Here is a 72089-nt window from a genome sequence, read left to right on the forward strand (position 1 = left end):
AGTCCACGACAACTAGAATATATATAAAGCCATGGGAAATAGGAAAAGGACCCATGAAATCAATGCCACATACATCAAAAACTTCTACCACCATGATTGGATTTAATGGCATCATATTACGCTTCGTGATTCGCCCAAGTTGTTGGTAGCGAACACACGTCTTACAATGCATTTGGGAAACTTTAAAAAGAGTAGGCCAATAAAACCCACATTGGAGAATTTTAGTAGATGTTTTCATACCACTAAAATGGCCACCACACTCTTTGTCATGGCAGAATGAGAGAATCTCATTGTATTCCCACTGGGGAATACAACGATGTATAATCTGATCCGCACAATACTTAAAAAGTTAGGGCTGATCCTAGTAATATAGCTTAACTCTGGCCAAGAACTTCTTACATTCATTTCTTGACCAATCATCAGGAATAGTATTAGACGCTAAATAATTCACAATGTCAGCATACAATGGTGCAGAAAAAATAGCATACAGATGCTCATCAGGAAAAGGTCAGGTAAGGACTCAGAATCACTATCATCGTCATTTGCAAGTCTATATAAGTGGTTGGTAACTATGTTTTCGACCCTCTTTTGTCTTTTATTTCTAATGTGAACTCTTGCAGGAGAAGAATCATCGAATTAATCTTTGCTTAGCATCCTTCTTTGCGAGAAGGTACCTAAGGGTTGCATGGTCTGTGTAAACTGGAGTCTTAGAACCAACCAAATAAGGACGAAACTTATCTAAAGCATAAACGATAGCTAAGAATTCTTTTTCAGTAGTTGTATAATTCTTTTGAGCATCGTTTAGAGTTTTACTAGCATAATAAATAATAGTGGATTTATTATCTAGTTTCTGTCCCAAGACAGCACCAACTGCATAATCACAAGCATCACACATGAGTTCGAAAGATTTCGATCAATCGGGAGGCTATATAATGGGTGCAAAGGTTAAGGTGGCTTTTAAAGTTTCAAAAGCCTGTTTACAAATAAAATTAAAATCAAATATGGCATCCTTTAAAAGCAGATTAGTTAAAGGCCTAGCTATTTTTGAAAAATCTTTGATAAAACGCCTATAAAAACCTGCATGGCCTAGAAAGGCTCTAATATCATGGACAGTCCGTGGTATAGATAAAGTCGCTATCTTATCTAGTTTGGCCTTATCTACTTCGATGCCATCACTAGATACAATGTGACTAGCACTATTCCCTTTTTCACCATGAAATGACATTTTTCCCAATTCAAAACCAGACTCTTCTCTTCACACCGTGTCAAAACCTTAGACAGTCGACAGAAGTCGATTGAACGCAGTCTCCATAGATAGAAAAATCATCCATGAATACTTCCATGAAGCGCTCTACCATGTCACTAAATATATGAAGCATACACCGCTGGAAGGTACCAGGAGCATTACAAAGGCCAAAAGGCATTCGTTTATATGCGTATGTTCCACAAGGACATGTGAAGGTAGTTTTTTCTTGGTCATCAATATCAATAATAATTTGAAAATAGCCATAGTAGCCATTCAAAAAAAAGTAAAAAGCATGACCAACTAGATGTTATAGCATCTGATCTATAAAAGCTAAAGGAAAATGATCCTTTCATGTCATGGCATTTAAACGCCTGTAATCAATACAAATCCTCCATTTCATAGGACCATGCATGGCAACATATTCACCTTTGGCATTACATACCATGATAATCCCTAATTTCTTAGGAACCACATGAATGGGACTTACCCATTCGCTATCAGAGATTGGGTATATGATGCCAGCATTGAGTAACCGTAAGACTTCTTCCCTGACAACCTCTTTCATGGCAGGGTTCAAGCGACGCTGAGGTTCGCGAGAAGTCTTTGCGTTATCTTCCAAATGGATGTGATGAGTGCAAACATTAGGGTCAATTGCCTTAATGTCGGCTAGGGACCAACCAATCGCAGAACGACGTTCCCTAATCACCCTAATCAAACGTGCCTTTTCATCCTTAGATAATAGAGAAGATATTATTACCGGGTGACTACCATCTGGATCAAGTTGAATATACTTTAACTAATAAGGAAGAGGTTTAAGCACTAGAGTGGTGGGAATGTCGATAAATGCTTTTGGAGGATCCTCATCCTGAGTAATGAAGACTTCCTTAGGTAGTAGGTCTTCAAACTCAGTAGATGGAGCAATAGAAGGGTCTACGATAGGTGTAGACTCGAACATGGTGTTGACTTCTTCTAAGTAAGAGTCATCGGCGAAATCTAAACTTCCAAAAGAAAGGAATTTATGTATATGTTGTTAAAATAATCTTGAGCTAAGCTCTCGATCATGCTAACCTCCCCATCTACAGACGAATTTGGTAACTGTTTCATCATTTTAAAAACATTTACCTCAATAGAAAGATGGCCAAAAGACAAGGACATCGAACCATTGCGATAGTTTATGAGCGCATTGGCTATAGCCAAGAAAGGACACCCTAAAATGATCAGAACAGAATCGTTACCGACTTCTGCATCGAGGATAACAAAATCAGCAGGATAGTAGAAATCCTGGACCTTAACAAGCATGTTTTCAACCACCCCCTTAGGATACTTAATAGACCTATCCGCTAATTGCAACACTATTTTAGTAGGTTGCATCTCCTGTAAACCTATTTGTTTGTATAGATAATACAGGAGTAAGTTAACCCTCGCCCCCAGGTCTAATGAAGCGGTGGTCGTGTGGGAATCTCCTAAGGTGCAGTGTACAATAGGCAGACCAGGGTCTTTGTACTTAACGATTCCATTATGTTCTGTTAAAGTTGGAAACTGTTCAATTAAAAAGGCTTCTTTAGGAATCTTTGTCTTACGCCTAGTATTACACAACTCTTTGAGAAACTTAGCATGGCGAGGTAACTTTTTAATTGCTTCAAGAAAATGTAAGTTTATTGTTAGATTTTTAAAAACTTCCCTAATTTCATCAAAATTTGTATCCTTATTTAACATAGCTAATCTCTGAGGAAATGGTGGTTTCTCTCTATATTTAGCATATAGATCAATAGGATGTTTAACCTTGGCTTTCTGTTTCTTAGGTTGTGGTTTAACTGGTACCTCTACAGGGGTAGGATCTTCAGTTATCATTTCGGTATCTAGTTCGATATCCGGTGTAGGGACTACTGGTGGGATAACTATAGGCATAGTTATGGCATTATCAACCACTCTGCCAGAACGGATAGTGGTGATGACATTTAGCTCACCTACGTTTACATTTTCAGTACTAGTATTACTGTTTATCTCAAAGGCTGTGTTTGTTGTTTTTGGATTAGATATCGCTTGACCTGGAAACACACCTTTGGGTTGTACTTTCTCTTGTGCTAACTGCTGTAAGGAAAGTTGGATGGATTGTAAAATCTATTGTTAGGTTTGCATAAAGGCATCAAAATGATCCGGTTGTGGAGGAGTGTTAGCTAGAGGTTGTGTGATAGGAAATATGTCACATTGTTTATTAATGGGTGGATTTTGATAGTTATAATTTATCGAAACGATACCTCTATTAGCATTATAATTATTATAATTTCTTTGTCCTTGTCCTTGCCTCGGTTGAGCGTGGTTGTAATTGTTTGTTAGCCTAATATTTTGGTTATTAAACCTTGGAGGTTGTTGATTATTTCGCCAACCGAAGTTGGGGTTTTGTCGCCAAGCTACGTTAGGTTCACTATTAATGGAACAAACATTATCTTGTTGTGATTGCTGTTGTTCATAGGCGAGAGGACAATATGAGTCGGGATGCTCTAGACTCAAACAGAAATTACATGGATTGGTGTTGACATTCATGACGGGAATAGGCTTTTGTTGAACAAAAATAGCCTCTACCTTTTTAGTGAGAGATTCGATTAAATTTTTAAGTTCAGGATCGGAATTCATCTCAAACATACCGGCGGCCTTAACTGTTGTAGAAGAACTAACAGAACGGGAGATATCGTCACTACCCCCCAGTTATTATTACGCTTTCTATGATCTTCTAAAAATTTATAAGCCTCTGAGGCTCCCTTACTGAGGAAACTACCCCCATTCATTATGTCAAGCACCTCTTGTAACAGTCCCTTGAAAAAGGCATGAACTAACGTGTCTTTGGTGAGGTTATGGTGTAGACACTCTATAAGAAGATCGGTGAAACGATTCCAAGCCTCTGAAAATGATTCATGAGGATTCTGTCGAAAGAAATGAATCTTGGAAAGCATTTCATCGGTCTTCAGTGGTGGATAAAAATGTTCGATAAATAGTTGAACAAGTTTGGCCCACGAGTCCATAGAATTAGGCGCTTAGGCAGTTAACCAAGACGTCGCCTTATCGGCTAAAGTGAAAGGAAACACCCTTAGTTTAATTTGTTCAACACCAACCGTAGGATGGTGGAATGTAGTAAGGACTTGGTCAATTCTACGCATGCGCTGATAAGGTTTTTCATGGTCTAACCCATGAAAAACGCGTAACAAATTAAATATATTTAGGGGGATTCGGAAATCCCCCACTGGGTCTGATAGAATGATGCAAGATTTTGGGCTATCGTTCAAGGCTTTGTAAAAGTCAGAGAGAGGAGGCTCTCTTTCTTCAGCCATTATTTCAGGTGTGGTGTGTTGTATATTAGCTAGAGGTGTAATGAGTGGTTTACTAGAAAGGCGTGTTTGTTGACGTTGCCGGTTGATTACGTTAGGCGTTATTCTTCGGCCTGACCTTAATCTCATGCAAGGCTAAGACCAATCTTAACTAAACACGACAACACTCCATACAATTCTGATATGCTAGTATGAACCTCTAACAGGCGATGCGAGGTGCGGAAGAAAGAAGTACATGAATGCCTCCTTGTTTCGCTTATGAATAACGTCTTGTATACGCGTGCTCAATGTGTATAACGAGTTAGAAACACTGAATAAATTGAAGTAATGGAAGTTTGAACTAATCTATGGAAATCGGGCAGTTCAAAGTAAAAAGGGCGCAGTCGCTTCGAGAATCACCTAGGTAGGGCGCGGTAGGCCAGTCCAACTTCAGGCTCCAGACGCTTTAAAGCGGGGGTCGCTCAAACTTTGCCTTGGCAAGGCGCATGTCGCGCTCAGGTAAAACTCAAGTTCCAGGCATTTCAGCATGGGGGGCGCTCGAGTTTAGGTAAAACTCAAGTTCCAGGTGCTTAGGCGCAGGGGGCACTCGAGTTTTGCCTTAGTAGGGCACGGGTTGCACTCCGTGTATTCCTGCGAGGAAAATTCAGTTCTGAAACAAACAACCACAGTTAGAATCAAACAAGGGTGGGTGGGTTATGGGACTTTGGAAGACTAACAATACTAAAAGGAACTAAGATGGCAGCGACGCCATTCGATAAACGTAAAATGATAGTTTTACCTACGCATAAGTAACGAGACTCAAACTATTTTCTACTAAGTGTTTATCAAAGTTTTCTACTCTCAATGCTATAGAAATAGAGTTGGAGTAGAAGATTCGTTCCACTCCTAGTTCTTTAGTATTCAATGTTTTCAACGACTATCGGTCTATCCAAAGTTAATGAGAGTAATGATGGGAATTATACTACAATGCAAATTATGCTAACAAGATATGAATAACAAAATAATGGAAATACTAAGGTTTGAATCTAGATAAAGAATTAGGGGGGAATTGATTCCAACTTGAATCCAACTTAATAAACTAGCATAGATTGTTGTAATCCAATTCTTACATTCTTACAATAAGAATTGGTTGTTCTAATCCCTAATCATTCATGGCAATCTCTACCAACTAATGACTAGCATGTGAGGAAGTTCAACCAATTCTCATGGTGAATCACCTACTTTCTAGAGTGGAATAGACTCTTACAACTATTTCTACACTACACAATCAAGTTTTCATCAAAACTCCATCAAACCCCTCTAATGGAGGTTTAGCCTAGAGTCATTAAACTATCATTTCCAATTGAATTTAAACAAGACATAATATTAAAGATTGTAAATTTACTTATTTGATCTAATCAATAATACGAAACTAAATTAACACTAAGAAATGATTATAATTTATGAATTTAACAAAACTAAAACTAAATAAGAATTTAATCAATAAACTAAATTGGAATTAAAAACTCATACTTTATTATAAAATTAAATATGATTCTAAAATAATAATCTACTTGTTCTAACACTAATTAATTGAAAGGTAAACTAGATTTAAAACAAGATATGAAAAACAAATTAATGGAGACTAAATCTAGATCTAAAACTATATGCTCTAATGCCTACCTACAAACTACTTGCTTAAGAGTTAAGTCTTATGTCTTGAAATGGAGGAGATAAGATCCACATTTTCATGCATGGGTTGAGGAGCCATATTTTGGGCCGGATCATCGAGCCCAAAGCCCAATTCCTTCAGTCTACAGAGGCTTTTTCAGCTGGAATTGACTTCCACAAACTTTTCATACACTTCTGCTCTTCTGATTGGGTCAAGGCTTATACCATTGGAAAGCTCTTTCCGAGTCGGTCGTTTTGACATAAGGTAGGCCCAATTCCGAGGTCAGAGTTCAAAGATATGGTCTTCGGAAGTTCTGCTGACTTTTGTGCACTATTTCTGCCCGCGTTGACTTTGACTTTTCAGCTTTGACCGGGCTTTAAAAAGGCTTTTTCTCCTTGAATCTTTGCCTTTAATCACATAACTCCTTAGCAGCCAACACTTGCTTCTTTATCTCGCAAAAGTGACACATTTCTACACATAATCGACTCCAATGCCTGAAATACATAAAATCACGTAATCAACATTAACTCTTATTTATTACTCGCATAATTGGTCTAAAAGTATTATTGTTAAGGGGTTAAAACTACAGTTTTGGGCTCTTATCACCTGTCCCAGAACGTAGGCCTTACCATGTTTTTCATTACGATGAATATTTTAAGGGATTGGCAGTTTACTTCTGCGCATAGTACCGCTGGTGACGTTTTCCTTGCTTTAGCTGCGGGATGTTTACTATGTGACATTCCTAAGGTCTTAGTGGCTAGTCTAGCTAAAGGCCATAGTATGAGGCATAAGTACCTTCTTATGCCTGTTTTGGTTTGTCATACCATGTGCTGTTTTTAACCTGATTTATGTACCCGCTACACGGATTGGGTTAGGGTTGAAATTATGAGACCCACCAATTGTGTTGTTCGTTCGTTTCATGTTATGACTTGGTCGGGATGGAGGGTACAACCTCAATGGGTTGCTCGTTACACTCGATCAGACCGAGTAACACTTAACAGGCTAGCACGGGTTTATGATATATGGAGAGAGGCTTGGCAAGTTATCACGGCATGGCGGGACGCAAAAGAACCTCGTTTCTATATAGACGAGGATGATGACGGCTAAATGCTGGATAGGAGGTAAGTTTTTCTTTTTGTTTGTGTCTGCTTATGTCCCAAGCAATTTACTTCTTTGTTACCCCATAACGGGTGGAACTCATATAGAGTTGTATCTATTTTTATTTATATATTAGTATGTTTTAACTTTGTTTTGCAGATGTTCCAAAATTTCACGCGTTTCCAGGGTATTTTCCTACCCTTTTTATTTCAATACTTTGAGGATATAGCATGTTTTTGTTTGGGGGAGGCATAGAAACAGGCGTAATTTAAGGCATCTGTTAAGATATATATATATGTACAGTATGCACCTATTTTCTAGTAAAAAATAAAATAAAATCAAAACTATAAATAAAAAGTTTATGCTATACACTTAGGAATATTAATATTGTTTTATTTCTATGCTTTTAATAATCTAGAAGTTTCACGTTTGCTTTTGCATTAGAATAGGTTTTAGTAACTTATGTTAATATGTAGAAAATAATCTTTGCATCTTTCTATAAATATATTGCATGAGTATCTATGTTTGTATTGATTGTAAGTTTCTGAAATCTAGGCTAGAGTACTTATTTTACAAATCCTGTGAGAATATAGCCTAAAGCCTTATATGAGTGAAATATTTGAGAAATGACAAAAGGGAGAAGTAAATTCCGAATAGAGAAATCACACGTCCACTTGCTTGATCACTATGCCATATCCTAAGCGAGAATTTAGGCTCTCTTTGGATTGATATAGCTAGAAATTCAAACCTTATGAATTATTTTCCGCTAGTCACCCCTCTGAGCCTTTCTTTAGCCTTTCATAAACCACAAATCCTTTATGCTTTTACAAAACAAAATAAAAATAAATATCATCCTACCCATTCTTTGAATGAGTCTGAAAATAGAGATGAAGAATAGAAAAGAGAAAGACCTTTGAAATCAAAAATTTGTTAGTTGCTTCAAATAAAAAAAGAAAGTTTCCATCCAAAGAAAAGAAAAAAAACAGGTTAAGGATGGAAACAAATGGTAGAAGCAAAGTAAGAACAAGGTTTTCTCTAGTTACTCTATTATCTCAGACTGGTTCTTTTTGAATATCCATTTCTCTTATTCTTAAACCATCACCTAATTCCCGTAACACCTAATAAAGATCTCTAGCTCAATTACGAATAGGTTAGTGTGATAGTAAGTGGCAGATGTGTTTGGTCGACTTCGGCTTCCCTGTGTGTCATTGAGATTGTAAGGTAAAGTGTACCCACTGCACACTGAAGTAGCGAAACTTGAGCGGAAAAATCAAAGTGTTTTTGTCTTGACATTTATGTGAGGACCTACTTAAGGACGTTATTCCAAAGTTTCAGAAACAGACCTGTTAGTGCATTACATAGCATTACTCATTGTATATATATTTATTCATAGATGATTGATTATTATGCATATATTTAGATTAGGTTTCGACTTGATTATCCTATATTCATTGCTAGTTAGATGTATAGATATCTGAGAATAAGTCAGGAAACAATAGTTTGATTTCTTAGCATTGTAGTATAGATGAAGTTATCTAGTTAATTATCAAGAAATTAGTTTTTAGAATAAAGTACTTAGAGATATTCATAGAATTAGTTTTGGATAATCAATTACTTAGTTTATATTTCAAGTTTTAGTTTCTAATTCAATACTTAATTCATAGATTTAGTTTGTCTTAAATTGATAATTAGTTACTTATAATCTTAGTTTTAAATTCAATATTAATTCATTTTGAATCATTAGACTATTGTTCAATTAGATTTATAAGGTTTAATTACTTATTCAATAATGACTTGTTCTTATTGTACTTGTTTTAGAAATGATAGTATAATAATTCAAGGCTAAAACCTCCATTAGAGGGGTTTCAGGAAGCTTTGATGATGACTTGATTTTTGTTAGCATAGATAGAGTTGTAATGTTCTATTCTACTTTAGAAAGTAATTAGTTCACCATGAGAATGAGTTTGATTACTTCACATGCTAGTTATTAGTTGGTAGAGATTACCATGAATAATTAGGGATTAGAAATATCCAACATTTACATGAAAACATAAAGATTAGGATTACAACGTATTCTATACTAGTTTATTAAGTCGAATTAAGGTGGAATCAAATTCCCCTAATTCCTCCTCATATTGTCAATTTAGTATTTCCGTAGTTTGATCTATATTATCTTGATTGTTGATTCACCATCGTAGTTAAATTCAATTTCATTACTCTCACGACTTTGTTAGCTTACACGAACTAGGAAACCTCACATCTAAACTAACTAGGAGTGGAACGAATTCTCTACTCCAAACATATTGCATTGATAACGAGAGTAGAAAACTTTGATACATCAGCAAGAAAATCATTTAGTTTTACTTACATTTCAGTTTAATTACTTATTTGTAAGTAAAACTATCGTTTTTACTTTTATCAGGCCAACTTGGGTTGACCGTGTTTTTTTGGGGGGGGGGGGGGCCTAATGTCCCATCTATGTGGGGGTGGGGGTAACACCAACTAACCTATATATATACTATGCCAATGCCATTTAAGGAAGTTAACCAAGTTGTCCTTGCATATCCTGTACATAGGCATAGTATAATATGTTTAGGGCTAGGTAAAGGTGGCCTTCAAAAATTATTTTAGAAAATTATAAAACTACAATGAATAGGATGGAAATGATACCATATGAAAAAGAGGGCACACATATAAATTTAACAATTAAGAACCTTCTAATAAAGTTCTCACATTACATACAATACCAATGCAATTGCTAAAGTGTTCACCATCTGGTTATGAGTTTACAACCTCACCACCCCGTTAAATTAGGGAAGTACTAGCAGCCAAGTAAGAGAAGAAAATTAATGGACAGTTGCCTTGGGCATAACGATCACCAAATTGCATCCACAAAACCTCTCTTTTGGGTTCTACAAGTACAAAGAGAACACAACTTGTATAACTCAATGAAATGGAAGCAAACCATCATTAATAGGAAATATATTATCCTAAGACACTTGCCGATGATATCTAAATTATGTTTGGTATGCTATTTGCTTTGTACCTTCCAAACAAGAACAATTAAGTCATAACACTGAGATTGCATATGATAGACCATGGGAAGAATAAATTAATTAATGATAATGTATGGGATACAACCATATATTCATATCCAGACAACACCTCTTGGAAAAAGATTAATTAATCTAATCAAATGTGCCACAACACTCCCTAGTAAAGTACTAGTGAACTCAAACCCAAATGAAACTAAATGACAGTTCTTAGGTGAACCACTTCAATTAGCATAAAACTCTACTCAAATTCAATAAAGAATAGGTAAACTAATTATTTTAAATAAACATAGACCTTACTGACATTTCTATTGCTCTTAGATCAAATTAACAACCCACCTAAATATATCCTATATCCATATATACTCCGATATCCAATAATCAAATAAACTTCTACCAAATCCAATATCCACGTGTCTATGTCGGACACATATTTCATGTAATTTACCTCAAATTTTGATATTTTGCCGTGTCCGACAATTCGTATTCGTGTCCGATATGGCGTATCAATGTAACCTACCTTAAAACCAAACTAGGAAAGAAAAAAATATCATGAAACAAGCTGAAATCTCCACAACTCGACTCAGACCAAGAAGCCCAACATTTTCCTTAAAAATTGTCATTGTAGCCTTAAAGCCCAAACACGGGGAACATTTGGTGATATATATAAGTGAATTAATAGATGTTATCCAAACACAGATCCATAATTACTTTCCGAAGTGTTCAATGCATAAGCCACTAAAGAATATAGGGCAGTACAAAATGAAACTAAAGTAAAACATTAAAAGGAGCAGCAGATGTTAAAATAAGACCAACATTCATGCATGCCGCCCTGTATAATCTTGACTCTTTAAGCTGGGGATAGAAGACAAGCATACAGATGATAACTGGACACACAAATCTCTAATCTTTCAGCTGGATACGAAATTAACTCAACAATTTAAATATTATAAGCAAAACAACCAACTTCAGTAGAGAAAAAACAACAAGATCAAAATGGGCAATAATGCTTTAATTCCTCAACCTAATAAATTTACAACCAAAATTAATTCAACTGAAACCAACAAGCATATAAAAGTATCTAACTTAGTATCATAGAGGAGAGTACCTAGCTTAGATACTTAACTATGGGTGTATCTTTATCAGGACATAAGCACAGATGAAACTTTTACCTTCTGTTCTGCAAGCCAACGTTTAAGTTTAAACTAACCAACTATATCAAAATTCTAAATGAAGTGAAAGACACCCACTTCACAAAAATGAAATGAAATGAAAATTCTAAAAAACTGACAAGTCTAACTTTCACAATAGTAGTGCAGTAAGTCGAACTTGGAAACTATTATAAACAAATTCATTCAACAAGAAATTATAAACACTAGAAAACGAAATCAAGATTTACAAACCCAAAAACCAAAATCGCGAAAAATAAAACTGATCTTCATAGAAACTAACACTAAATTATTGGAAAGATGGCACCTTTGTTTAAGAAGAATAATTTGAGATGAACAAACTACCTCCTTTAGTCCGCTTTCATTGAAATTTGAAAAAGATGAACGAAAAGGTGGTGAAAAAGATGAACGAAAGTGAAGAAGAGATCAGGTGGACTTTGAGGGGGAAGTGGTTTCTCTCAGTTGTGCTGAAAAAGTTTAAGTCGAGGAGAAATCGTAGAAATGGGTAGCTAACGCCTCATCTTGTCGCACACGCCAAACACGTGCCTTGGGATCTTTGTTAAACTGATGCCTCTTTGCCGTCACTTTATTTTCCACGAATTTCAAAAATAAACTAAACTATATTGTTTGACTTATTGTGATGCCAAACAACAATAATGACGGCAATTTGCCATCACAACTTTTATGACACCTATTTGGTGTCACAAATCTAGAAAGGCACCTGTCATAAAAAAGATGTTATGGTGTAGTGTTAGTAACTCACAGCTGGTTGTGTTCCAAGTTGATGGAGGGTATGAGGCCAAGGGCTAGCGAATGGCCAAATACCTGGAACTGGTAAGGGGTTTCCAAGGAAAGTTTGAGTGCATTCAGTTCTATCAGCTACCTTGATCTGAAAATCAACATGCAGATGCTTTGGCATATGTTGCCTCAATGCTGGGTAACAGTGAGTCACGTTCCATCCCTATAGATTTCCAGGATAATAATGTAGCAAGGCGTCTACTTACAAAGATACAAAGATTCACCCTCGTTGGAGACGATCTGTACAAAAAGTCCTTTTGGGACCTCATCTCAGATGTCTATCCCCACACCTCACTGAACAGGTTATACGAGAAGTTCATGAAGGAATCTGTGGCAACCATGCTGGGGGAAGAACACTAGCTCTCAAGATCCTAAGGTAAGGGTACTTTTGGCCTTATATGCAAAAGGATGCACATGTTTTTGCCCGCAAATGTGAAAAATGTGAACGATATGCTCCACTAATCCATGCTCCAGCAACAAAACTACACCCACTGCCCAGTCCATGGCCATTTGCACAGTGAGGAACTGACATCATAGGACCTCTACCACTTGCTCCTGGCAATGTCCGATTCCTACTAGTTACGACGGATTACTTCACCAAGTGGATAGAAGCAGTTCCCTTTGTCTTTATTCGAGAACATGACGTCAGAAAGTTCATTTGGAATAACATTGTCTGTAGGTTCGGCATACCCAAAGTTATCATCTCAGATAATGGGCAACAGTTCACTGAAGGATTGGTCGCTGAACTCTGTGGGGAGTTTCACATTACCTATCTGTTCTCAACTCCAAGGTACCCACAATGCAATGGCCAGGCTGAAGCCTCTAACAGGGTCATCTTGGATAACATGAAGCGTAAATTAGACGATGCGAAAGGTTTATGGGTTGAGGAACTGCCTAAGGTCCTATAGGCATACCAAACTACACCCAGACAGTCAACTGGTGAATCCCCATTTTCACTAACCTACGGAACTGAGGCTGTCATACCTCCAGAACTAGTGGCCCCCACTCAGAAGTCATATGTTGTGCACACTCTAGACAATGAGGAGTTGTTATGTAGAGAAATGGATCTCCTAGATGAAAATCGAGAAGGTGTCGCACTTCGCTTAGCTGCTAACCAGCATATTTTGAAGAGATCATACGACAAGAGAGTCTGAATTTGATCTTTCAAAACAGAAGATCTAGTTTTGCGAGAGATCCCAGAGCCCAACTACAAGCTTGGGCCCAATTGGGAAGAACCATACAACATCGACAAGGTTGGTCGAACTGGTTTTTATTATCTACGCACTGTTGATGGGGACGTTCTTGTCAAACCAGGGAACGCGCAACACCTTCGCAAGTACTATCCGTAAATTGCTATTCTATGCTTTTTTATACATTGTTTACTCCTCTCTGAATCATCAATAAAGTGCTTCATATTGCCATCAAATTTATTCCTTGCATTAGTTCTTTATTTATGATCCACAATGGACTAAGCCTTTAGGGAATTATCCTCTCACTATCTGTTCAAGAATATTGTATGCCAATTTGCTTTCGAACCAGTGATAATGAGTATGGGAAAGTTGAACTGTACGCCAGATCCTTTCCTACTCCCACACAACTAGAACTGTATGCCAGTTCTTTCAACCTGAGATTATCCGACCACACTAATTGTTCAGTAAACTGTATGCCAGTTTGACTTGGAGCAAGAGATAGTGTTTTTGAGAATCAGAACTGTGTGCTAGTTCCTACTACTCTCGAACATCAACATAGGGGTTGTTGGGAAGATCTGGGTTGGATCCAGATCCTAGCATACAAATCATAGGCCTGGAACTGTATCGGTATCCCCCACTGCTGTTTTGGCGATAACCTATTTATTTTTTAAATAAATAGGACCAATCATTATTAAACACAGTGTTGTGCTCAAGGCACCCAGTTATTAAACCATATGACTTTTGCGATCGAACTCCTAATTACACTTAACTTGAATGGCTTCTATAATATCCTGATCAGATTCTGGTCATGCCTCATCTTAATCTGTTTAGCATACTAGGGTCACCTATTGTTGTTCCAAATGAACTTTGGGGGCATCAGGGGTAGAATATACATAGTAACACATGTCATAAAGCATAAAGTGCTTCTAATGTATACATAAACTAGAAGAGCTACAAAGCTCAGTAAGAAAATAGTACGCATGCATAAAATAGAAGAGCTACAGAGCTCAGTAAGTAAATTGTATGTGAGCTACATAGCTCAATATTACAGATCTATATAATAATTGTTTTAAAAATGTTTTTGTGAATCATCAACTGAAAAGCTTATGAGGCAAGGGTAGAATCAAACTTTGGTTCACCATCAATGCTTGCTATTGCACCATTATCATGAACTCATGTTTCACTTTCAAGAATAGACTGTGTGGTTGGATTAGCTTGAACAGTTGAAGGCTGAACAGAACACTCACCTGAACTAGAACTGGTAGAAAAGGAAGTTGAATAGGAGGCATATAATCATCGGTGTCTTCTTCAGAGGATGAGGAGGCCTCAAGCATAAGTTCTTCCTAGATAGCTGAGATACTGGTGTATAGATCAAGAAACAAGATGAAAGGGTTGGTCACTCACCCCTGAGCATCCAACTGAGAGAACTACCTAGTAGTCTCAATAGCCTCCTCAAACTTAACTTTTCTGGCAGCATCGAACGAGTCTCGAGAAACATCAAGTACTCTTAGAGCAAAGTGAATGGCATTTTCAGCTGAACTTTTCTGCACCTCCTTCACCAGTCTTCTTATCAGAGCGAAGACGCTTCTCTTTTAGAGCCCTCTCATAGCCATCCATGACCTCATTTCCATGGGCAATGGGTTGCCCAAAGGTCTTCATCTCAGTGTTCCTATGGTTAAGTTCCCCTTGGACTTTGTCATGTTTTGCTTGTAGGGTAGTGAAGTGGGCACGCAGTTCCAAGAACTTCACTTTCTAAGTGGTAGCATCAGCAACTCCTTTTTGGGCTTTCTCTAGAGAGTTTCGAAGGTTGGAGATAGTGTCCCTCAAGTTCTTGAAGCCAGTATTAGATTTATTCTCTTTTGCCAAGAGCTGGTAAACTTGGAGCAACAGCTCTGCAGTTCTCTTCTCATCGGCCTCTTTTGCCCATATCAGCTCACCAGTAGCCATGACATCAGTGGATGAATAACAGGAGGCTGCAAAGATAGGTTCTTTCAAAGCCAAAAAGTTAACTGGAAAAGAATATAGGAAGTGTAGGAAACACAATGAGAGAAATCAAACACTGAACAAAGAAGAAAGTTTTACCTTGGCAAGGTGAATAGCATATTGACAAAAGGACAGGTCCAAGGTCTAAGCTATGTTGGCTTCAGCTTTGTCAACAGGAAGACGCGCATATTCCAGAACTCCAAGCGCGATATCAACATCCTTAACAGAGTGCTTGTTGGTAACAGGCAGTTCATCAGTTCGTCCCCAACGCCTCATCTCCACAATTGATAACCCGTAAAAAGATAGTCTTACTCACAAATAAAGCAAAGAACTCTAAACGAAAGTAAAACTATAAATTGTTGCTTATACTAGACTTATCAAAAATATTTGTTTTCTACTCTCGAATTTATTGATGTAGAGTTGGAATAGAAGATTCGTTCCACTCCTAGTCCTTTAGCATTAAAGTTTTCTACAATTGATGGTCTATCTAAAGTCAATGAGAGATTTATGAGGGAATTTATACTACGATATGAATTCAAATAACACGATATGAATAACGAAATGACAGAATGCTAATGTTTGAATCTAGAATAAGAATTAAAGGGAATTTGAATCCACCTTAACTCGACTTAATCAACTAACAAAGATTCATCGTGATCCAAATTGTAATGCTTCACATATCAAAATGGTAATTCTAATCCCTAATTATACATGACATCTCTACCAATTAAAAACTAGCATGTGAGGTCGTCCACCCATTCTCATGGCGAATCAACGACCTTCTAGAGTGGAATAAACTCTCACGATGATTCAAAGTTAACAAAGATCAAGCTTCATCAAGGCTTCTTCAACCCCTCTAATGGAGGTTTATCCTTCATTCATCAAGCTATCATTTCCCATTGAATTAACACTAGACATAATATAAAGATTTGAACTTTACTAATTTTTACTAAACAATACTTCAAATCAAATTAATAACTAAGAATTGAATAATAACAAGAATTGAAATTAGATCTACAAAATTAAATGACAAAATTGAAATGATCAAGAACTACTATTTTATTTATCTAATCAATGAAGAATAATCATTCAAATAACTAATCTAAAAACAATGTATGAAACTAATTAATTAACTAATTGAAATTCAAATCTAGATCTACAAGCTATTCTAATGTCTACTTTTTATTCTAAACTATCTAACTATCTCTTTCTTAAGAGCTAAGTCTTGTTTTATGTAAAGGAGGAGACCAGATCCACAATTTTGTGCAAGGGCTGAGGAGCCATATTTTGGGCCGGAAAATCGAGCCCAAAGCCTACTTTCTTCAGTCCACAGAGCCCGTTTCAGTTGGCTTTGATTTCAACAGACTTTTCGTCCACTTCTACTCCTCTGATTATGTCAGGGATTGGACCATTGGAAAGCTCTTTCTGAGCCGGTCGTTTTGACGTAAAGTAGGCCTAAATCCAAGGCCTGAGTCCAAAGATATGGTCTTCAGAAGTTCTGCTGACTTGTGCACTATTTCTGCCCGTGTTGACTTTTCTACTTTTGACCGGGCTTCATAAAGGCCTTGTCTGCTTGAATCTTGGCTTTTATCACAGAACTTCTTAGCAACCAACCCTTTGCTCTTTTATATCGCCAAACTGGCACATTTCTACACATAATTGAGTTCCATGCCTGAAATACATAAAAGCATGTAATTAGCATTAACTCTTATTTATTACTCGCATAATTGGTCTAAAAGTAGTATTATTAACGGGTTAAAACTACAGTTTTGGGCTCTTATCAAACCACCCCCAAACAGCATTTTGCTTGTCCTCAAACAAATATGAGAAATTAGAATAAGTGACCAAAAATGGAGTTCTAACTAATCTCGTTTCGCCGAGTGCGATTGTATTGACCATATGCAACAAGGCCTTAAACCACTAGAAATTCCCTAGTGGATGAGTTATAGCCTCGTGAGAGTTTTCTAGTGAAGGTACTCACAAACTTCATCTATACTACAATGACTCAGAAATAACTATTGTTTCCTTATTTATGTCTCAATTATCTATACATCTCGCTAGTAATGAATACAGAATAATCAAGTCAAAACCTAAGCTAATATATACATAATAATCTACCATCTACGAATAAACATATATACAATGAATAATACTATGAGATGAACTAGCAGGTCCGTTTATGAAAACTCGGAATAGCGTCCTTAAGTAAGTCCTCACATAAATGTCAAGACAAAGACAATTCTGATTTTTCCTCTCAAGTTTCGCTACTCTAGTGTGCAGTAGGCACACTTTACCTTACAAACTCAATGACACACAAGGAAGCCGGAGTCGATCAAACACATCTGCTACTTACTATCACACTAACCTATTCCTAATTGAGCTAGAGGTCTTTATTAGGTGTTGCGGGGATTAGGAGATGGTTTAAGAAGGAAGGAAATGGATAATCATAGAGAACAAGCCTGAGATAATAGAGTCTTCATATTATGTAACTAGAGAAAACCTTATTCTTTACTTTTTCTTCTACACTTTGTTTCCATCCTTAGCCATATTTTTTTTCTTTTTCTTTGGCTTTTGACTCCTTGATTCTATTTTTGGAGTTCTAACTCTTTATTTCCTTTTCTTTTCTTTTATTTTTATTTGGATGGAAACTTACTTTTCTCTTCTGAAGCGACTAACGAATTCTTGATTTCAAAGGTTTTTCTCTTTTCTATTCTTCATCTCTATTCTCAGACTTATTCAAAGATTTGGGTAGGTTGAATTTTTTTTTTTTTAATTTTTTAATTTTGTTTTGTTTTGTAACAGGGTAAATGATTTGTGGTTTATGAAAGGCTAAAGAAAGGCTCAGAGGGGATACTAATGGAAAATAATTCATAGGTTTGAATTTCTGGCTACATTGATCCAAAGAGGGCCTAAATTCTCGCTTAGGATATGGTATAGTAATCAAGCAAGTGGACGTGTTATTTCTCTATCCGGATTTTACTTCTCCCTTGTGTCATTTCTCAAATGTTCACTCATATAAGGCTTTAGGCTATATTCTCACAGGATTTGTAGAATAAGTACTCTAGCCTAGATTTCAGAAACTTACTGCCAACAATCATAGATACTCATGTAACATATTTATAGATATATGCAAGGATTATTCCCTACATATTAACCTAAGTTTCTAAAAACTATTCTAATGCAAAAGCTACGTGAGACTTCTAGATTATTGAGAGCATAGAGAAAGAAAACAATACAAATATTTCTAAGTGTATAACATACTTTTTATTTATATTTTTTAAAAAATTTTGATTTTTTTTTAGCTATAAAACAAGTGCATATTATACATATCTATATCCTAACAGATGCCTTAATTACACGTGTTTCTATGCCCCCCCCCCCCCCAAATAAGAAGCATGCTTTGTCCTCAAAGTATTTTAAATAAAGAGGCTAGAAAAATACCATTGAAACTGCGTGAAATTCCAGAACATCTGCAAAACAAGGTTATAACATACTAATATAGAAAAGAAAACTGACACAACTCTATAAGAGTTCCACCAGTAAAAGGGTTAATGAGAAATAAATTTGCTTGGGACATAAACAGATACTAACTGAAACTAACACTTACCTGCACTCCCGTTTAAACATTGTCTTCCTCATTTCCCTCTTCAAAGAGATGAGGTTCCTTCGCATCCTGCCATGCCATGATAACTTGCCAAGCCTGCCGCCGTGTGTCGTCAACTTGTGCTAACCTGTCTAGTGTTACTATATCTGATGGGGTGTAAGGAGCAACCAAATGAGGTTGCACCTGCCATCCTAGCCAAGTCATTACTCGAAATAAGCGAACCACCCAATTGGTAGGTCTCTGGACTTCAACCCTTTTCCAATCCGTGTACTGGGTACATAATTCTGGTAGACAACTGAGCATGATGCGGCAAACCAAAATAGGCATAAGAAGATACTTATGTCGCATGCTTTGGGCTCTCTTAAGACTAGACTCTAATACCCGGGGAATGTCATATCGGTGACGTCCCTCAGCTAAAGCAAGAAAAACGTCACCAGTGGTACTATTTGCAGAAGTAAACTGCCACTCCCCTAGAATATTCATCAGGATGAATAACATGGTGGTTCCGACATTTAGGGACAGGCTACCAAGGGCTATGTTGTAACGCCCTTGGTCCATTATACGAAATACCCCTCCCCTATAATACTCATGGAAATATGTATAGTCATAGAGATATGAATTATCGGTCATATATCCCCACGTGTGAATAGGATCAGGTATTGGTATTCCTAAAACTAATGCTACCACATACTTATTGAATTCTAGGCGTGTGTCATCAACCATGACGGAGAATTCTTGTTCTCCATCCTGGTTACAATAGAACTTAACATTATTATAGAAAAATTCAGTAAGCTTAGGTGAATACGAGTCGTCTTCACTTACCAGAAGATGCCTCCATCCGAACTGCATGATCCTCTTGCGGAACCAATGTCCATAAGACTCACTCCCCAACAAGTGTTCGAAAGACTGCTCCGGTATTACTATAGGAGAAGTCATCACAAAACTACTCTCTAGAACAGCTGCAACTATCATGGAACAACCTTCGAAAAACTGGAAATTTTTGGTGCCCACAGGGGTTAGGGCGCAGGTGCGCTCAAGGTATTTCTGGGATGGGCGCGGGTGCACTTTGTTGAATTTTGAATTCCAGGCACTTGGGCGCAGGGTGAGCTCACTTTTAGCCTGGGATGGGAGCGGGGTGCGCTCACTTTTAGCCTGGGATGGGAGCGGGGTGCGCTCCGGATTAAAATTGGAATTCCAGTATTTTGGGCGCAGGTGGCGCTCAAGTTTAGGCTGTAGAGGGCGCAGGTTGTGCTCAGGGTAGAATTTCTCTGACAGTGTTGAGGGCACAGGTGGTGCTCCATTGGGAAGCAGTGCTTCGGGGGCTGTTAGGCCGAAGTGCGAAGGAAAAATAAGGTAAAATGGGAATGAAACGTGAGAGATGAATGTGAGATGTAGTTAGGGTTGTGAGTGTAGAATGAATGCAGTTTTTATAGGTTTTAAATTGCCAAACCGAATCGGAAATTTGCCAAAAAGCTTTAAGGCAATTTCTAGAAATAATAAAATTTCCAAAACCGAAAACGGAAACAACTCATATTCTTGATTCTAAAACAACCCTAATATCTTTTAGGTATAATTTAGGATAGAGACTACCTAACTCATCGAGATTTCATCCTAACACAATATCTATTTATAGCGATGCTCATATCGGCAATATTCTCAACCCTTACTCCAAAACAACTTCTTAAAATAGATGATCATATAACGAATTATGCTAGGCTAAATAATACCACCCCCAAACAATTCGGGAAGGTGGGATTAATGATAAAAACAAAGCATAATTCGAAATTAACCAACTTATATTAAAATTGAATACAAATAACATACGACAACCAAATTCAAAGTTAATTACTGAACTAATCGTTTTACATCCGTACTAAATAAAAACAAATACAATAAAACAAATCAACTCATTAGATCCCTAAACCACTCGCTACTAGTAGTGGAATGCGCTCGAGAAGCAGATGGCCCTTGGGCTTCTTATGTGCCAGAGCCATCCGTCTTGCAGCGACGACGCTCATGCCTCACAGACTGCTCCTCCGAAGAAGAACCCCCTTGGGGTGGGAAGCGTGCAAGCATGTCATCTCATAACTGGCGCTGAGCTTCCATCTCGGCCCTCGTCTGTTCCCACCGCTCATCCTCGCGCTAGGCACGAGTCTCGAAGTTATGATGCATGGTAGCCTGCCGAGTTCGGAGGTCTTCACAAATAGTATTGACAGAACGCATGCCACGGTGAATCACAGCCATGCATTCTGCATCTGACCTACACCTGTCCAAGGCATCGGCATCAAAACATGCCGTGTCATCCTCATCCTCCGAGTCAGTCTCCTCGACTACCCTCTCTCCAGGCAAAACCTCCAAACTCTCTGAATACACTCTGTATAAATATGATGATTTCGGTGCTCCTTCAGGCAAATCATATAAGACCTCAGAGTCGCTCTCAAGGTTATCATGATCTTCGTTATCAAAATAGGGAGAGGTGCAATACTCTTTCCAACTCCCATAATCATGTTACGTAAAAACTCCAAAATACAGAACTCATACTTCTGCTCGTGGAGTATCCGTAGAATGTGAAGGCAGTTCAGACCGATATCGCTAACTTTCTCCTTCCCTATGACATTCCAACCAATCCACTGAGCTACAGCCAGCTGGTTGGTTCGGAGAGAAAACTGGCGAACACAATGCGAGCTCGCATTGTAGTTCCCTTCCGCAACAGTTGCGTTCATCAAAGGTTCTACAGCAGTAAACTGGGAATCCTGTAATGTGGCATCGAGATGGTGTCTAGGCGGAATGCATAAAATCTCAGCCAACAACCCAGTAGTAACCTTTCTCCTCCTCCTAGCCACCTTAACAAAAATTCGATTCTCATTCAACTCCCTCGTCCTATAAAACTCTCGGACCAAATCTTCGTGGTAAAAATCGTCTGTTGAGTACCACAAACCACTCCAGTCTCTCCTAACCATCTCGTCACCATAAAACGGCGCGAAGTGGTCGGCAGTAAAAGCGTGTTCCGGCAATATCCGACGTCTTTGAGCCATTGGAGTTTTTATAAGATGTGTGGATTTGAATAAGGTAGGGGGACTTGTTTTGAAATACCCTAACTAAAAATAATGGCAGGAGGCGCGGTGGTGGTGGTGGCAGTCTAAATTTTTGAATTTTTGGTGGTTTTTTATTGTTTAAGTTGGTGGAGGTGGTGGTGGTTGTAGTTAGGAGAAGATTTGGGGTGGGTTTTAACTTTTGGCGTGGGTGTATTTAGGTTTCTTTTTTTTTATTTTTTTATTTAGGTTAGGTTTTTGAAGCTTTGTTGTTTGGTAATGGCGGTTTGGAGAATGAAACACGACTATTGGTGGAAGAAGGAGATGCACGTGGGCTGCACATGCGCGCGAGGTTGGGCCCAAGCCCACTTGATTTTTCGATTTTGTTTTTCGATATTTCACACAACTTCAAACTTAAATTGCCGCTTCGTTACCGGGCCGATTTTTGCGAATGAGGTATGGAAATGATCAGGAGAGAATTTCAAATCCAATAATCCATAAAATGCTCTAGTCTGACCATTGGTGATATGTAAGAAGATAGAAAATGCCTCAAAGTGTGTGCATGATGTAAGTTATGAGAACGAATGAAATCTAATTTCATAGATAATGTCAACCCGGATCGGAATACGATTAAATGGCCTAAACAACACAAATGGACAGTTAAACAATCCATGATGGAAACCGAACACCCGACCCCAAAACAAATTTTTGACAACAGAGTTTAGAAAATTTGTTTTTTTTTTAAAAGTGGGTCTTTTAAAGTCAGATTCCCGAGACTTCTTAACTTACTATGTTTGTGATTTTAACAATTTTTTAATTTTTATGAATAAAATTTAATATAAGAAAAACAAGAAGGCAATAAAAGCATAATTCACACCATAGAGGGACATGACTCAAAAACCGAGAAAACATGCAAGAGTGGAGAAGGTGAATTATGTTAACCGTGGACTTAGGATTTGGTACTTACAGCCATACACTCCATAAGGAGGGCCTGGTTACCTGAATGGTGCACTTACTAATATATGAAAATTAAAGGAAGTACACCAATGAAAAAGGTCAGTCCTCGTAGACAGGGTCCTGTAAAAAGACTTCCTCTACATCAGGGGATAATAGCTCATGAAAATGTTTCAACCATTGGCCATTAACTTGAAAGGTACTGTTCTTTTTGGGATTTACCGAGCTGATTGCCCCGTAAGGGGTGACTTCAGTAACCAGAAAAGGACCAGACCAACTGGTTTTTAATTTCCCTGGAAAAATATGTAGACGGGAATTGTACAGTAACCTACCACAAACGCTTTGCGCAAGATTTACTTATCATGAACACGTTTCATGTTAGCTTTATAATCCTTTGCGAGATCATAATAGTCGCTACGGATTTCTTCAAGCTCATTCAATTACAACTTGTGCTTGACACCCGCCTCATCAAAATTGAAGTTAAGGCTTTTTATAGCCCACATAGCACGGTGCTCCAATTCAACGGGCAAATGACATTGTTTCCCAAATACAAAGTCTAAAGGGAGACATACCTATAGGAGTTTTGAAAGCAGTCCTATACGTCCATAAGGCATCAGATAGACGCTTCAACCAGTCTTTCCTATCAGGATTTACAGTTGTTTCTAAGATCTTTTTGATTTCCCTATTAGAAACTTCTACTTGTCCGCTAGTTTGTGGATGATACGGGGTTGCTACCTTATGTGTAACTCCATACTTCTTTACTAGTGATGCAAGAACTCTGTTGCAAAAATGTGTTTCTCCATCACTAATGATGGCCTTGGGAATGCCAAATCGACAGAAAATATACTCTTTTACGAAAAACACAAATGTCTTATGGTCATTGCTACGGCAAGCCATGGCCTCTATCCATTTAGATACGTAGTCCACGGCAACTAGAATATAAATGAAACCATTAGAAACTGGAAATAGACCCATGAAATTAATGCCCCATACATCAAAAATTTCTACCACCATGATTGGATTCAATGGCATCATATTACGCTTCGTGATTCGCCCAAGTTCTTGGCAACAAATGCATGCATTGCAATGCACTTGGGCATCTTTAAAGAGAGTAGGCCAATAAAACCCACATTGTAGAATTTTAGTAGTTGTTTTCATACCACTGAAATGGCCACCACACTCTTTTTCATGGCAGAATGAGAGTACCTCATTATATTTCCACTGGGGAATACAACGACGAATAATCTGATCCACATAATACTTAAAAAGGTAGGGCTCATCCCAGTAGTATAGCTTAACTCTGGCCAAAAACTTCTTACGTTCATTTCTTGACCAGTCATAAGGAATAACTTAAAACGCTAAATAATTCACAATGTCAGCATACCATGGGGCAGAAAATATAGCATACAAATGCTCATCCGGAAAAGAGTCTGATATGGAGTCAGAATCACTTTCATCGTCGTTTGTAAGTCTAGATAAGTGGTCGGCAACTACATTTTCGACCCCTCATTTGTCCTTTATTTCTAATGTGAATTCTTGCAGGAGAAGAATCCATCGGATCAATCTCTGCTTAGCATCCTTCTTAGCGAGAAGGTACCTAAGGGCTGCATGGTTTGTGTAAACTAGAGGCTTAGAACCAACCAAATAAGGATGAAACTTATTTACGACAACTAAGAATTTTTTTTCAGTAGTTGTATAATTCCTTTGAGCATCGTTTAGATTTTTACTAGCATAATAAATAACAGTGGATTTATTATCTAGTTTCTATCCCAAGACAACACCAACTGCATAATCACTAGCATCACACATGAGTTCAAAAGGTTTTGACCAATCGGGAGGCTGTATAACGGGTGCGAAAGTTAAGGCGGCTTTCAAAGTTTCAAAAGCCTGTTTACAGTTAAAATTAAAATCAAAGATGGCCTCCTTTAAAAGTAGATTAGTTAAGGGTCTAGCTATTTTTGAAAAATCTTTGATAAAACGCTTATAAAAACCTGCATGGCCTAGAAAGGCTCTAATATCATAGACAATCTGTGGTATAGGTAAAGCTGCTATCTTATCTAGTTTGGCCTTATCTACTTCGATGCCATCACTAGATACGATGTGACCTAGTACTATGCCTTTTTTCACCATGAAGTGACATTTTTCCCAATTTAAAACGAGACTCTTCTCTTCACATCGTGTTAAAACTTTTGACAAGTTAAACAGGCATTCAGTGAAAGAGTCTCCATAGATAGAAAAATCAATCATGAACACTTCCTTGAAACATCTTACCATGTCACTAAATATATGAATCATACACCACTAGAAGGTACCAGAAGCATTACAAAGGCCAAAAGGCATTCGTTTATAGGCGTATGTTCCGAAAGGACATGTGAAGATAGTATTTTCTTGGTCATCAATATTAATAATAATTTGGAAATAGCCAGAGTAGCCATCCAAAAAATAATAAAAAGCATGGCCAGCTAGACGTTCAAGTATTTGATCTATAAAAGGTCAAGGAAAATGATCCTTTCGTGTCATGGCATTTAACCGTCTGTAATCAATACAGATCCTCCATTTCATAGGGCCATGCATGGCAACATATTCACCCTTGGCATTACGTACCATGGTAATCCCTGATTTCTTTTGAACTACATGGATGGGACTTACCCATTCGCTATCAGAGATTGGGTATATGATACCCGCATCAAGTAACCGTAAGACTTCTTCCCTAACCACTTCTTTCATGGTAGGGTTTAAATGACGCTGAGGTTCGCGAGAAGTCTTTGCGTTATCCTCTAAATGGATACGATGAGTGCACATATTAGGGTTAATTCCCTTAATGTCAGCTAGGGACCAACCAATCGCAGAACGATGTTCCCTAATCACCCTGATCAACCATGTCTCTTCCTCCTTTGATAACAGAGAAGATATAATTACCAGATGATTACCATCCGGATAAAGTTAAATTTACTTTAACTCAGGAGGAAGAGGTCTAAGCTCCGGGGTGGGAAGAATATCGATAAATAATTCTAGAGGGTCCTCATCTTGAGTAATGAATACTTGCTTACGCAGTAGGTCTTCAAACTCTGTATAAGGAGCAACCGAAGGGTGTACAATTTGTCTAGACTCGAAGATGGTGTCGACTTCCTCTATGTAGGAGTCATCGACAAAATATGGACTTCCAAAAGAAAGGAATTTATGCATATGGTTTTCTGAAAATGTGTTATTAAAGTAATCTTGAGCAAAGCTCTCAATCATGCTAACCTCTCCATCTATTGACGAATCTTATAACAATATCATTAGTTTAAAAACATTTACCTCAACCGAAAGATGGCCAAAAGACAAGGACATCGACCCATCATGGCAGTTTATAAGCGCGTTGGCAGTCGCCAAGAAAGGACGCCCTAAAATGATCGGAACAGAGTCATTAACGACTTCTGTATCGAAGATAACAAAATCAGCAGGATAGTAGAAATCCTGGACCTTAACAAGCACATTTTCAACCACAGCCTTAGGGTACTTAATTGATCGATCCGCTAATTGCAACGTCATTTTAGTGGGTTGCATCTCTTGTAGACCAATTTGTTTCTATAGATAATATGGGAGTAAGTTAACACTCGCCCCTAGGTCTAGTAAAGCGGTTGTCGTGTGGGAATCTCCTAAGGTGCATTGTACATTAGGACGACCAGGGTCCTTGTACTTAACGATTCCATTGTGTTCCGTTAAAGTTGGAAATTGTTCAGTTAAAAAGGCGTATTTAGGAATATTTGTCTTACTCCTAGTAGTGCACAACACTTTAGGAAACTTAGCATGGTGAGGTAATTTTTTTATCGCTTCAAGAAAAGGAAGGTTTATCGTTAGATTTTTTAAAACTTCCCTAATCTCATCTAAATTCGTATCCTTAGTTAATATTGCTAATCTCTGGGGAAACGGTGGTTTCTCTCTATATTTAGCGTAATGATCAACATTAGGTTGTGGTTTAACTGGTACCTCTATAGGAGTAGGCTCTTCAGTTTCTATTACGGTATCTAGTACAATCTGCGGTGTAGGGACAACTGGTGGGGTATAGGCATAGTTACTTTGTTATCAACCACTTTCCCAGAACGGAGAGTGGAGATGGCATTTAGCTCACCTACATTTTCATTTTCCGTACTAGTATTACCATTTACCTCAAAGGCTGTGTTTGGTGTCTTCGGATTAGGTATCACTTGTCCTGGAAACACACCTTTGGGTTGTACTTTCTCTTGAGCTAGCTGCTGTAAGGAAAGTTGGATGGCTTATAAAATCTGTTACCGATATTGCAGAAAGGTATCGAAACGATCCAGTTGTGGAAGAGTGTTAGCTTTAGATTGTGTGATAGGAACTATGTCACATTTATTATTAATGGGTGGATTTTGGTAGTTATTATTTACCAAAACGATACCTCTATTAGCATTATAATTATTATTGTTATAATTATTATAATTATTCTGACCTTGTGCTTGACCTTGTCGTGGTTGCGCTTGGTTGTTATAATTATAATTACCCTGTCCTTGTCCTTGTCGTGGTTGAGCTTGGTTATAATTGTTTGCTTGCCTAACATTTTGATTATTAAACCCTGGAGGTGTTACTTGTTGATTATTTCTCCAACTGAAGTTGGGGTGTTGCCTCTAAGGGGCGTTAGGAATAGGAAAACTATTAATCGAGCAAACATTATCTTGTTGTGATTGTTGTTGTTCATAGGCAAGAGGACAATAGGAGTTGGGATGCTCTGGACTCAAACAAAAATTACATGGATTGGTGTTGACATTCATGATGGGGATCGGCGTTTGTTGAACAGAAATAGCCTCTACCTTTTTAGTTAGAGATTCGATTAAACTGTTATTATTATTATGCACCCCCTGTTATTATTACGCTTAGTCTGATCTTCTAAAAATTTATAAGCCTCTGAAGCTCCTTTACTTAAGAAACTACCCCCATTCATTATGTCAAGGACTTCTTTATGGTGGTGTAGAAGTCCTTTGAAAAAGGCACGAACTAAACTGCCTTTCGCGAGGTTATGATGTGGACACTCTATAAGTAGATCGGTGAAACGATTCCAAGCCTCTGAAAATGATTCATGAGGATTCTGTCGAAAGAAATGAATCTTAGAAAGCATTTCATCAGTCTTCAGTGGTGGGTAAAAATGTTCCATGAATAGTTGAACAAGTTTAGCCCACGAAGTTCAGAATTTGGTGCTTTGGGCAGTTAACCAAAGCGCCTTTATCGGCTAAAGTGAAGGAAATGCCCTTAGTTTTATTTGTTCAAAGACCAACCGTAGGATGGTGGAATGTAGTAAGGACTTGGTCAATCCCCTACGATAGCCGATAAGGTTTTTCATGGTCTAACCCATGAAAAACGGGTAACAAATTAAATATATTTGGGGGGATTCAGAAATCCCCCACTGGGTCTGATAGAACGATGCAAGATTTAGGGCTATCGTTCAAGGCTTTGTAAAAGTCCGAGAGAGGAGACTCTCTTTCTTCAGCCATTATTTTAGGTGTGGTATGTGGTGTGTTAGCTAGAGGTGTAGTGAGTGATATACTAGAAAGGCGTGTTTGTTGACGTTGTCGGTTAATTACGTTAGGCGTTTTTCTTTGGCCTGACCTTAATCTCATGCAAGGCTAAGACCAAACTTAATGAAACACAACAACACTCCAAACAATCCTGATATGCTAGTATGAACCTCTAATAGAAGATGCGATGTGCGGAAGAAAAGAGTACCTGAAAGCCTCCTTGCTTCGCTTATGAATAGCGTCTTGTTTACGCATGCTCAGTGTATATAACAAGTTAGAACACTGAAAACCTTGAAGGAAATGTAAGTTTGAAACAAACCTGTTGAAATCGAGATGTTTCAGCAGAGGGTGCAGGTAGCGCTCCAAATATGCCTAGGCAGGGTGCAGGTCGCGCTCAGGCAAAAGGTGGGATTCCAGCGTGTGGGCGCAGGTCGCGCTGCAAGTTGGCCTTGGTAGGGCGCAGGTCACGCTCAGGAAAAAGGTGGGATTCCAGGCGTGTGGCCACAGGTCGCGTGCCAAGTTGGCCTTGGTAAGGCATAGGTCGCGCTCTGGCAAAAGGTGGAATTCCAGGCGTTTGGGCATAGGGTGCGCTCCAATTTGGCTTGCCCAGGGCTCGGGTCGCGCTCCGAGTAATTTTCCAAGGAAAATTGCAGTGCTAAAACGGACAACTACGGTGCGAATCAAACAAGGGTGGGTGGGTTATGGGCGCGGCGCCATTTGATAATCCGTAAAAAGGATAGTCTTACTCACAAATAAAGCGATGAACTCTAAACGAAAGTAAAACTATAAACTGGTGCTTATACTAGACTTATCAAAGATATTTGTTTTTTACTCTCAAATCTATTGACGTAGAGTTGGAATAGAAGATTCGTTCCACTCCTAATCCTTTAGCATTAAAGTTTTCTATAATTGATGGTCTATCCAAAGTCAATGAGAGATTTACGAGGGAATTTATACTACGATGTGAATTCAAATAACACGATACGAATAACGAAATGATAGAATGCTAAGGTTTGAATCTAGAATAAGAATTAAAGAGAATTTGAATCCACCTTAACTCGACTTAATCAACTAACAAAGATTCATCGTGATCCAAATTGCAATGCTTCGTATATCAAAATGGTAATTCTAATCCCTAATTATACATGGCATCTCTACCAATTAATAACTAGCATGTGAGGTCGTCCACCCATTCTCATAGCGAATCAACGACCTTCTAGAGTGGAATAAACTCTCACGACGATTCTAAGTTAACAAAGATCAAGCTTCATTAAGGCTTCTTCAACCCCTCTATTGGAGGTTTAGCCTTGATTCATCAAGCTATCATTTCCCATTGAATTAGCACTAGACATAATATAAAGATTTGAACTTTACTAATTTTTACTAAACAATACTTCAAATCTAATTAATAACTAAGAATTGAATCACAATAAGAATTGAAATTATATCTACAAATTTAAATGAGAAAATTGAAATGATCAAGAACTACTATTTTATTTATCTAATCAATGAAGAACAATCATTCAAATAACTAATCTTAAAACAATGTATGAAACTAATTAATTAACAAATTGAAATTCAAATCTAGATCTACAAGCTATTCTAATGGCTACTTTTTATTCTAAACTATCTAACTATCTCTTTCTTAAGAGCTAAGTCTTGTTTTATGTAAAGGAGGAGACCAAATCTACAATTTCATGCTTGGGCTGAGGAGCCATGTTTTGGACCGGAAAATCGAGCCCAAAGCCAACTTTCTTCAGTCCACAGAGCCCGTTTAAGCTTGCTTTGACTTCAGCAGACTTTTCGTCCACTTTTGCTCCTCTAATTGCGTCAAGGCTTTGACTATTTGAATGATCTTTCCGAGCCAGTCGTTTTGACGTAAGGTAGGCCCAAATCTGAGGCCTGAATCCAAAGATATGGTCTTCGGAAGTTCTGCTGACTTGTGCACTATTTCTACCCGTGTTGACTTTTCAGCTTTTGACCGGGTTTCATAAAGGCCTTGTCTCCTTGAATCTTGGCCTTTATCACATAACATCTTAGCAACCAACCCTTTGCTCCTTTATATCAGCAAAGTGGCACATTTCTGCACATAATTGAGTTCCATGCCTGAAATACATAAAAGCACATAATTAGCATTAACTCTTATTTATTACTCACATAATTGGTCTAAAAGTAGTATTATTAAGGGGTTAAAACTATAGTTTTGGGCTCTTATCAACAATCATCTCCCTGTCAGGAGAATATGGAGATCTTGGCAAAAAGGGAATGTCGTCCCTCACCCCCCTCTTATCACTGGATCGAGGAGGAGAGAGAGCGACAGTTACAACAGGGATTTTAGCAATACCCTTCACCTTGCGATTATCAGGGAGGGGAGGGTCAACAGTCAGAAGAATATTATCACCAATTTGTTCAAAACCGAGAGAAGGAACTAGAACTGGTGGGGGTATAACTACATTCTTACAAAACTTAATAGGTGGGGGAATACTATCAGGAACCTTAAAAAGTGTATTTTCAATAAAAAGAGAAGGTAAAACTTCGTTTTCTTTCCAGAAGGGGCAACATCAGAAGTGGTATCAGATCTCTTCATTTTAGAACGTCTGGACACACGCACTCCCCTTTTAAAATTGCTGGCCGCCAGCAGTTCATGAGGCAGTTCAGGGCCCCTGCCGCCAGTGATCACACAATCATCACTGACATCAGGCTCCTGAACTGAACCCGACATTGCACCATCACTGGAGACGACCTCCAAACTCTTCTCTTTATGGTTTCTTCTTCTTCTAGTAATCAAAGATGATTCAACCTGAATTGGAGGAGGAAGAAGTCTGGCATCCTGATTAACAGGATGAGGAAGTGTTGTGCCCCCAAAATTCACAGTATTGATCCCAAAGGGGGAAGAGCCAGGAACAAGTTGCAGCAATTCTTCAGTAGACATGTTGAAATATTCAAAAAGATGGGTGGGATCAGGAACTATCACCCAAGGCATCCTTTGTTCCTTGGGGATCTTCTTGATAATGTCCACCGTAGCAGTATAAGATACAGTTAGGTGATTCTAGGGGGAAGAGTTATCTAAGGAATAATAGCAAAAGATATTCAGGCAAAAAACTCCTATATCAAGTTATAAAGTACTTAAGAAGGAAAACTAACTGGTTGGAGCATGGTGTAGGAACCGTTATGGTTTCATGTCATCGACTAGAAACAGTGAAAACCCATGTGCAACGGAATAAGGGAGTTCACAATTTGGTTGGGAATCATACCTTTGAACAGCTGTGATGTCTCTGAGAATCATATCCAAGCTCTCAAATCCGCAACCTCTTGATCTTCTGTTGTATTCCTATCCTTGGAATAGACGTTGTGTGGGCAATGATCTACCAGCCTTTTCTTTCTCTCTTTGCCTCTCTTGAGCAATCACTGAATAATCAATTTCGGCCAAGAGAATAGGGTTTCTTTATATATGCTACAACAGGGACCATGAGGAGAAATTAGGGTTAGGTCTCCTGACGGGCTTGGTCTTCCCATGTTTGCCCAGAACACACGGCCCAAGTCCATCAACAAATGGCTTATTCCACTAAAAGCCATTGTTGCACTACCACCCTAATCCCAAATTATGTGAATTACAGTAATGGGCTCCATACCAGATTATACTACAACCATACCAATGGTTTGTCCAAATCCATCTAAGTTGTGAACGTTTACTTATACTTTATAAGGTACTGATAATATGATCTTCTGTGTGTCACCACACACCATATCATCTACAACATAAAGTATTAGACGCATGCATATAACTAATAACATATATAATATGCATAACATTTGCCCATATGATTCTCATTTAAAAAATAAAGAATTAGAGTTAATACAAAAGTAACCTTATCAATCTCCCACTTATACTCAAAGCATTGCTTTTTAGTATACTAATAACAAATCTCCCACTTATACTTAAAGCTATGCTGCCAAGCATCTGATTCCCATCCCCTCAACATGCTTGTCAAAAGACTTAGCCGATAAGCTCTTTGTAAAGTGGTCAGCCAAGTTGTCTTCTGATGCTATCTTGGTAATAGTAACATCTCCTCTTGTTACGATTGATCGTATCAGGTGGTACTTGAACTCAATTTGTTTACTTGCTTTATGGGCTCATGGTTTCTTCGAGTTAGATACCGCACCAGTGTTATCACAATAAAGTGTGGTACTCATATGTAAACAAGGTACCACTGTCAAGTCCAATAAGAAGTTCCGGAGCCAAACTACTTCTTTGGTTGCCTTAGTGGCTGCCACATATGCAGCTTACATGGTGGAGTCAGACACACATTTATGCTTGATACTCCTCCAAACTATGGCTCCACCTCCCAAGGTAAACACACTATCCGACTGAAAAACAGAATATGTATACCCTAAGGAAACCAAACTATCTGCATGGTATACTAACATATAATCCTTAGTCCTTTTCAAGTACTTCAGAATATGTTTTACTACAGTCCAGTGCCCTTGTCCTGGGTTCTTCTGATATCTGCTAACCATGCCAACAACAAAGTAAATGTCTGGCCCAGTGCATATCATGACGTACATTAAGCTTCCTACAGCCGAAGCATAAAGAACCGCTTTCATGTCCTCTATCTCTTTTGGTGTCTTGGGACACATATCCTTTGATAGAGGAACTCCATGCCTAAAAGGCAAGAAACCTTTCTTGGAGTTTTGCATGTCAAAACGAGTCAACAGAGTATCAATGTAGGTAGCCTGAGATAAGCACAACATCCTTTTCTTGCGATCTCTTATAATTTTGATCCCAAGGACGTGACCCGCTTCTCCTAAGTCCTTCATATCAAATTACTTTGATAACCATATTATGTCTGACAACACTTTCACATTATTTCCATTGAGTAAGATGACATCTACATAAAACACAAGAAATACCACTACATTTCCATCAAATTTCTTGTACACACAAGATTCGTCTGGGCTTTCATCGAATCCATAAAATTAGATTACCTCATCAAAATGAATGTTCCAAGATCTAGAAGCTTGTTTAAGTTCATAAATAGATAAATTAAGCTTACGAAACGAGATGCTCTTGACCTTTTTCAATGAATCCTTCTGGTTGCTTCATATAGATGGTTTCTTCAAGACTTCCATTAAGGAAAGCTGTCTTGACATCCATTTTATAGACCCACTTGCATCCAATGGGTTTTACACCAATGGGTAGCTCTACAAGCTCCCAAACCTGATTAGAATCCATCTAAAAAATCATTGCCTTTTGCCAAGATTTTACATCTCTATCTTGGAGTGCTTCATTGTAGGTCCAGGGATCAGGATCTTGGTTATCAGTGGTTATGTCTGAAGACATTCCCAAACCAATCCACCTATCAGGTTGTCTAACTACCTTCCTACTACGACGAAGCACCTCTTGTTCTTGTACGTCATTAGTGACACGTTATGGTTCCTGTTCTTGTAGTACTATTGGTACTGAAGAAGTTTAATGTCTCTCCTCTCAATACTTCTAGAATAATACTACTCGGGGTAATAATTTAATGCACCATGGGTGGAATAGGATTAATAATGTATAAATTACCTTCTAATGCACCAGAACAAATAAAATGTTTATTTTTCTTAATGACGATCTTGTCATTTAAAAGAAACAGGATACCCATCCTTAATTAACATAGAAACTGAAATCAAGTTCTTTCTAAAATTAGGCATATAAGGACAATTCTTTAACACCATAGTCTTATTTCTACCAAAAGAAAAACAAACATCTCCCACTGCAACAGCTACTACTATCGTAGCATCCCCCCAAGATATGGTAATCTCTCCAGCACTAAGTTTTCTGGTTTCCTGGAACCTCTGCAATGAAATGCAGACATGGTTAGTGGCTTCCATATCTACACACCAGGTATTGGTAGATAACACCGCTAAACATGTTAAACGACTAGTGCATGACCTGATCAACTCATAAAGACAAAATTTACGTATACTAACTATTTATGCGTAAACACAAATAATCAATTCACATAAACAAGTTCTTAGATCAATATTCGTACTCTCAATTCATCATGCAATATATAAAGAGTACGGATTCGTTCCACCCATAAACTATCAAGACATAAATAGAATTCAACTAATCAAACAAAAGGAACAATGATGAGAGTAATGATTTGAATAAGAAATTAACTATTATGATGATACTACGAATTTATACTAAATTAACGAATAATATAATGATGTGAATCAAAGATAGAGAATGTTAGAGAGATAATTAAATCTACTTTTCAATTCCTAGAAGTGTTAGAATAGATTGTTAAGAAACCCTAATCTTTACATTCTCACTAAAAGGTTAAATATAAATCTTAGACTTTTATGATCCCTAATTCAATTATACCATCTCTAGTCATAATCAAATTAGCATGAGAGGAAGGTTTGTTTTCCATTATCATGGCAAAACTCACAATCCCCTAGTTTAGATTTTTCTCTTCTTATCTCTAAGTCAAGAAAAATCCAAACTTTAAACCTTAATCAACAAATCTATGCTAAACAAATCAAGTCCTCTCAAGGCTTCATTAATCTCCCTCTAATGGGACTTTAGCTTTGATTAATTGGACTGAAATTACTAACACAAGAACAAATAGAACAAGTCATTTGATATAAGTAATTTAAACTTCATAAATCTAAATTTGAACAATAGTTTAAGATTCAAAATGAATTAAAACTGAGTTTAAAACTAATATAGAACTAAGATTGTGAATAACTAATTATCAATTTAAGACAAACTAAATCTCTGAATCAAATATTAAATTAGAAACTAAAACTTGAAATACAAACTAATTATTGACTCTAAAAACTAAATCTTGTTCTAAACACTAATTTGATGCTAATTAACTAGAACTAAAACTAACTATTGGATTATTGACTAACTAAAAACTAAGTATCTTAAGAGCTAAGTCTTTCTCTCTTCAAATAGAGGAGACAAGATCCACACAATCGTGCATGGGGGCTGAGGAGCCATGTTTTGGGCCGAAAAATCGAGCCCAAAACCTCATTACTTCAGTCTACAAAGGGGTTTTCAGCCGGAAATGACTTAAACAGCCTTTTCGTCCACTTATGCTCCTCTGATTGGGTCAAGGATGGAAGGGAACTCACAAGCGGTGAGGTTAACCCTAAGCATAAGACTCCCAAGGCTCCTCCTATATAAGGAATAGGAATTCTCTCTATAAGGGAGTGATATTCTAATCCAGGAATATCAAGCACATGTCCAGCATAACAGAAATACCATATCCATGTCCTCATCCTCTGAGTTGCCTTCAGAGCCACTCACATCATCAGCTCGCACACCCGATCTATGAGATCGCTCCAAAGTAGCTCAACTCACACATCATCATGCAGAACACTCCATCTAATGACATTGTCCATCATCTAGATGCAATCATTGCTAAAGCCATCCTTACACAATCTATCCGCAAAATGCGAACCACTGCAACTACCCCCCATTATTACGGTATTCCTACCAACACCATGCATACACTCCTTCTCAATCTTAACCATACATCTTTGCTTGTCAGTACACGTGTTGTGTGGATCATCATGGCTCAGCAACTATAAATACCACCTACAGGAACTACGCCAGATCTGATTCTACTCTCCCCCCAGAAGTGAGAGATATATACGTAGGCAGTTCTCTACCAACGACCTCGGTCTTTCCAATCTACAAAACCCTTCTCCTCCACCTTAAACACATTTGCAAAGCCCAGAGTAATTCACACCTTTACATTGGTGCCGTCTGTGGTCTCGATTTCTTGGGAAACCACTTTATACAAGAAAAACTTTCAAGCCCACAAAGCATGGCAAGCCTCGGAGCTCAAATCCAGAGCTTAGCAAACCAACTAGGCACAATGAACGAGCACATCACCCTACTCAGGCAGGAAAATGTTACATTATGAGCATAAGTGCAAGCACAAAACCCAAATGGTGCCATAGCCGAGGACGGCATCAATGAAGTTAATCAGCAGATTAATGAGCTGTCACAGTGAATTGATTAGAGTGTAGTCAAGAAAGACACCACCCAGATAGTGCAAAAGATGTTGAAGACATATCGTGTTTCCCCCTTCACTGCTGAGGTACTTAGTAAACCCTGCCCTCCAGATTTCATCCAACCACGCTTTGCAATGTACGATGGCAGCACATGTCTCGGTCAACACATGGCTCACTACATTCAAAGCCTCACACTCTATAGTGCCCAAGAGTTCGACCATCTCCACTGCCATTGGTTTCCTGCCAGCCTTAAAGATGGCGCTCTTGATTATTTATTTTCGCTTGAGCCAAACTCGATAAAGAACTTCGAGAATCTCACTAATCTGTTCGTTAGCCAGTACATCCACAATAGGCTTAAAAAAGCTGACCTAGATTCACTCTTCCAGCTAACCCTGGGCAAAGATGAAGATATCTGCTCCTTCTTAGGATGGTTCAAAATCGAGCTACTATGTATGGAGAGCGGCCTTAAAGAGTCGTTCGCCACATTGGCATTCACCAATGCCTGCCGTGTTCGTAACACAACACTGTCCAGATCACTACTGAAAGAACGTCCATAAACTTTAGCAGAGTTGTACGCCCGAGTAGACAAATATATCAAGCTGCAAGAAGGCCTGAAATGTGAAGGCCTTACCGAAGAACAACAAGTGGCAGCGATCTCTGATGATGACCCACCTTCTAAGAAGCGACCCCGACATAACAGACAGAAGTCAAGAGAAATACCGCAGCACAGCCATGAGTGTGCTGTAGTTAAACGATCTCCCAGTTACATACTGGAGAAGATCAAGAAAGATGCCTATTAGCGACCTGAGGTACGACAACCAGAAGATTGACCAGGGAAGCCATACTGTGCCTTTCATAGAGCTAAGTGTCACGACACCAACAAATGCTGGGGGTTCAAGCACTACCTCCAAGGCCTCGTTGAATCAGGACATATCAAGCATTATACCAATATAGCTGATGGCGACTTGCACCATAAGCTCATGGCTTGCAGAAAGCGTAGTAGATCTCCAACTCGTAACAATCATCAAGCTCGCTCCCAACTAAGAGGTCATCCCAGTGACCGATCCCATCATGACCACCGTCAACATTCATCCGACAGAGACAACGATAGGACGATCAATCTGATTACGTTCTAGGACTATTCTGTAATGTCCACCACGGAAAAAATGAGACATGTAGGCACTCTCCAGGAAGTCTACCAGTTCTCTTTCAAACTAGCACCTGCTCTACGCACTTCAAGTCGTAGTTCAAGTGACATAACTTTCACTGAGGCCAACCTCAACAAAGTTTTCCTCCCCCAAAATGTTGCCCTAGTCGTTCACGTCAAAATCAGTGACTGGACAGTCAAGCATTTCCTGGTCGACCCAGGCAGCTCATGTGACATCTTGTTCTATAAGACCATCAAAGATCCAATCGCCCATCTCTATGGATTCAATGGGTCTCAAGTTGATCCAATTGGTGACATCATACTCCCCGTCGCTGTTGGATCTAGAGAAGACAAAGTCAGCATCAACACACGTTTTAGCATTCTGGATGTCAGCTCGTCCTATAATGCCATCCTTGGACATTGCTGGATCCACAAGATGCAAGCGATACCATCAACGCTCCAGCAAGTACTCCGTTTTCCCGGCCCCATAGGTATGATGGAGCTTCGCAGCAACCAGCTCGAGGCTTACAATTGCAATAAGATCTTCTCAGTCAGACCCAAGGGAGAGTTAGCCAACATCAAGGGGATAGAAAACTTCATCGCTGAGGTCAAAACAAAAATGTTAAGGGAAAATGCTAGAGGCTTTGTCAAAAAGGTCCCTCCACAAGACAGGACCCTGGAGGTCACCCCAGCTCCTGTTGTCAAGACCCCAGAGGTCGCCTAAACTCATGTTGTCAAGACCCCAGAGGTCGCCCCAGCTCATGTTATCAAGACCCTAGAGGTCGCCCCAGCTCATGTTGTCAAAACCCCAGAGATCATCCTAACCCTTGTTTCCCAAACCTTATAGGTCGCACCCACTCTTGTTGCCAACATCTCCCTCAAGTAAAAAACACATCACCCGAGACCAGCTTCACGGAGGTAGCTTCATCTTATAAAGTAGCAGTTCAGACTGAGAAAAACGAGCGAGGGAACCTAGGAACAGAGGACGATCCTAAGTTTGTTTATGTAAGAGCTAACCTTGATCCTACTTTAAAAGCACAACTTGTAAGCTTTTTATCATTAAATAAAGATGTTTTTGACTGGTCATACATCGATGTCCCTGGTATAGATCCTAGTATTGCATGTCATACCTTAAATGTCAACCCTAATGCTAAACCAGTTCGTCAGCGACCTAGGAAACTATCCCTGAGATTTCAAAAAGCAATTAATGATGACGTTGACAAACTAAAAAAAATAGGCTTCATCAGAAAGGTAGGCTACCCAGAGTGGATCGCTAACATAGTAATAGTCCCAAAAAATAGCGACACAGTTCGCTTCTGCATAGACTTCACCAATCTCAACCAAGAAACACCTAAAGATAGTTTCCCCCTACCAAGAATCAACCAACTCGTGGACCAGACCTGCTGCCACGAGCTCCTATCATTTATAGATGCATACAGATAAAAGCCAAAAACTGTAATTTTAACCCTTTAGCAATAATACTTTTAGACCAATTATGTGAGTAACAAATAAGAGTAAATTCTGATTACGTGCTTTTATGTATTTCAGGCATTGGAGTCAATTATGTGCAGAAATGTGTCTCTTTGGCGAGATAAAGGAGCAAGGGTTGGTTGCTAAGAAGTTCTGTGATTAAAGGCCAAGATTCAAGGAGAAAAAACCTTTTTAAAGCCCGGTCAATGCTAAAATGTCAAAGTCAACGCGGGCAGAAACAGCGCACAAAAGTCGGCAGAACTTCCGAAGGCCAAATCTTTAGACTCAGACCTCGGAATTGGGCGTACCTTATGTCAAAACGACCGGCTCGGAAAGAGATTTCCAATGGTCTAAACCTTGACCCAATTAGAATAGCATAAGCAGACAAAAAAACCTGCTGAAGTCAAATCCAACTGGAAAGGGCTATGTGGACTGAAGAGATTGGGTTTTGGACTCGATTTTCCGGCCTAAAACATGGCTCCTCAGGCCATGCACGGAAATGTGGATTTGGTCTCCTCCATTTCAACACATAAGACTTAACTCTTAAGCATTCTACTTTTTAGGTAGCCATAAGCATATAGTTTTAGATCTAGATTTAGACTCCATTAATTAATTAGTTTTTACTATCTTGCTTTAATTTAGTTATTGAATCAATTGTTATTTCTTCATTAAATCAATAAAGTTAGTTAGTTCTTCATAATCTAGTTTCATTTTCCATTAATTATTTAGTTTCAATTCATAGATTTAGTTCTTTGTCATTACTAGTTTTAATTAATTCTTGCATGATTAGATTTCCATTTGAATTCAAATAAGAAAATTTAGAATCTTTATATTATGTCTTGTTTAAATTCAATTGGAAATGATAGTTTAATGACTCTAGGCTAAACCTCCATTAGAGGGGTTTGAGGAAGCCTTATTGAAATCTTGATTGTTGTTAGCGTAAAATAGTCGTAATTTTCCATTCCAATCTAGAAAGTAATTAGTTCACCATGAAAATGGGTTTGATTGCTTCACATGCTAGTTGTTAGTTAGTAGAGATTACCATGAACAATTAGGGATTAGGTACACCCAATTGCTATGCGAAAGCATTGCAATTTGGATTACGACGAATCTTCGCTAGTTAATTAAGTCGAGTTAAGGTGAAATCAATCTACCCTAATTCTTTATCTAGTATCAATTTAGCATTTCGTAGTGGAGTTATTCGTATCTTGTTTAGTATTTCGTAGTCGAGTTAAGTTGAATTGACATCGTAGTATAATTCCCATCATACTCTCATTGACTTTGGATAGACCGATAACCTTAGGAAACATTGAATACAAAAGAACTAGGAGTGGAACGAATCTTCGACTCCAACTCTATTGCGATAGCATTCGAGAGTAGAAAACTTTGATAATTAGACACGGAAATAGTTTTAGTTTTACTTGCGTTGAGTCTAATCGCTTATTCGTAGGTAAAACTAACATTTCACCTTTATCATATATAGTCGATACAACCAGATTCCACTTGTAGAGGAATGCCAAGAGAAAACTTTATTCATCACAGAGCAAGGGATCTACTGCTACAATGTCCTACCATTCGGCCTCAAGAATGCAGGAGCGACCTACCAGCGGCTCGTTACTGACATGTTCAAGGACATGTTAGGCGACACCATGGAAATCTACATAGACGATATGGTGGTCAAAAGCAACAAAGCGGTTGACCACTTAGGTCACCTCGAGTAGGCATTCTCTAGATTACATCGAACTCAAATGAAACTTAACCTGGAGAAATGCCTCTTTGGCGCGTCCGCCAGGAAATTCCTGGGTTATCAAGGCTCAGAGCGAGGAATCGAAGCTAATCCAGACCAGATCCAAGTGTTCTTGGATATGCCCGATCCAACGACAAAGAAGCAAATACAGAAGCTGTCAGGAATGGTGGCAGCTCTAAACCACTTTATATAGAGAGCGTCAGATAAATGCCGACCATTCCTACAGATTCTTAAAAAGGGCGAACAGTTTTCATGGAGTGAGCAGTGCCAGCAAGCGTTCTCTACTCTCAAAGAATACCTAACAACACCACCCGTCCTAGCCAAACCAACAGATGGTGAAACGTTGGGGCTCTACCTCGCAGTATCTGACTTCGCCATCAGTTCGGTTCTCTTCAAAGAGGACAACATCTCAGAAAAGCCAATCTACTTCACAAGCAAGATGCTAACACCAGCTGAAAAGAACTACTCATACATTGAAGGAGAACTTCTAGCATTGTTGTACTCTGCAAGGAAGTTCATGCCTTACTTTCAAGCACATCCACTCAAAGTACTCATCGACCTCCCACTGAAGAAGATCCTTCTTAAAGACAACAAGATAACTCACATGGCTGTATGGGCAGAAAAACTCGGTGAACATCACATCGAGTTCGTTCTGCGCACTTCTCAGAAAGGACAGGTCATTGCTGACTTTCTAGCAGACTTTCCTATCGACGACCTGAATTGGGAGCCAGAAACAAATATCTCATCCATTAAACAGCATAACAAGTCAACTTGGTCACTCTTTGTGGATGGAATCGGAGTCGTCTTAGTGTCCCCAGATGGCAGTATGGTTGAGAAATCAGTTCGCATCGACTTCACAACCTCTAACAACAAGACAGAGTACGAAACTCTAATAATGGGACTCAGAATGGCGCTCCAGCTCGGTGTCCAGGAGCTTCAAGTCTTTAGTGACTCACAATTGGTTGTTCAATAGATTGCTAAAGAGTACACTACCTATGAATGTAACCTTGCTAAATACCTTCATGTTGTTTATCAGTTACTTCCTTCTTTTAAAAAAGCCACCATACACCACTTCTTGTGTGATGAGAATCGCCATATAGACAGTTTAGCTTATCTTGCTACTCAAACACCAAACTGCACCCCTAGACAATTACGCATCGAAGTAATTGACCGACCTGCTTACCAAGCTGAGCACATCCTGGAAATCAGCGACTTATGCCCATTCTCTGACATTCAAATGAGCCAATCATGGATGCAACCCATCATAGAGTACATCCAACATTGTACAACCCTAGAAGACCATACCAAAGCCAAACAAGTTCAATATCAGGCATGTCGCTACTGCCTGGTGATAAGAGCCCAAAACTGTAGTTTTAACCCTATAACAGTCATACTATTAGACCAATTATGTGAGTAATAATTAAGAGTTAACACTGATTACGTGTTTTTATGCATTTCAGGCTTCAAAGTCTATTATGTGCAACTTTAGCGAGATAAAGGAGCAAAGGTCGGTTACTAAGGAGTTCCGTGATTAAAGGCCAAGATTCAAGAAGATAAAGCCTTTCTAAAGCCCGGTCAAAAGCTGAAAAGTCGACGCGGGCAGAAACAACACACAAGTCAGCAGAACTTCCGAAGGCCGTATCTTTGGACTCAGACCTCAGAATGGGGTCTACCTTATGTCAAAACGACCGGCTCAGAAAGAGCTTTCCAATGGTCCAAGCCTTGACCCAATCAGAGTAGCGAAAGTGGACGAAAAGTCTGTTGAAACCAACTGCAGCTGAAGAGGCCTTTTTGGACGGAAAGAATTGGGTTTTGGGCCTGATTCTCTGGCCCAAAACATGGCTCCAAGCCCATGCACGATTTTTGGATCTGAATGTATAAAAACCAAATCTTCACTCTTTGTTAATGGTAGATAGTTAGACCTAGAAATAGATTAGATTAGTAGCCTCCATTAATGGATTCTAGATCTAGGTTTTCATATAGATTAATTAAGTTTAGTTCCATTTCAATTATTGTATTAGATTAAACCTTTGAATCTTGTTCTTCATTTTGATTAGATCAATAAAGTAGTATTTCTATCAACTTCGATTTTTGTCATTTCCATTTCTAGATCTAATTTCAATTCCTGTCCTTATTGCATTTTAGTCATTAAATTAGATTTCATTATTGTTTAATTAAGTAAATTTCAATTCTTTATATTATGTTTAGTTTAAATTTAATCGGAAATGATTGCGTAATGATTCTCAGCTAAACCTCCATTAGAGGGGGTTGAGAAGCCTTGATGAAAGCTTGATTCCGATTATCGTAGATTCGTCGTAATTTCCTTTCCACTCTAGAAACGTTTAGTTCACCATGAGAATGGGTTTAATCGTTCACATGCTAGTTATTAATTGGTAGAAATGCCATGTGTAATTAGGGATTAGGAAGAACCAATTGTTTCTGGCAGTTCAATTCGATTACGATTAAATTCGCGTCGTTAATAGGATTAAGTCGGGTTAAGGTGGAATCAATCCCCTCTAACTCCTTATAATCGAATCAACGTAGCATTCCCTTAGTTATTCCCATAGTCGACTAGTTGCATTTTGTGGGTAGTTGCATCGTAGTCTAATTCCCTTCAGTAAAAGCTCTCATTGACTTAAGACCGATTAATTAGATTAGAGAACAATTACATGGTAGAGCACTAGGAGTGGAACGAATTTGTTACTCCACTCTATTTCGATAGATTTGAGAGTAGGAAAATTTGATAAGCATATAAGGATTATAAATAGTTTTAGTTTACTTACGTTTTGAGTTCATCGCGTTCATTTAAGTAGGTAACCTATTCATTTTATGTTTATCAAATGGGCATTTGCCATCTTAGTTGCACTTTAGCATTTTTTCATAGTAGAATTAGTCATTTTAAGTCCCATTAAACCCACCCACCCTTGTTTGATTCATACTTTGTGGTTGTCCATTTCAGCGTTGAAAAAGTTCCGCAAAAAATATACACCGAGTCGACCGGCGCTTATAAGGAGCTACCGCTCTATACTGACCGAAGCGCGACCGCCCTCGATTCCATCGGACCTCGAGCGACCAGCCCTCATACCAAAGCGCGACCAGCCACTTATCGACACGGAGCGATCACGCTTCAAAGCGGCGCAGCGCCCTAAGCTGAAATTTGCGGATTTCCACGGGTTTGTTTCAATTTTGATTTTTCAAGTTTTTCAGTGTTTTAACTTGTTATATACACTGAACACGCCGTAAATAAGACGCTATTCATAAGCGAAGCAAGGACCTTAATCAGGTATTCCTTTCTTCCACACCTCGTGATCTCGGTTAGAGGTTTCTACTAGTATATCGAATTGTTTGGAGTGTTGCATGTTTAGTTAAGTTCAACTTAGTCTTGCATGAGATTAAGGTCCGGGTCGAAGAAAACAACTAACATAATTACACGCGGCAACGTCAACAAACAAGTCTATCTAGTTTCCCACCCACTACACCTCTAGTCGCTATTTCACACACACCACCGATATTATGGCTAAAGAAAGAGAGACTCCTCTCTCTCGACTTTTATAAAGCCTTGAGCGATAGCCCTAAATCTTGCATCGTTCTAGTAGACCGATTGGGGATTTCCGTGATCCCCCAAATATATTTAATTTGTTACCCGCTTTTTTTCATGGTTTAGACCATGAAAAACCTTATCACATTCGCGTAGGATTGAACAAGTCCTTACAACATTCCACCATCCTACGGTTGGTGCGGAACAAATTAATTTGAGGATATTCCCGTTCACCTTAGTTGATAAGGCGCGCCTTGGTTAACGCCCAAAGCGCCCTAATTCGTGGACTCGTGGGCCAAACTTGTTGTTGTTTATGGAACATTTTTACCCACCCCTAAAGACGGATGAAATGCTTTCCAAGATTCACTTCTTTTCAATGAGAATCCTCATGAATCATTTTCGAGAGGCTTGGAATCGTTTCACCGATCTCCTTATAGAGTGTCCACACCATCACCTAGCAAAAGACACGCGTTGCCGTGCCTTTTTCAAAGGACTTCTACACCACCATAAAGAAGTCCTAGACATAATGAATGGGGGTAGTTTCCTAAGTAAAGGAGCCTCAGAGGCATATAAATTTTTGGAAGATCAGACTAAGTGTAATAATAATTGGGGGGGGTAGTGACGATTACTCCCGCTCCGCTAGTTCTTCTTTAACAGTTAAGGCTACCAGTATGTTTGAGGTTAAAACAGATCCTGAGCTTAAAACTCTAATTGAATCCCTCACAAAAAAGGTAGAGGCCATTTCTGTACAACAAAAGCCTATCCCCGTAATGAATGTAAATTCAAATCCATGAAGTTTCTGTTGGAGTCCTGAGCATCCCGACTCCTACTGTCCTATAGCCTATGAACATTCTTGTTCCATTAATAGTGAACCTAATGCCCCTTGGAGACAAAATCTCAACTTCGGTTGGAGAAATAACCAACAAGTCACACCTCCATGTACAGGGTACAATAATCAATATGTTAGGCCAACGCACAGTTATAACCAAGCTCCACCACAACAAGGACAGGATGAGGTTAATTATAATAATTATAACAACCAAGCGCAACCTCGACAAGGTCAAGCACAAGGTCAATGTAGTTATAATAATTATAATGCTAATAGAGGTATCGTTCTGGTAAATAATAACTATCACAATCCGCCCATAAATAATCAACACGAGATAGTTCCAGTCACACCACCCGTGACTACTGCACCCACACAACCGGATCGTCTTGACACCTTCATACAAGTGAGCCAACAACTTTTCCAAACCATGGCTCAATCTAACCAACACATTTTACAATCCGTTAATAATTTAAACCAACAGTTAGCCCAAGAGAAAGCCCAACCAAAAGGCGTGTTTCCAGGCCAAGCGATACCCAACCCTAGAACAACAAACATAGCTTTTGAGGTAAACGGTAATACTAGTACGGAAACTACAACCGTAGGTGAGCTAAATGCCATCACCACTCTCCGTTCTGGAATGGTGGTTGATAACAAAGTAACTATGCCTATAGTTACCCCATCAGTACTCCCTACACCGGATATCGAACTAGATACCGAAATAGAAATTGAAGAACCTACTACTGTAGAGGTACCAGTTAAACCACAACCTAAGAAACAGAAAGCCAAGGTTACACATCAAGTCGAGCCATACGCTAAATATATTTTAAACCACCGTTCCCTCGAAATTAGCCATGCTAACCAGGGATACTAACTTTGAGGATATTAGGAACGTTTTCAAAAATCTAACGATAAACCTTCCTTTTCTCGAAGCTATAAAAAAGCTACCTAACCACGCTAAGTTTCTTAAGGAGTTGTGGACTACTAGGCGTAAGACCAACATACCTAAAGACGCCTTTCTAACTGAATAGTTCCTAACTTTATCTGAAAATAATGGAATTGTTAAGTATAAGGACCCTGGTCGTCCTACTGTACAATGCACCGTAGGAGATTCTCACACGACGACCGCGCTACTTGACCTTGGGGCTAGTGTTAACTTACTCCCATTTTATTTGTATAAACAAATAGGTCTAGAGGAGATGCAACCTACTAAAATGACATTGCAATTAGCGGATGGGTCTATTAAGTATCCTAAGGGTGTGGTTGAAAACGTGTTGGTTAAAGTCCAAAATTTTACTACCCAGCCGACTTCGTTATCCTCGACACAGAAGTCACTAACGACTCTATACCTATCATTTTAGGGCATCCCTTCTTGGCTACTGCCAATGCGCTCATAAACTGCCGCGATGGTTCGATGTCCTTGTCCTTTGGCCATCTTTCTGTTGAGGTAAATGTTTTAAAAACGAGGACACAGTATCCCAATTCATCTACAAATGGAGAGGTTAGCATGATCGAGAGCTTAACTGAAGATTACTTCAAAAACATGTTTCTGGAGAAACAGATTAACAAATTCCTTTCTTTCGGAAATTCCGACTTTAACAATGACTCCCTGGTAGTAGACGAAATCGAAGAAGAATTCCTGCAACTCTTTTGCACCGCTTCTTTACCACTTCGCGAGTCCCCCCTTGCCAATAACCATTCATCCCTTGATGCTATGACGGAAGATGAATTTTTCAATCTCTATCCCAGTGACCCTTTTGACCCAACTATTGAGGAATGTCTTGCATATATCAAGATTTCTGATGATATGGACTTGAGAGCTCTAGCTGAGAATCATTCACCTTCCATCACCAATATTCCCCACCCTCCACCTTTTCAAAGGAACCTCGAGTTTGCACTAGATCCTTTAGTTTCTCTTGTGCTTCATGAATTTTTTAATCCACCTAGTAAACAAATACTTCCCAAGGATAAACCACTTGACACCTTCATTTTCAGACTTGAGACAGTCCCTAATTACACCATGAATGAGTTTTGTGCTAAACCCACATCCTCATTTTTTCCATGCTTTTTCTCTAAAACTTATCCCAATCCACCATATCTTCCACAACCATTCACTTTTCCACACTTATTCACTAGGACACCCTCTCGTTCAAAGATGAAACATAAGGTGCATGCTCGGTTATGTTATAGGTCTATCCGACTTCGCTTTCATTCCACTAGGCTGCGTCGTAGGAAATCTTGGTGCTTGATTGTGTTTGGATATGTTTTCTGTGATATTTATTTATGGAACGATCCACAACTATTTTGGTTGTTGATATATGATAAACTGCATATTCATACATATATTTAGATAAAGTCTCGAGTATCTGACTACTAACAACTCCATTTTTGTGTTTGGTGCATTTCCTTTCATTTCCATATATTGGTGAATGCACCATTCAGGTAACCGGGCCCTCCCTATGGAGTGTGTGGTTGTAAGTACCGGATCCTAAGTCCACGATTCACATAATTCACGTTTTCCACTCTTGCATGTTTTCTTGGTTTTTGAGTCATGTTTCTCTATGGTGTGAATTATGTCTTTACTGCTTATTGTTTTCCTTTATATTAAACCTAATTCATAAAAAGTAAAAAAGTTTAAAGCTATAAAAAAATAGTAATCTAGCAAGTCTCGAATCGACCTTAAAATACCCAAGTTTTCATTACAATACCAACTTTAAGAGTATAGGCCAAACAAAAATTTCAAACTTAAAAAGAGTTTTCCAATTTTGTTTGGGGTGGCATATTTTGGTATTCATTTCAAATCTTGTTGCCACCCTAAGCCTGTCATGTTTACTCCAAGTAGAGTTTGTGTTAGTTAGTACGTAATGTGGTTTAATTGTGCTTCATATTATCATATCATCTTTACAATATTTCATTATGCAGTCGCCAATTTTTTTGCCACGTTTCTATGGTAAATTCTTTCCTTATCTCTTTACACTTTGAGGACAAAGCGTTGATTGTTTGGGGTGGGATAGAAACATTTGCAAAAATTAGACACTTTTAGGATGTAAATTATGCACTTTTATTTATAAAATGTTAAAAATTATAAAAATTAGTTAGTTACATAATTTAATTGTGCTATTGAATTGTTTCATGAACCCCCTTCTCCCAAATTGTTTGGGGGTGGTATAGAAACACGATGTAAATGTTAAGCACATATTAGGTTGTATATTACGTATTATTTGTCTTAAAAATATATATATATATATATATATATATATATATATATATATATATATAAAAAAGTTTATGCTATACACTTAGGAATATTGGTATTGTTTCTTTCTCTATGCTCTTAATAATCTAGAAGTCTCACGTAGCTTCTGCATTAGAATAGTTTTTAGAAACTTAGGTTAATATGTAGGTAATAATCGTTGCATCTATCTATAAATATATTACATGAGTATCTATGATTGTTTGGCAGTAAGTTTCTGAAATCTAGGCTAGAGTACTTATTCTACAAATCCTGTGAGAATATAGCCTAAAGCCTTATATGAGTGAAACATTTGAGAAATGACACAAGGGAGAAGTATATTCCGAATAGAGAAATCACACGTCCACTTGCTTGACCACTATACCATGTCCTAAGAGAGAATTTAGGCCCTTTTTGGATCGATATAGCTAGAAATTCCGACCTAAGTATATTTTCCGCTAGTCGCACCACTAAGCCTTTCTTTAGCCTTTCATAAACCACAAATCTTTTACCCTGTTACAAAAACAAAAAATAAAAAAAAAAAAAAAAAATCAACCTACCCAATTTAGAATAAGTCTGAGAATAGAATGAGGAAGAAAGAAGAAGAGAAAAACTTGTGTAAACAAAAATTAGTTAGTTGCTTCAGAAAATAAAGAAAAGAAGTTTCCATCCAAAGAAAAGAAAAATAAAAATAGAAATAAAATAAAAACTCCAAAAAAATAGAATAAAAGGAGTCAAAAGCCAAAGAAAAAAATATATATGGCTAAGGATGGAAACAAAGTGTAGAAGCAAAAGTAAATAACAAGGTTTTCTCTAGTTACATAATATGAAGACTCTATTATCTCAGACTTGTCCCTTTTGAATATCCATTTCCTTCCTTCTTAAACCATCTCCTAATCCCCGCAACACCTAATAAAGACCTCTAGCTCAATTAGGAATAGGTTAGTGGGATAGTAAGTGGCAGATGTGTTTGATCAACTTCGGCTTTCTTGTGTGTTATTGAGATTGTAAGGTAAAGTATGCCCACTGCACACTGGAGTAGCAAAACTTGAGTGGAAAAATTAGAGTGATTTTTGTCTTGACTTTTATGTGAGAACCTACTTAAGGACGCTTATTCCAAAGTTCCGAGGAAACGGACTTGTTTCTTGCATTTCATAGCATTACTCATTGTATATATGTTTATTAAGTAGATGATTGATTATTATGCATATATTAGCTTAGGTTTCGACTTGATTACTCTATATGCATTGCTAGTGAGAGGTATAGTTAATTTAGAGCATGAATAAGGAAACAATAGTTTTATTTCTTAGTCGTTGTAGTATAGTGAAGTTTGTGAGTACCTTCACTGGAAAACTCTCACGAGACTATAACTCGTCCACTAGGGAATTCCTAGTGGTTTAAGGCCTTGTTGCATATGGTCAATGCAATCGCACTCAGCGAAACGAGGGTAGATAGAACTCCATTTTTGGTCACTTATTCTAATTTCTCACCTTTGCTTGAGGACAAGCAAAATTCTGTTTGGGGGTGGTTTGATAAGAGCCCAAAACTGTAGTTTTAACCCTCGTGAATCATACTATTAGACCAATTATGTGAGTAATAATTAAGAGTTAACATCGATTCGTGTTTTATGCATTTCGGGCTTCAAAGTCCATTATGTGCAGAAATGTGCCACTTTAGCGAGATAAAGGAGCAAAGGTCGGTTACTAAGGAGTTCCGTGATTAAAAGCCAAGATTCAAGAAGATAAAGCCTTTCTAAAGCCAGGTCAAAAGCTGAAAAGTCGGCCGGGCGAAAAAAAGACACAAGTCAGCAGAACTTCCGAAGGCCGTATCTTTGGACTCAGACCTCGGAAGGTCTACCTTATGTCAAAACGACCGGCTCGGAAAGGGCTTTCCAATGGTCCAAGCCTTGACCCAATCAGAGTAGCGAAAGTGGACGAAAAGTCTGTTGAAGCCAACTGCAGCTGAAGAGGCCTTTTTGGACTGAAAGAATTGGGTTTTGGGCCTGATTCTCTGGCCCAAAACATGGCTCCAAGCCCATGCACGATTTTTGGATCTGAATGTATAAAAACCAAAGCTTCACTCTTTGTTAATGGTAGATAGTTAGACCTAGAAATAGATTAGATTAGTAGCCTCCATTAATGGATTCTAGATCTAGTTTTTCATATAGATTAATTAAGTTTAGTTCCATTTCAATTATTGTATTAGATTAAACCTTTGAATCTTGTTCTTCATTTTGATTAGATCAATAAAGTAGTATTTCTATCAACTTCAATTTTTGTCATTTCCATTTCTAGATCTAATTTCAATTCCTGTCCTTATTGCATTTTAGTCATTAAATTAGATTTCATTATTGTTTAATTAAGTAAATTTCAATTCTTTATATCATGTTTAGTTTAAATTTAATCGAAATGATTAGCAGAATGATTCTCGGCTAAACCTCCATTAGAGGGGGTTGAGAAGCCTTGATGAAAGCTTGATTCCGATTATCGTAGATTCGTCGTAATTTCCTTTCCACTCTAGAAACGTTTAGTTCACCATGAGAATGTGTTTAATCGTTCACATGCTAGTTATTAATTGGTAGAAATGCCATGTGTAATTAGGGATTAGGAAGAACCAATTGTTCTGCGAAGCAGTTCAATTCGGATTACGACGATTCATCGTTAATAGGATTAAGTCGGGTTAAGGTGGAATCAATCCCCCTCTAACTCCTTATAATCGAATCAACGTAGCATTCCCTTAGTTATTCCCATAGTCGACTAGTTGCATTTTGTGGGTAGTTGCATCGTAGTCTAATTTCCCTTCGTAAAGCTCTCATTGACTTAAGACTGATTAATTAGATTAGAGAACAATTACATGCTAGAGCACTAGGAGTGGAACGAATTTGTTACTCCACTCTATTTCGATAGATTTGAGAGTAGGAAAATTTGATAAGCATATAAGGATTATAAATAGTTTTAGTTTACTTACGTTTTGAGTTCATCGTTCATTTCGTAGGTAAGCTATTCATTTTATGTTTATCACCTGGTAAACAACAAACTATTCAGAAAGTCTGCTGGAGGACCTCACTTGAGGTGCATAAGCCTAGAACAAGGTTAGCTGATTTTTGAAGAAATCCATGAGGGCAAATGCAAGAACCATGTTGGAGGTCGCTCCTTGGCTCACAAAGTGATCTCCCAAGGGTACTTCTAGCCATGAATGCAGGTTGACGCCAAGAAATACGTACTGAAATGCCTCAAATGCCAAACATTTGGCCACAATATCATCCAAGCCACTCACAAATTAATCAACATCGCCAGCCCTTGGCCATTTCATATGTGGGGCTTGGATATCATGGGACCTTCCCACTAAAAAGCACTGGATTTCGATTTGACCTTGCTGCCACTGATTACTTTACTAAGTGGGTGGAAGCGGTCCCCTTAGCTCATGTCAAAGAATCACACATCAAAAACTTCATCTGGACACACATCATCACCAGATTTGGTCTACCCCACACACTAGTGATGGACAATGGCTCCCAGTTCAAGGAAAAATAGTCAAGGAGTTTCTAGCAAAGTGGAAGATCGTTCATGCATTCTCCACTCCCTAGTATGCCCAAAGCAATGGCCAAGTAGAGGCCAACAACAAAGCAATTTTAGAAAATCTGAAGAAGAAGATTAAAAAGAACAAGTGCCAATGGCCGAATTAGTTGGAGAACATCCTATGGGCTCACTAAACTATAGCTCGCTCTAGCACACGCGAGTCACCATTTTCACTATGCTATGGCACGGAGGCCGTTATTCCTACCGAACTGATAGTCACCACGACTCGGTCCGAGATCATCGAATCAGGACAGAATGACTCCATTCTCGCTCGAGAGGTTGACTTACTTGAAGAACGCCGTGACCTAGTTGTATGAACCGTTATGGTCGTAGTTTACAAACCGTGAAAACCATGCGCAGCCGAATAAAGGTTATCACGATTTTGTTTGAAATCATACCTTTGATCAGCTGTGATTTCTCTGAGAATCCAAGCTCTACGAATCAGCAACCTCTTGATTTTCTGTTGTATTCCTATCCTTAAAATGGGCGTTGCGTGGGCAACGATATGATCTACAAGCCCTTTCTTTCTCTCTTTGCCTCTTTCACTCACAAGGTCAAAACCGATTTTGGAACTAACCTTTCTTGAGAAAACCTTGAGTGTTTCGGCCAGAAGAGAAGGGTTTCTATTTATAGGATACAAAAAGGACCATGAAGTGGAATCAGGGTTAGGTCTCCTGACAGGCTTGGGCGTCCCATGTTCGCCCAGAACACACGGCTGATAAACGTAAAATGAATAGTTTTACTAATGAATAAAGCAATGAAACTCTAAACGTAAGTAAAACTAAAACTAAGTTACGTGCCTAATTTATCAAAGATTTCTACTCTCAATCCTATTGACATATAGTGGAGTAGATGATTCGTTCCACTCCTAGTTCTTCCGCATGGTAATGTTCTCTAAGTATAAATAATCTAACTAAAGTCTAATGAGAGATTTATGAATTATAAACTAGACTATGATGCAACTACCCACAAGATGCAACTAGTCAACTAAATAAACAACTATGAAAATACTACATCGATTCTATGATAAGGAATTAGGGGGGGATTGATTCCACCTTAACTCAACTTAACTTACTAACCATTTAATCGTCAGTAATCGAATTGAATCGCTCACGCTGAGAACAATTGGTTCTTCCTAATCCCTAATTACACATGGTATTTCTACCAATTCATAACTAGCATGTGAACGATTAAACCCATTCTCATGGTGAACTAATCGTTTCTAGAGTGGAATAGAAATTACGACTATCCTACGCTAACACAAATCAAGCTTTCATCAAGGCTTCTCAACCCCTTCTAATGGAGGTTTAGCCGAGAATCATTACGCAATCATTTCCGATTAAATTAAAACTAAACATACTATAAAGAATTGAAATTTACTAATCTAAATTAAACAATAATTAAAATCTAATTAATAATTAAGAAATGATATCAACAAGAAATTAAACTAGATCTATAAATGTAATGACAGAAAACGAATTGAATAATAATAAACTATTTATTTAATCTAATCAAATGAATAACAATATTTTAAAGGTTTAATCTAAAACAAGGAATGAAAATGAAACTAAACTTAATTAAAAACCATTAAAACTAGATCTAAAAGCTATTCTAATGGCTACTTTCTATTCTAAGCTACTTTTATTTTCTAACCTAACTATCCATCATTACAAAGAGTCAAGCTTTTGTTTTTATACTTTCAGATCCAAAAATCGTGCATGGGCTTGGAGCCATGTTTTGGGCCGGAAAATTGGGCCCAAAACCCAATTCTTTCAGTCCGAAAAGGGCTTTTCAGCTAGATTTGGTTTCAATAGACTTTTCATCCACTTTTGCTCCTCTGATTGGGTCAAGGCTTAGACCATTGGAAAGCTCTTTCCGAGCCGGTCGTTTTGACATAAGGTAGGCCCAATTCCAAGGTCTGAGTCCAAAGATATGGTATGCGGAAATTCTGCTGACTTGTGCACTGTTTCTGCCCGTGTTAACTTTTCAGCTTTTGACCGGGCTTTACAAAGGCTTTGTCTTGGCCTTTATTCATAGAACTCCTTAGGAACCGACCTTTGCTCATTTATCTCGCTAAAGTGGCACATTTCTGTACATAATGGACTTTGAAGCCTGAAATGCATAAAAACATGTAATCAGTATTAACTCTTACTTATTATTCACATAATTGGTCTAAAGGTACGATTGTTAAGGGGTTAAAACTACAGTTTTGGGCTCTTATCAATGACCCAAGTCCGTCAACAAATGGCTTATTCCACTAAAGGCCATTGTTGCACTACCGCTCTAATCCCAAATTATGTGTTACGTTTATGGGCTCCATATTATATGCTTGTTGATCTCCCCGTGTTTAAGATATCAAATGCCCGTTGATTAAATCAAGTTACTAACAACTGCATTAATCAATTTCTTATATCTTTGAGTAGTACCACTCAGCCTCATTGTCATGTCGGATTAAATCCACCTGCAGGGTTTACATGACAATCCTTATGAGCTCCTCAAAGGGACATCATCAGCCTGACTACCTACGGGTCACGAATTCCTTCTATAATCAACAACACACCTTACATACAATGTCATTACCCAATCCATCGAGTTTGTTGATTCTCAAATGAATCTCACTCATTGATGATATAAAACAATGTACAATAGACGTAAGTGCCCGTTATTATATCCGGATTAAGAGGACAAGCATCTATAATAACAGAGGTGTTTGTTCTCTTATATAGTTAGTATAAAGATAAGCAACCTTACTTGGTCCTGTTCAATACACACAAAGTGTAATAGTGTAATCCTGTAGTCAAGATAGACTAATACCAGATTATACTACAACCGTACCAATGGTTTGTCCAAATCCATCTAGGTTGTGAACGTTTACTTATACTTTATAAGGTACTGATGATATGATCTTTTATGTGTCACCACAGACCATATCATCTACAACATAAAGTATTAGACGCATGCATATAACTAAAAATATATATAATATGCATAACATTTGTCCATATGATTCTCATTCAAAATATAAAGAATTAGAGTTAATACAAAAGTAATGTTTTTAGTATATTACCCTATCACTAGCAACCAACAGAGTGACCTCTTATCATCAGACTCTTAAAAAGTCATATAATAAGCGAGTCAATCCTCGATCTTTTCAGCCTAGAGACTTAGTCCTAGATAAGACTAAGGTTGACTCTAAGCTGGCACCAACATGGGAAGGCCTTTACATTGTGGAGCAAGTTGTTGGCAATGGAGTATATTAAATCAAAACATAGGACGGTCAAGCATTACCACATCCCTGGAACACTTACTCTTTGAAGAAATTTATCAATAAAGTTTTTCATTTACATTGTATTCTCATGTTACCATGTATGCATGCCTCATAGGTATCAAAGCAGTTCATTAAATCTCTAAACACTCACACAACTCGCTCTATGTCGAACTAAAACACTCTCTTGAGTTCAAACGTTCTCAAGCACAAAACGCTCTCTCGAGCTCATAGGCTTCTTAACCTCCACAGTTTTTACTAGTCGATGACCTACAACTCTAGGCTCAACTCAGCGAGAACGCTGTCCACGAGCAACACACTTTCTTAAGCTCACACACTCACTCGAGCTCATAGGTTTCTCAGCCTCTACAGTTCTTACTAGTTGATGACCTACAACTCTAGTCTCAACTCAGCGGGAATGCTCTCCGCGAGGAACACATTTTCTTAAGCTAACATGCTCACTCGAGCTCATAGGCTTCTCAACCTTTACAGTTCTTACTAGTTGATGACCTACAACTCTAGACTCAACTCAGCGAGAACGCTCTCCGTGAGCAACATGCTTTCTTAAGCTAACACGCCTACTCGAGTTTGTAGGCCTCTTAGCCTCTATATTTCTTATTTGTTGAAGACCTACATCCCTAGGCTGCAATAATGCAATGACAAAACAATATGTGAAAGCAGTTGGACGTAAGCAAAATACATGCATTCCATAACAAAATAAACGAACTGCCTGAACAAACTCAGGAAACCAGTTCATAAATCAACCGCTCTACTGGGTCTACTTAGAAATCCAGATCGGTCTGATTACAAGTTTTGAAACTACCGAACTGCCACCAACGTGGAAACCAATTCGTTCAGTATCTTTGCAACTATAATGAAAGGCGAACTGCCTAGGTAAGCCCATGAAACCAGTTTTATTATTATACAGTCAATTAAAAGCTGAAATCAGCAAAGGTAATTCAAAAATAGTTGCACAACTTAAACCAAGGGAGAAGACATACAGAAAGAAAGGTCAAGCATCAGGAGTAATATGCTTATCGTCAACAGGCGCTTAAGCTCTCTCAGCAGGAGCAGCACTGGTCGACGGAACGTTACTCGCATCTCTTGGCACGACAAGCACATTTTTATCCAGAGCCTTTCAATCACGCTCTTCTTTCAACTCAAAGTACATCTCCTCCAACATTACATAGTCTCCACACACTCGTTTATACAACCCCTCAGCCTGATGTTTTTTCAGCAAAGCCGTAAATTCCTTCCTATCAGCCTCCCACGCGGCCCGCATGCTCACTAGCTCTTCCTTGGCTGTGCCCACATTACTTTCGACATTATCAACATGTTGGATGGTATGCTTCAACTTGTCATACCCAGCCAGGAACTGCAAACAGAACATCAACGTTACGTCCGCCAATAAAACAACAAGAAACCAAACATGGTGAAGACTTACCAAACAACACACCATGTCCATGGTCTCCAGAGTCTTCCCCAAGTCTTCATCTCCAAGCTCTTCCTTGTCACCATCCAAAACAATCCCCTCCAGAAGATAAGTCACTATGGGTGCCGAGTGGAAGCTACAATCAGAACGTTTAACCATACGTTTCTTCCCTGTCTTTCCAATATAGAAGAACTCTCTTCCCAGGTCATCAACACGTTTCCCCAAGGAACCAATCTCAGAACTCTCACCAGCAACCCTTTTTCCCTTGCCCAGTACACCACGGTCCTTCATGTTCAGATCGCTCCCACCCCTATGACTAGGGGACCTGAACACTACACCCCCAGTTCACTTGCGCAAACTAGAAGTAAAGCGACCTTCAGCTTTGGACCGTTTGGCACTCCTCGAGCTAGAAACAACCACCTTCCACTTACCATGATCACACTGATGATGAGGCACAAATTCAATCTCATCCATTACAAGGGGGGAGCCTTCCCTCACCCATCCATCATCATGAGAATTTTCACATCACCTGGCCATCATGCACTCTACAGACAACCCAAAGTTCAGCAAGTCAACATGAAGACAAGCCCTTCTTATTAAAAATGATAGAAATCAACTACGGAAACAGACCTGGAACAATCAAAGAGCTTGGACAAGAACCTTAGAGGATAACTTGAAGAAAATGCAAAACAAAAACCCTGGAACTTCTTACAAAAGTTCATTTTATGTTCAAATGTGTCCCTTCCCAAAACACACCATCAATGCTTCGAAACAGTAAACGATGCACCACATGGCTCACCGCCTATTCAAATTCCACAAAATGGGGTGACTACCATTTTTTGCTATCCAACTGTTTGTATCCCCACACGTGCTAAGGTCCTCTCTTAGTAAAATGCTCTGACATGGAAATCACTTCTTACGAGCAAGACGTTCACCCAACCTCTCAGGTTACATAGCCTTAGCACCACTCACTATTCGGACCTACAACCCTAGGACCGATTAAAAAGTAGGACACTCAGTCAGGATCGCAGGTTACTTAGCCTCACCAACTTTTACCATGAGAAACCTACAAAGCTAAGCAGGTACAACAACATCATGAAAATAGCATTCAGAACATCACAAAAATAAGAAAAAAGAAGAAGCATACATTTCATAGAGACAAAAGAAAGAACTGCCTGAACAAACTCAGGCACCATTTCGTCTACTAACCGAGCTGCTGGGACATCCCAGAAAAGCCAACTCGGTTAGCCAGCATTCGTCACACCACGAACTCCCCAGGATAATCTAGGAAGCCAGTTTGTTCAAGGCACAACAAAGAAAATTCACTATCTAAAGTGAGCTGCCCAGGTTTCCCAAGGAAACCAACTCTAATGTATCACAACTTAGTGGTAGGGTTATATACTAATAGCATTACTTTTGTATTTACACTAATTCTTTATATTTTGAATGAGAATCATATGGGCCAATGTTAAGCATATTATATATGTTATTAGTTATATGCATGTGTCTAATACTTTATGTTATAGATGATATGGTGTGGACACACAGAAGATCATATCATCAGTACCTTATAAAGTACAAGTAATCGTTCACAACCAAGATGGATTTGGACAAACCATTGGTATGGTTGTAGTATAATATGGTATTAGTCTATCTTGACTATAGGATTATACTAGTACACTTTGTGTGTATTGAACATGACCAAGTGAGATTGTTTCTCTTTATACTAACTATATAAGAGAACAAACGCCTCTGTTATTATGGATGCTTGTTCTCTTAATCCGGATATAATAACGGGCACTTATGTGCATTGGACATTGCTTTAAATCATTAATGAGTAAGATTCATTTGTGAATCAACAAACTCGATGGATTAGGTAATGACATTGTATGTAAGGTGTGTTGTTGATTATAGAAGGAATCCATATCCTGCATGAAGTCGGGCTGATGATGTCCCCTTGAGGAGCTCATAAGGATTGTCATGAGAACCTTGCAGGTGGATTGATCTGACATGACAATGAGGTTAAGTGGTACTACTCAAGGATAAAAGAACTTGATTAATGTAGTTGTCAGTAACTTGACTTAATCAATGGGCATTCGATAACTTAAACACTGGGAGATCCACAAACATATAATATGGAGCCCATAAATGCTGACACGTAATTTGGGATTAGGGCGGTAGTGCAACAATGGCCTTTAGTGGAATAAGCCATTTGTTGACGGACTTGGGCCATGTGTTCTGGGCGAACTTGGGAAGCCCAAGCCCGTCAGGAGGCCCAACCCTAATTCCTCGTCATGGTCCCTGTTGTAGCCTATAAATAGAAACCTTTCTTCTTGGCCGAAATTCACTATTCATTTTGATTGAAAAGAGAGGCAAGGAAAGATAGATCCAAAATCGGTTATAGCTTTGTGACACACAACGTCCAATCTATTGAAAAGAATACAACAGAAGATCAAGAGGTTGATTCGGATTCATAGCTATTGGATTCTCAGAGTTATCTTAGTCGGATTTACAGGTATGTTTTCCAATCCAAAATAATGAGAACCATTAATTCCGCTGCGCGTGGTTTTCACGGTTTGTAGAAATAATGAAATATTCATTCTGAAATAATGGTTCCTACACTTACAAGATCAGCACAAGAATAAAAACACTCACAACTCTCCAATTTAAGAAACGGTAGACAAATTCTCAGTAGACAAGGGCTCCAGTTCGCCTTCCGTGGTGTTCCCATCACCCACAACAGTTGTGTGCAACACTGTTTGCAAAACCAACACAGAAGCATGTCAGATGCAAAATCAATAATCAGAACATCACAACAATAAGATAATACACTAGTACTAACCCACAAAGTTGCAGACCCTAGCGTGTATGTCAAATCCTCTAGCACAGTAATTCCTAACTAACAATAATGACCTTCTCTCCCAAGGTTCATTGCTCACACCTTCCAACACACTAGGCTTTTTCGTCACCGTTTGCAAGCTAAAGTTATGAGCACGAGATTGCTTTACAGAGAAGTGCTCAATAATGTCAGCGACCCCCCTATGCGATATTCACCACTCTCATTTAACAGGTCGAACACCCTAGGTAGCCACCAGGTATTACCCACAACCTGGCAAGGCGCTTTCTCACAAAAGTTTAAAAACTCACAAGTCAGCTTCAAGAACGGTATCCTCATACCAGCCTTTAGCTATCCTTCGCAGATTAATACCCTGTAGTTCGATGGTGTGTACCACTCACTAAAAGCGTTTGCGTCCTCTCCCAGTTTGTGTATCTCCAGGTTGCATACGTTTATACCATAAGCTTCCCTTAAATTGGAGAATGCTTCCACAACACATTTATCTACAACCCTAGGGGGCAACCCACGAGAAGACTGATAGGGTTATATACTAAAAGCATTACTTTTGTATTAACTCTAATTCTTTATATTTTGAATGAGAATCATATGGGCAAATGTTATGCATATTATATATGTTATTAGTTATATGCATGTGTCTAAAACTTTATGTTGTAGATGATATGGTGTGAACACAAAGAAGATCATACCATCAGTACCTTATAAAGTATAAGTAATCATTCACAACCAAGATGGATTTGGACAAACCATTAGTAAGATTGTAGTAAAATCTGGTATTAGTCTATCTTGACTATAGGATTACACTAGTGCACTTTGTGTGTATTGAACAGGACCAAGTAAGGCTGTTTCTCTTTATACTGACTATATAAGAGAACAAACACCTCTATTATTATGGATGCTTGTCTTCTTAATCTGGATATAATAACGGGCACTTACGTGCATTGTACATTGTTTTAAATCATCAATGAGTGAGATTCATTTGTGAATCAACAAACTCGATGGATTGGGTAATGATATTGTATGTAAGGTGTGTTGTTGATTATAGAAGGAATCTGTGTCTCGCAAGACGTTGGGCTGATGATGTCCCCTTGAGGAGCTCATAAGGATTGTCATGAAAACCCTGTAGGTGGATTTTATCCTACATGATGATGAGGTTGAGTGGTACTACTCAAGTACATAAGAAGTTGATTAACGGACATTTGATATCTTAAACACGGGGAAATCAACGAGCATATAATATGGAGCCCATAAACACTGACACGTAATTTGGGATTAGGGCGGTAGTGTAACAATGGCCTTTAGTGGAATAAGCCATTTGTTGACGGACTTGGGCCTTGTGTTGTTGGCGAACATGGGAAGCCCAAGCCCGTCAAGATGCCCAACCTTAATTTCTCCTTATGGTCCTTATTGTAGTCTATAAATAGAAACCTTTCTTCTTGGCTGAAATTCACTATTCATTCAGACTGAAAAGAGAGGCAAGAAAAGATAGATCCAAATCGGTTCTAGCTTTGTGAGAAAGAAAGGGGTTGGTAGATCGTGGCCCATACAACGTCCAATCTATTAAAAGGAATACAACAGAAGATCAAGAGGTTGATTTTGGATTTCATATCTATTAGATTCTCAGAGTTATCTCAACCGGATTTACAGGTATGTTTTCCAATCCAAAATTGTGAGAACCATTAATTCCGCTGCGCATGGTTTTCACTGTTTGTAGAAATATTCATTCTGAAATAACAGTTCCTATAATTTTTTCTATTCACAGTTGCTCAGATTCTCCGATGTGCCAACTACCATCTTACATCAGTTCGTCATACAACACGCACTGACCTCAGTAGCATGGTTGGTATTTCCATTAACATCTGTTCGCCTCCTCACTTATGCTCAACACGCGCCACCATTTTCTCTCAGCAGATCGCTTCATTGTACAAAATGACCTACTGAGAGGGGGTTGTGTGAGGGAGTGATATTTATCATCCAGGAATATAAAGCACATGTCCAGCATAATAGAAATACCATACCGACCTCATGTCCTCATCCTCAAAGCTGGCTTCAGAGTGACTCACATCATCAGCTCGCGCACCCAATCTATGAGATCGCTCCAAAGTAGCTTAACTCGCACATCCTCATGCAAAATGCTCCATCTAATGACATCATCCATCATCTAGACGCAATCATTTCCAAATCCATCCTTACACAATCCATTACCACAAAATACAAACCACTGCAACTAACCCCCATTATTACGGTATTCCTACCAACACCATCCATACACTCCTTCTCAATTTTAACCATACATCTTTGCTTGTCAGTACACATGTTGTGTGGATCATCATGGTTTAGCAACTATAAATACCACCTACATGAACTACGCCAGACCTGATTTTACTCTCCCCTCAGAAGTGAGAGATAGATACGTAGGTAGTTCGCTACCAACGAACTCAGTCTTTCCAATCTACAAACCCTTTCTCCTCCACCTTAAACACATTTGTAAAGCTCAACTAATTCACACCTTTATACTATCTTAGAAACTACGTGAAATAGGGTTTGATTCTTCTAAATAAACAAGGAGATGCGTAGGCAAGCACAAAGTGGTTTAACCCTGAACATTAAATCATCTCATCCCTTCTCCATCAATAACAAAAAGTTCTACATCACAAGGTATAGAGGAGGATTAGGGGATACTCAAAAAATTCCCTACATCTTTTGGTGCTGTCTGTGGCGACCAGAAGCAGGTAACATTTGTTCGGTCGACCAATTTAAAATTAAAAACTTTTAACATTGTAATGACAGGAACTAAGAAAACAAAAGGTGGCGCTACCACTAGCAGCATCGTTGTCAGAGAAGAGGAACACAAGATACCTGAAAGAGGGGAGAACGTCGATCATTATGATGCAAATATTCCCCTTCGAGGATAGGTAACTAGCACCGACGGACTAGTCACTCCCGGTGCAGGCCCTAACAATGACGCTCAAGGAGAACGTCAGAATGGTTAAAATGCTACTCTTACCAACCCAAAGTTTGTTCCGACAAGACAGGCGGTACAGACTCTGGAACAGCAAAGAAGCAACCTTAAGTAAGAAGTACAGCTGCTAAGGCAGTTGTATCAATCTGACAAATGGAAGGAGCCGCACATCGATCTTGAAGGTGGTGCCCTTCCAGAGGGCGGTCGAACAAGGAACCCATGGCGTGGGGATCCAGTTTGGTGCAAGCCATCAAAATCAGAGTACATTTGTTCAGATGAACACTCAAATTTGGCTGAATAATCAGAGTTAACTGACCAGGATCGCGATGTCAACTCTCGATATTGAAAAAGAATTCAGAACGAGAAAGTTTATACAAAATAAACCGCATGGGAAACTGAGAAAAATTACATGATCCCTCAGATGCATAGGATGACTGGTAAAGGAAGAAAAATGCAAGACTCCCTTGTTTAATCCACTATAATGGGGGCAGGCAGATCTCTTTTCTCATCACGAGTAATGACAAAGCCCTAACCCCACGGTTACAGACAACCAAAATTCAGTATCTTCAGTGGCAATTTAGATCTAGTAGATGATGTATTCATATATCGAGCCACCATGGGACAGTACGAAAGTTATGACCACGTCATATGTCAAAAGTTCAAAGCTTCCCTGTTTGGATCCACACTCCAGTGGTACCATAGGTTATCTGAGTGGCAGATCAGGTCCTCAGAATAGTTGTTTAGAACCTTTATCGATAGATACTCATGCAACAAGCACTAACCGAAATGGATTGATGCACTGTTCAACATCAGGAAAAAGGACGGAGGAGCATTGATATCCTACATGTAATGCTTTATGGAAATTTTGATCCAGATAGAGTCTTGTGATGAATAGACTGCTATAATAGCTTCCAAACAAGGGTTGGATAAACACAACGCCTTATTCGGGTCCCTCTCTAGGAAACCACCCCATGATTTGGAGGAACTCCTAGACAGAGTAAAAAATCATGCAGGGTGGGAGGTGGATGTCCTGAACAGACGTCAGGAAGCAAAGAAGACTAATTGGGTAACCCCTGTAGTCCTACGAGAGGGGCAGGGGAACTCCTCACCTCAAAAGCCAAAGAGAGACTGCCATCGTGGTCACCAAAGGGCTAGATCCCCATCAAAAGGGCGAATACCAAGAGGGTAGTACTAGAATTTAGCCAGCAATGGGGATGGAAAACCACATAAGAAGCCACGGGTGGAAGGAACTGAAAAAGCTCTTCCCTCAATGGATAAAAACTTTGGTCCTCTGAAAAAAATGGCAGACGAGATCATAGACTTGATCAAGAACCAGAGCTACCTTAAATGGCCAGCTCCACTCAAGGCATGTTCCTTAGGTACCAGTGACTAGCGGACTTACTGCAAATTCCACAAGAGTAAGGGTCACAGCACCAGGGCCTGTAGGACCCTGAAAAATGAACTACATGATTTGATTGAGATGGGATACTTGAAGCAATTCATAGCGCATGAGCACGCAAACGCAGTGCAACCTGAGGAAATCAGCACATCCATTCGGGATCCCCCAAGTACTGGACCACTCAATGGTCGCTTTTCTCAGGAAAGGCTAGTAATCGGAGTGGATAGGTCATAGAGTAGGGTGTGCGATACCAAATGCAAGTCACAAGGCAAATGAGGATCATGAACATGGAATTGACTGTGGATTGCCATCAAGTCAACACATTGCCCCACAAAGATCCTGATAAAATGAAAATAAACGTTTCTATCCTATGAATAATGATTTATGCTAGGAATAAGAAAGCTAGTTACTCTACGTTTAATTAAAGTTTCCATTCTCAATTATCATGTAAGAAACTTAGAGCAAAGATTTCGTTCCACTCCTAGTTGCTTAGATTGTAACAGTTTCACTAACTTCAACAATTATAAAATACCAATGAGAGCAATATTTTTAATAAGACTAATATGTGAGAATAACTAATTAAGATATTCTAAATTATACTATGGCAATTAAATATGAAGATGTGAATGAGAAGGAATTAGGAAGATTTGAAATCCACCTTGATTAATCCCTAATATGCCAGTACAGAGTTGTTGCAATCCTAATCTTTATGTTTTCACATAAAGATTAGGTCTTTTTATCCCTAATTATTCATGGCATCTCTACCAACTAATAATTAGCATGTGAGGCAATTGAAACCCATTCTCATGGTGAATTAACTACCCTATAGAGTGGAATATCTTACTACAACTATTCTATACTAACACATCAAGTCTTCATCAAAGCTTTAATCAAACCCATCTAATGGAAGTTTAGCTATGATTCATTAGACTATCATGGACATAATAATAAGGAGAAAAAGACACAATTAAAGAACACTTGTATTGGAAATAGCTTGGATTGAATTAATGGTGGCAAGGCTAATAAAACAATAACTAGGTTTTAAAACTCAAGAAGAAAACTAATTTATTATCTAATAGGAGAGAGAGTTTGAGTTGTGCCTTAGTCCTCTTTATATAGGAGAGGGCTAAGTTTATAATTTTATGCATAGGCTTTGGAGCTATGTTTTGGGCCATTAAATCAAGCCCAAAACCTAATTACTTAAGTCCAAAAAGGGTCTCTGCTAGTAATTACTACAATAGCATTTTCATCCACTTTTACTCATTTGATTAGATCAACGCCTGGACCATTAGAAAGCTCTTTTCGAGATGGTCGTTTTGATACATGGTAGACCAATTCCGAGGTTTGAGTCCAAATATAAGGTCTGTAAAAGTTTTGTTGACTTTTCTGCTCTATTTCTGCCCGCATTGACTTTGACTTTTCTACTTTGACTGGGTTTTAAAAAGGCTTTTTCTCCTTAAAACTTGGGCTTTAACCATAAAACTTCTTAGCAACCAACCTTTGCTCCTTTCTCTAGCAAAAGTGACATATTTCTTCACATATTTAACTCTAATACTTGAAATACACAAACGTACGTAAACAGTACAAACTCGTACTTATTATAAGCATAATTGATCTAAATGTAATATTATTAAGGGGTTAAAACTATAATTTTGGTCTATTATCAAACCACCCCCAAATAGCATTTTGCTTGTCCTCAAGCAAATATGAGAAATTAAAATAAGTGACCAAAAATGGAGTTCTAACTAATCTCGTTTCGCCGAGTGCGATTGCATTGACCATATGCAATAAGGCTTTAAACCACTAGGAATTCCCTAATGGACAAGTTATAGCTTCGTGAGAGTTTTCAAGAGAAGGTACTCACAAACTTCATCTATACTACAACGACTAAGAAATAAAATTATTGTTTCCTTATTTATTCTCAGATATGTATACATCTCACTAGGAATGAATATAAAATAATCAATTCGAAACCTAAGCTAATACGTGCATAATAATCAATCATCTATGGATAAACAAATATATAATGAACTATTCTATGAATTGTAATAACAGGAACATTTCTGAAACAATGGAATAGCGTCCTTCAGTAGGTCCTCACAAATATGTCAAGACAAAAGCAATCTGAATTTTCCACTAAAGTTTCGCTCATTCCAGTATGTAGTGGGCACACTTTCTTTACAAACTCAATGACATACAAAGAAGGCGAAGTAGATCAAATACATCTGCCACTTACTATCACACTAACCTATTCCTGATTGAGTTATAGGTCTTTATTAGGTGTTGCGGGGATTAGGTGATGGTTTTAAGAAAGAAGGAAATGGATATTAAAAATGACAAGTCTGAGATAATATGATTTTTAAAATATGTAACGAGAGAAAACCTTGTTCTTACTTTGCTTCTACACTTTCTTTCCATCCTTAGCCATTTTTTTCTTTTTCTTTTGGCTTTTGACTCCTTTGATTCTATTTTTGGAGTTCTAACTTTTTTTTTTTTTTTTCGATGGAAACTTTCTTTTCTTTTCTTATTTGAAACAACTAACAAATTCTTGGTGTTCCACAGGTCTTTCTCTTTTCTTTTCTTCATTTCATCCTACTTCTCAGACTCATTAAAATATGGGTAGGCTAATTTTATTTTTATTTTGTTTCTGTAAAATGGTAAATGATTGTAGTTTATAAAAAGGCTAAAGAAAGGCTCAGATGGGCGGCTAACGTAAAATAATTTCATATAAGTTTGACTTTCTGGCTATATCGATCTAAAAAGGGCCTAAATTCTCGCTTAGGATATGGTATAGTGATCAAGAAAGTGGAAGCACTACTAAAAAAAAGACATATTATGATGCATGTTTTTAATTTATTTTGACAGCTTTATTGAAAACCTTCAAGATAGGTATTTTGGTAAAAATTTTATGACGGCTGTTGCAACATTATGTCAGGTATAACACAAGCGTCAAGCAAATATGATGGTTTTATGACGGCTGTTACAATACTATGTTGCGTATAACACAAGCGTTAAGAAAATATGATGGTTTTATGACGGTTGTTACAACATTATGTCGCGTCTAACATAAGCGTCAAGAAAATTTGATAATTTGATGACGGGTGTCCTAAAATAGTCAAGTCAGAAATATAATAAACCAAAGTACTTAAAAATATCTTGATGGTTTTGTCCAATTTTGACGTAACCAACACGTGTCATTATAATTTATGACTTACTTGGCAAAACCATCAGGCTGATATAGTTATATTTCTAACGAAAGTAAGAAAGGCCCATCAAGAATTATTTTGGCGGTTCTAGCATAACCGATAACCTCCATAATTTCTAAACCGTCAAATATTTTGCTAGTTAACATTTTATTTAGGGACCCTTAAATTAGTGTTTCTATTTTATAGTCAAGTGTCAAGAGTGGTCAAGGAGTCATGAGAAAAACCCCCAAGAGGAAAAAGTGAAAAATTTACTGGTTGTTGGTGCGTTTAATCGAAGCGTCAACAACTCAAGACTTGATTCCTTAGAAGAAAACCCTTAATCAGTAAAAACCATACCAAACAAAAAATCAGAGAAACCCCTTAATTATTCGCCGCCTTCTTCTTAAGATTAAAAGGGATTGAGAAAAAGCCTAACCCTCCAACCCTTGACTCCACCTCCGTAACAACAAAACCACCTCCTCTGCTACTTGAAACCCTAGATAAACTCTCTCTCTATCTAAATCACACTTGTCTTGAAACAATCGAGAAGAAAGGGATTTGCACTCGAACTTAAAATGGGAAGAGGCGATTTTGAGAAGAACGACTCGGTTTTTGCCTGAAAGGGTTTTCAAGCGTAGGAGTGGGAAAAAAATGAGAGGTAAAGATGCAGAGAATAATCAAAAGCCAAAAAGATCTCAACTTCAAGCTAATTTTTTCTTTCAGAATTACTTGCCCTAAATGCTAAGGTACCCACCGCGAAACCCCAACTAAAATCTCACCATTTTTCTGTGCTTGTTTGTTATTTGTTGTTTTTTATTTCATTAAATTTCTTTAGTCTTAAAGATTGTTTTAGATGATATATAGAAATTAGAGAAAGTGATGCACCATTTTTATTTTTTACAAATAATTCTTAAGGGCATGTGGTTTAGAGATGAATTTTTTCAGTGGCGTTAATACGAAAGGGGTACATTATCTGTTCAACTACCTATAGTAAAAACTATAGATTGTATGCATCAATGCATGTATTTTGTTGATATGGGGAGTGTTGTATTATTATTGTCATGATTAACAATTGATATGGTGAGTGTTGTCTTATTAACAGTTAGTGGGCATTAGCTGCAATTGGAATTTTCTAGCATTGTATGACTTGGAGCTTAGTAGGCCTTGTCCTTACTGTCTTCATTTCATAGACATACACTCATCTTCGAAATGCAAGGGTTACTCTAGGTGGATCCATTAGTTATTATATATATGTGAATCCATTACTCCTTTGTTCTACTGGTACACTCAGTACCGTACCTTTCACAAGAGTGTCTTGGTAGATCTGTAGCTTATAGTTTTTGCCCCGACATACTACATGTCTGCTTAGGCATCTAAGTTGAAGGCTAATAGTTAAGCATGACATTGGTCATCTATATCTTACTAACTGAAGTCTAGTATCTTTTGTTATTGCACTTGGTGAGCACAGAGTTGCTGCCTTATATAACCTCTTTTATATTAGTATTTCTAGACCTCTACTTCCATGATCTCCTTACTTCAGTCACAATGTAAACCATAGACAATAAAGTATATATTATGCTCATAAGCAGTCCGGTATGTAAGCTTAAAGGAACTACTGTTTGGTTTTATATTTGTTGTCTGTATTTGTTTCTCTATCTGCTTAAGCCCTTTACAGTGAAACACAGAGACTTGTAGCTATATACTATAGTTAAATCTTGATAAAACAATTTATTCTTCTCCATATTAAGTGACTATTTGTGCTAGGAGGATGTTGGACATCTATCAGACAATGAGAAGAAATTGTTACACTTGATTGATATGGATTTCTCAATAGGCGAGTCTTCTTCAACTATTGATGCATGTGGTGTGTATCTAGCAGTTACAATGTTGATCTTTATGTTTACAGAAGTTGTATACATAAGATTTTAGATGGACTTAGTGTTTTATTATATTACCTGGTAAAAGAAAAGGAGCGAGTTATTTCGGATTTCTTCAGACCATTGTGGAAGGATATAACATGTGTATAAGTGTTTGTCGTGGCTAATTGGTTGTTAGCTGCCTCACAAATGGCTTCTAGAGGCTCAAAATGTATTTACTTATTCCTACTTGTGTGAATTCCTTTTGTAATGTCAAAAATATTTACTTTTTATAGCTATTTTCTTTTCTGTTTTGATTCCATAATAAGTTTATATATATGCAGGTCCTGACACCTTAGTTATAGATCTGATAGATTTTATATATGCTGCTCGAGTGCAAAAGGCAGTTGATTCTCCTATACGAGAACCACCTCGTCAAATTCAAGATGATGTTGAGGTGCGCTTGGTAGAGATCTGCTGGTGTTTGATATTCTAATTTTTCCTTGGTGCACTGATTTTTTTCATTAGCGAAAGCTGAATATAATCAATATTATTCTTTTGGTTGAAAGGTGCAAGTAGTACCTAGTAGACCTTGTTCTTGTTTTTCATAACAACTATTTTTTTTTTTTTTTATAGACCCGACCTGTATATTACGGTGGATGTTCGCTTCTGAGTTGAGAAGAGGAAAAATCTCTTTGATGAAGAGGACAGATTAGAGAGAAAAATACAAATTAGAATAAGGAAAGCAAAGGAATCCAGGAATTATAAAAGAGTATGCCTAGAAGAGGAGGATGGAATTCACATACTAAAGTTCATGATCGGATTTGGAGTCCCAAATGAGCCAAGGCCAATGTTCCAGAGGAAGCTCCCAGATGCAGCCATTGGACCTCCTTACTTTTATTTTGAAAATGTGGCATGTACTTTGGAAGAGATTTGCAGTACAATTTCTCGCTTCCTATATGAGATTGAACCTGAATTTGTTGACTCGATGCATTTTAGTGCAGCTACACGGAAAAGGGGCATGTTCACAACCTTCCAATCCACAACAGATACCCTATCCAACCTGTTCCTCCACTTACAATTCAGGAAGCGTTACCAGTAACTAAGAAATGGTGGCCATCATGGGACTGTAGACAAAAGTTTAACTGCTTGAGTACTTGCATTGAAAGTGCAAAAACAACACAACGAATTAAAGATGCACTTGAATGTTGGGATGATGATCGCCCTTTAAGACTCAAAAGTATGTTCTTTATGAATGTAGGAAATGGAATTTGGTATGGACAGGGAAGTATAAGGCAGCACCGCTTGAGCCCGACGAGTTAGAGATGATTATGGGATATCCAGAGAACCACACTAGGGGTGGTGGCACTAGTCAGACTGACAGATATAAAGCCCTTGGGAATGCATTTTAGGTTTGTGCTCAAAGGTCTCTTCCTATTTAGCTTTTATCATGTCCTAAGATTTTATATTCACTTGGGCATAAAACAAATGCAGGTTGACACAGTGGCGTACCATTTCTCTGTTTTAAAAAGTTTTTCCCCCAATGGAATCACGTTATCATCTCTTTTTTCTGGGATTGGAGGTGCGGAAGTTGCGCTACATAGACTCGGTATACTATTGAAGACTGTTGTTTCTGTAGAAATATCTGCAGAAATATCGGACGGCAACGACTGTTGTTTTAGCTAGCATTCTTTTTGGATTCTTATATAATTACATTTTTAGTATACTTATTAAACAAGCTAACATATAATTACATTTTTAGTTTAATAATTCTTCTTCACATTGTTTTTTAGGTTATGAATCAGTGGCGTTCGATAAAGGAAAGAGTTATAAGGAAACACCAGCTTGGTATCTCGCTTAAGTTTGTTTGAGGTGGATCAGTATCATCAGTTGTTTTGTATTTTGTTGGATAAGTTATGTAAATTGAATTATTAGGATTATGCGACTTTGTTCGAGTTATTTATTATTTTCTTTGTGAATATATCATGTAATATGAACAAGTTGTTGGAGTATGTGATTTATGTTGGTAATAAAAGTATATATGATTCTAGTTTTTGTAGTGGAGTTTGATTTGTTAGGGTGTATGTATGCATGGGTTTACTGGGTATCTCCAGATTTGTAGGAAAATTTGTGGTGCAAAAACATTTGCAGGATATATGCACTACGGGTGTGGAAAAAAAAAGAAAAAGGAGACAAGATTATGACGGTTTTCAAAGAACTGTCGTTACACATGCTAGTTCTTGACATTTTTTAGCGTTTAGTTCTTGATGTTTTCCTTAAAACTATCATAATCCGATTTATTTCTTGACGCTTTTTCTAGTAAAATTATGACGGTTGAGTAAAAGTTGTCATTGAAACAGACCAAGTTATGACATTTGGAACTGAATTTATGTCATGTAAGTAGGAATTCTTATGTCAGCTTCTCGATAACTGTCACCAAACTAATTACGGTTTTTGTAAACTTTTATGATGGGCTCTATAATGACAGTTGTTTTTTTTTTTAAAAAAAACGTCATTAAACCTATTTTATGACAGCTTTTAGCTGTCATTATAAGTGATGTTTTTAGTAGTGACGTGTGATATATCTATTTAGAATTTACTTCTCCCTTGTGTCATTACTTAGATATTTCATTCATAAGGCTTTTAGGCTATATTCTCACAGAATTTGTAAAATAAGTACTCTAGCCTAGATTTCAGAAACCTACTGCCAATACAAACATAGATGCTCATGCAATATATTTATGGAAAAATGCAATGACTATAACCTACATATTAACATAAATTTCTAAAAACTATTCTAATTCCAGAGCTAAAGTGAAAGTTCTAGACTACTATCATCACCGAAAAAGAAACAATACCAATATTCCTAAGTGTATAGTATAAATACTTTTTATTATTTTATTATTTTTTTACTAGAAAGCAAAGTGCATATTACACATATATATCCTAATAAGTGCCTTAA

Source organism: Coptis chinensis, chromosome 2 (assembly GCF_015680905.1).
Source record: "Coptis chinensis isolate HL-2020 chromosome 2, ASM1568090v1, whole genome shotgun sequence".
In the NCBI taxonomy this organism is placed as follows: Eukaryota; Viridiplantae; Streptophyta; class Magnoliopsida; order Ranunculales; family Ranunculaceae; genus Coptis; species Coptis chinensis.